Below are 72,089 nucleotides of genomic sequence, written 5' to 3' on the forward strand. Positions count from 1 at the left end.
TTAGCTGGAGTTTGCCTTCAATTTGTTACTTTTTTAAATCCTGCAATACACTTGACACTCCCCTTCCCCTAGACTAAAAATGCTGCTGCTATAGGTGCCCCCTGTGCTCCTCCATCCAGAGTGGAGGCACTCTAATACAGGAGGTGTGTTACTGGCCAGATCACCAGATAAAAACAGGGAAAAGCCTAAAAAAAAAAAAATTAATGCAGCCACCACATCTAATGACTGATAAGCTTCAATATATTACATTTTTGGTTTTGGGTTTAATGCCGCTTTAATATACAAGAAAAAAGAGCTATGACTGAAAAGAATGTTAAGCTATAAAATGGGCATTGGATGCACCAAGATACTGTTTGTTAAGATGTCATTTTGACCTGGTGACTGACTATGCACCTCTCAAATTGATGTCCCAGAAAAAAAATGGACGGATGAAGCAGTAGTTTTGATTATTCTTTCACAGAAAAAAAGACCAGGCACTAAGATGGGAAATGTAGACAGATTGTCCTGGGGTCACCCTTGCTGGGGGTTGTTGATATGTTAGCAGAGTGTCTCACAGGGAGCCTGGAAAAGTCCTGTTCAGGATTTACACATCTCACAGGCTCCATTCCTACACCTTTCAAGACCTCTGACCCTTCGTCCACTTCAGGTTTTGCATCTCTCCCTTTTAGGCACCTTAAGCTCACCTGGAATCCCCATAGTCAGTGCTCTGCAGTGCGGGGAACAAAGCAATCATGCCTGGTACAGAGGAAAGTAAGTGAAATGCCAACACTGTGTGGAGACTAACAAGCAGTAGGTTAGCTAGGATTGCCCATGTGTAGTAAGAGCTGAGACAGTACTAGGATTTGCTTGTTTGGTTTTTTTTTTTTGGGGGGGGGGGGCGGTTGTAAGTTTTAATTTATCTCCCCCTGAAGCCCTGTACAGTGATAGTGTGGTGTGAGATTAGCCAACCATTTGTCACAAACTGGTGAAGGTGGCTGGGGTCTGACATGGATGTGCACCTGTAAATTACACAAATGGTCACCACTGTTTGCAAAGACCCTACTGGGCTGGTGCCTGGGCCTAAAAAGGCTCATCAACCCATGAAGTGTTACACCCAATATGTGGCCAAATTTAAAACTGGATTAAATGCCTGTTCCATTTTACCCAGTGTACCACATTGGTGTGAACTGGGGCTATTGGGAAGAGGGATAGATTTCAGCTTGTCATTGGGATTGATTTACTTAAACTGGAGGATACCCAATCTGGTGCAGCTGTGTATAGAAATCTATTGGCTGTCAGTGAGGGGGGGGGGGGTCCCCTGCCAGCCGCCACCCCCTTTTTAGTTTAGGTCCATTTAACATGATTACCTATGGGACATTTTTGTGTGTGGGGTGTTTTTTTTTTTTTTTTTTTTTTTTTTATTTATTCTGCCCATTAACAAATTGAGAGGAAAAAGACAATGCATGTGCTAAAAGCACTGCAGAAATGCAAACTGCATAGGTGTGAACCTAGCCTTAAAGTATAACTAAAGGTGAAACTTTTTACAGTTTTTGGATCATGGAAAGGGATAAGAACCAGTTTTGTAGGGTTTTTTTGTTGCTGTCTGTTTTGAGATTCAGCCTTGTCCTGTTTGCCATTATCATTTGAAAATGAAAGAATTATAAGTTTAGGGTTCTCCCCCGAAAAGTAATGGATGGGAAATCCTCCAACGGGGACACTAGTTGTGGTGACCTGGGGGTCCTTGGGGAATTCCTTAATCTGCAGGGATTTCCTTTCTCCCTGTTTGGCTATGGGACAGGAAGTGATTGGGAGATCTCCAAAATTAGATACAGATGGTGACAATAAATCTGACAGGGGTTATAACTCTCCCTTTTGGGGGGTGGGAGAAGTTTTTGTCTTTAGTAGTTTAACTGAACAAGCTGAAGTTAGAAGCTGATTGGCTACCATGGACAGCTGCAGCAGAGTTTGCAGTCTCCAGTTTTAGTGAATCCACCCCACTGTGCTAAATCTGTATTGAGCAATGCATCCCAATGTGCATGGTCTTTATTGTTCAAGATAGTTGTTACTACATTACTACCTGTGCAGCCCTAGGCAAACACTGCAATAATAAGCCAGCATACTCTATGGGCTTACTGAAAATTCTCAATTTTTTATTTTGACCATCAAGCTGGTTGTGTGTTGGCCACCAGAGTAGAGTTGCCACCTCATCACTTTGAAACCAAATACCTATTACAGTGACTGAGGCTAATTTAACGCTAATTACCACCTTAATCAGCCACATAACCTGTGTAATTTAATGTTTGGTTTTAACCACTTTCCCTACAGAGGATTTACTCCCCCCCCCCCCCCCTTATGACCAGGCCACTTTTATATTTTTTTTTGTTTCTCTTTTTTGAGATACAGCACTGGGTTAATTTAACTGACAATTGTGCAGTCTTGCAACACCCCCCCCCCCAAATAGAGCTTTCTTTTGGTGGTATTTGATTGCCTGTGCATTTTGTTTTTTGCTATAAACAAAGGCCGACAATTGTGAGGGGAAAAAAAAGTTTGACTTTTTGCTATTAACCGCCTCCTGCCCGCCATATAAGGAAATGATGGGCATGAGGTGGCTCTCTCATTCTGGGAGGATGTCATGACGTCCTACTCCAACCATGCGCGGCGATCGGTGGTGCTCTGTGTCCCTCGGACACAGCGGATCAACGGAAAGAGCAGAAGACGTCAGCTCTCTTGTGATCAACTGTGTCCAATCACAGCTGATCGCATGTAAATATAGAAATGCAGGTTATCAGCATTTCTCTCCTCACGAGCTGTCTCGCTGACCGCTCGTGAGGAGAGCCGGTAATCAGCATTCCTCGGAGGGGACCTCTACACTGATCATTGGGGCACTGATGATCAGTGTAGCCCCATCAGTGCCACATGTCAGTGCATATCAATGCCACACATCAGTACTGCTTGTCAGTGCCCATCGGTGCCTCCACATCAGTGCAGCCTATCAGTGCCCATCACTGCAGTCTCATTAGCGCACATCAGTGAAGGAGAAAATCACTTATTTACAATTTTATAACTAAGTAAACATTTTTTTTTTAAATTCTAGTAGTTTTGTTCGTGTAGCAAAAAATAAAATACCCAGAGGTGATTAAATATCACCAAAAGAAAGCTCTGTTTCAAAATGATAAAAATTTCATGAGTACAGTATTGCATGACTGTGCAATTGTCATTCAAAGTGTGATAGCGCTGAAAATTGGCCTGGGCAGGCAGGGGGTATAAGTGCCCGATGGGCAAGTGGTTAAACATGTCCAGTAAAAAAATAAAAAAATAAAATTGAGGTCCAAATGTATCTTGCTATGTCTATGCTAAAAAAAAAAAAACCACACCCGTGTGTGTGTGTGTGTGTATTCTTATTTTTTTTTTTTCTATTAGTAATGCCAGCAATCAGTGACTTGTAGTGGGACTGTGGCAGGCATTCTGACCCGGGGGGGGGGGGAACTGTCACTGACATCCCCAGTGGCACTAATAGTGACCAGTGCTAATGACACTGGGCAGGAAAGGGTTAACATCTGGGGCAATCAAATGGTTAAGTGTGTGCTGTCTTAATGTGTTACACTGTAAGCGCGCTGCTTTGTATTGCTCTGCTATGTTCAATCCCCCCCCCCCCGGTCAGTGATACTCTGTGAGCTTGTGCCCCCTTACCAGGAAATGCAAAATAGTGTGTATACATGATTTTTGCGCAGCCTTGTAGCAATATCTCTGCTATAGGGTGGTAGGCAATCTGTTAAAGGGATGCTATTTTACTGGGTAATAACCACGTAATGGCCGTTTGAAAGGTTGTCGCTAGCCCCTGGCTATCTGTCTTTATTAGTCTGTTGAAGATACGGACGCGTCCGGAGGGCTTGACTTCACCCAGAAGCGACAGACACATACACACAGTGATAGGTGAAATCAATCTCTCAAGCTCATTAGGGGGAAGAAAATTAATATAACAGAAAAAAGAAAGGTGGGGGGCACAGAGTATCAAAAAGCTGAGTTGTCAGTAATTGGCTGAATACAAATAAAACAAACATTGATGTCAATTCTGAAAAGTGGTGAGAAGCGAGGTTTCTCTTTCCCAGGAATAAGGAAAGTTTCTACATTGTTTTAAAACTTATCTACAACATACCATAGACTCTCGCTAGATACTTGTCAAGGCTATGAACATGATTTTTCTCAGTCTTTGAAATCAGTTACAGTGGGGATCGAAAGTTTGGGCACCCCAGCTAAAAATTTGTATTAATGTGCATAAAGAAGCCAAAAAAAGATGGAAAAATCTCCAAAAGGCATCAAATTACAGATTAGACATTCTTATAATATGTCAACAAAAGTTAGATTTTATTTCCATCATTTACACTTTCAAAATAACAGAAAACAAAAAAATGGCGTCTGCAAAAGTTTGGGCACCCTGCAGAATTTATAGCATGCACTGCCCCCTTTGCCAAGCTGAGACCTGCCAGTGTCATGGATTGTTCTCAATCATCGTCTGGGAAGACCAGGTGATGTCAATCTCAAAGGTTTTAAATGCCCAGACTCATCTGACCTTGCCCCAACAATCGGCACCATGGGTTCTTCTAAGCAGTTGTCTAGAAAACTGAAACTGAAAATAGTTGACGCTCACAAAGCTGGAAAAGGCTATAAGAAGATAGCAAAGCGTTTTCAGATGTCAATATCCTCTGTTTGGAATGGAATTAAGAAATTGCAGTCATCAGGAACAGTGGAAGTTAAAGCAAGATCTGGAACACCAAGAAAAATATCAGACAGAACAGCTCGCAGGATTGTGAGAAAAACAATTCAAAACCCAAGTTTGACTGCACGATCCCTCCAGAAAGATCTGGCAGACACTGGAGTTGTGGTACACTATTCCACTATAAAGAGATACTTGTACAAATATGGTCTTCATGGAAGTGTCATCAGAAGAAAACTTTTCTACGTCCTCACCACAAAAATAATCATTTGAACTTTGCAAATGAACATATAGACAAGCCTGATGCATTTTGGAAACAAGTTCTGTGGACCGATGAGGTTAAAATTGAACTTTTTGGCCGGAATGAGCAAAGGTACGTTTGGAGAAGAAGGGGCACAGAATTTAATGAAAAGAACCTCTGTCCAAATGTTAAGCATGGAGTTGGATCAATCATGCTTTGGGGTTGTGTTGCAGCCAGTGGCACAGGGAACATCTCACGAGTAAAAGGAAAAATGGATTCAATAAAATTTCAGCAAATTTTGGATGGTAACTTGATGCCATCTGTGAAAAAGCTGAAGTTAAAGAGAGGATGGCTTCTACAAATGGATAATGTTCCTAAACACACCTCGAAATTACATCAAGAGGCATAAACTGAAGGTTTTGCCATGGCCTTCACAATCTCCTGACCTCAACAGAATTGAAAATCTATGGATAGACCTTAAAAGAGCAGTGCGTGACAGACAGCCCAGAAATCTCAAAGAACTGGAAGACTTTTGTAAGGAAGAATGGGCAAAGATACCTCAAACAAGAATTGAAAGACTCTTGGCTGGCTACAAAAAGCTGTGATACTTGCCAAAGGGGGCAGTATAAGATATTAACTCTGCAGGGTGCCCAAACTTTTGCAGACGCCATTTTTTTGTTTTCTGTTATTTTGAAAGTGTAAATGATGGAAATAAAATCTAACTTTTGTTGACATAATATAAGAATGTCTAATCTGTAACTTGATGCATTTTGGAGATTTGTTTCATCTTTCCTTGGCTTCTTTATGCACATTAATACAAATTTTTAGCTGGGGTACCCAAACTTTCAATCCCAACTGTACAAGTATCCAACAGTTTTCCCATGGGACAGAAGTATTTGACTTTTAATTATATCATAACAGAAACAGGTGCTGTTAGTACAAAGAAATAATTGGATACTATCTCTGCCTCTACCAAAGCTAAGATAAGAAATCGAAGAATATTGTGAGTACAGTTCTGTAACACATAACTGACGCAGCATATTTTCATTAACTCATTCTGGGTTTAATACAAAACAATCAACATGTTAGTACAAAATATAAAATGGAGTGGGGGGGAAAACCAAAATGACAGACCTAAAAGACAGACATTTCCCTTCAGCCTGGATTGCATGGTAGATGTCACTTGCACTGACACGCCATCTGTGGCTTGACAAAGATCAGGCAGATGAAATGCTGTGTACTACATGAAAGTGGATCATTACTGGCCAATGCTCCAGATATCAGATCATTTAAAATGACACCACAAGCTGTTTAGTGTGTGGGGTGTTTTTTTTTTTTTTTGTTTTTTTTTTTTTGTTTTTTTTATGGCTTTCTCATAGTAGTTAAATATAATTCAACTTTCAGCGAGCCCTTATAGAGGTACAGGCAAGAAAGCTGGAGGGAGAGTGTGCAGAAGGTTGACATTGGACCTGCGATCCCCTGATCACTTAATCACTTCAAAAGCTCTTTGGGGGGGATAAAGTTTTTCTTTCCCTATGTAGTGCTACCCTTGAAGGAGCTGCTAGATTATGGGTCCCCGTTTGTTTGCACAACCAGGCAACATGTATTTTCAGCTGGCACAGTCAGAAACATTCCTTGGGTTTGTTTTATTGGGGGGGGGGGGTAACTTGGATAGGGATAAGGGGCTGTGGGATGCCCAAAGTGAAATCAACAATGCTTTTGGAGGTCAACTCTATGTACACCTTGCATCAAAAATGAATCCTTTGACTCTACTACCTCCTGGAATAATGTCAGACCTTAATGGATCAGTAGCAAATATCCCACCAGCTTTTAGTAGTTCTGTCCCTTAGTAGAAGTAACAGTCCCAACTGTATGCAGGAGCTCAATGTAGAAAATACCAGTGCACCTGGTTTCAATTGAGAAATCCCCAAACAAGGGTAGAAGGGAACATTATGCTGTCCCTCTGAAAGGTAGCTGAATATTGCACTTGGGGCTGCAATCTCCCTTGTAAGCTTTGGAGGGTGAAAAGGTGTAGAAAAACTGAGGACTACTGTGGTTACACTTTCAAAAGACTGGCAAAGCACTTCCAATAATTATGCCAGCACTGGCACAAGCTCATCCCAAGCAGGGGTGAAGGTTGACAGATGTGCCTCGCAGATGGCTAGCTGGGTATTGCACTTGGCTGCCTCTCTCCTATAGGCTTTGGGTGGTGAAGTAGAGTTTCTCACTGTCCCTTGAAATCCTGCTGCTGGTAAAGACTGCTGTTGTGGCCTCATGCTGTATGAGTCCTTCCCTTGCAATACATGGTGTCTCCTGGATGAGACTGAAGGGTGGTGAAGATCCTCTGATCAAACTGCTCCTTTAATTCCTTCCTCTGCTCCTGCCTGGCAGCAGAGCCTCCAGCCCCAGGGTCCCCTCCAGGCCTCACAAACCTCAACTCGGCACTCAATTGCTGGTTGAGAGGATTAACTCCCTGTTGGCCAGGCTCGCCAATATTTATTGGCAGACCTTACTGCCAGGCCTCCTGCCCGGGGATTGGTCAAACTTCCATGAATGTTCAGATCCCTGCCCACTAGCTTCTAGAAGCTTCTTTAAACTTCCAGAACCAGGGGGAGGTGAAAGAGGCCTGACTTAAGCTTGAACCCCACAGACATGCTCATGTTAGCTACTTTTTTGAGCCAAACTAGATTTACTTAACTGCACTAGAAGGTGCTACACCTAAGGTGGTTATACTTTAGGCAGTTTTCACACTGATCTGCTTTCATGTTTAAAAAAAAAAAAAAAACAGAAGAAAAAAGTGACTACATAATTCTATGGAACTTTTCAGAATGATCTGTGGCAGGTGCACTAATTTATTTTTTTAATTTAAATCTTGCTTTCTGCATTTTTGGTGCAGATTACAAAATAAAATAAACCTCTCCTCCCCATTGAAATGAATGGGGAAAACACACTTGTGTTGCGTTTTTTGGTGAATTTTTTTTTTTTTTTTTTTTTGTCGCATGTCCTTAAGTCTCTTTGAAATCATGCGTCATCCAGTGAGGTCACACGATTTCACATTCAGATGTCATTCTGACTTCAGGTTCGACTTTCATAGACATGTCTCTTGCAAGTCATACCATGCATGCATACATGCACTACTTTAGAAATTGGTGTGGCTCTGACCAAGTTGGAATTGCACCGATATGACTGCTTTAATTGCAGACAATAGGGTGTGACTTGCCATGCGTTTTGAAACACTCATGGCAAGCCACACCTGATGTGACGGGCACTAAACACATATGCAGTTTTGCTACAGATCATTGTGAAAGTAGCCTTAAACAGGTCATTATGAGGGATAAACCTGGTTATGACTTATTTCAATATTATAATCCAAGTACTGACTTTTTCCATTTGCATGTTATGGATAGATCAGCATGCCTAATATGGGAGGTTAGGTTTTAGGAGAATTTAAAGCCTTTCATACTGTACTGATATTCAAGAATCGGCAGTTCTGGACATAATTTCAGACTGTTGGTATTCTTGGATAGTGCACATATACAATCAAATTAGCACACTTTTTTTTTTTTTTTTTTTTTTTTTTTTTTTCCTCCTTTCTCAAGAATATGCATCTGTGTATACAGGCACGTTGTAATTAAAGGGCTGCATTTTAGATCAGTTACAATTTTTTTTTTTTTTTATAGAAAGCTGTAGTATGCAAGAAACCTAAAAGTGAGCCATTTTATGGTGGTAATGCAATGTTTGGGTACGGTAAAATGTACAAAAACTGTCTCCTTTTTAAACCTTTTCTTTCTCTCCAGTTCAGAGTGTGCACTTAGGAATATGGTCACATAATAGTCCTTGGACCTGTATACATGCTGCCATTGAATTTACTCAAAGCTGAATGTGACAGGCTTACTTTACTCATCATTTAACACTTTTTTTTTTTTTTTTTTTTTTTTTTCCCTCCTCCCTCCCTAGCCTTACAGGTTCTAAACTTGGACCTTCAGCGAAGCTCAAATGCTATTGCACATAGGACCAATGAGTATATGATTGAAAAGCTTGTTGTAAGGAGAGGACAGACATTCAGCATAAAAGCCATGTTCAACAGGGCTGTGCAACCTGAAGACAACCTGAAATGGTGGACTCAGACAGGTAATGTGTCTGTATATATATTTATATATTTTTTTTCTTTTGCCCCTGGGACATACAGCACTATATAACTTTTTTTTTTTTTTTTTTTTTTTTTTTTTTAAGCATATTTTTGCTCCATTTGAAGAGACCTTTTAATGCAGAATTTGTGTACACTAACCTCAATCTAGCTAACTGAGTTACTGTTATCTTGTAATTGCTAGTTTATAACAGGCAGGTCAAGCTCTAAAATAATCCTCAGCTCTAGCAATGAGAAATCTTGGCACGCCACCTTCAAAACCAACAGTGACCATTCCATGGTAATCACTATCAACTCACCGGCTGACGCAGCTATTGGACATTACCGTATGGGTTATCAGATCAAGAGTGGATGGAGTCATATATTCCACAGCTGTGGAGAATACATATTGCTTTTTAATCCTTGGTGTGCAGGTATGTGCAAAATGTGTACATCTAATGAACTAATCTTGCTGTACTAAAATGTGTCCTTGGGATATTTACTAGCTGTTCCTTTTCGTATGCTGTGCCAACAATTTGGCTGGGTAAAAGGGCATTGGTCACGCTGTAAGAGGAAGAAGCAGAATTAAGAAAAATATCAAATCACCAAACTTTCATAAAATATTCTTATTGCTTCAGTACAACAGGAGACCTAATGGTTATAATTAAATCCTGGCACTGCTAGTTCAATCAGCTGCAAGATATCAAGTCAGGCTAAACTTCCTAGCTGGATTAGTCCTCTGTGCAGGAGGTGCCTTTATTTAAAGCAGACCATTACCCATAACAACTTGATCCTCTTTAGCAATGAACATGCATTCCTCATTTAATTATGCTAACAACATTGGTGTGCTGTAAACTGCCTCCAGCATTGGTCCTGTTTCTTCTCACTGGAGGCTGTAATTTTGCTAAAGCTCAGAGCAGCAGTAAATCTTTTGGTGGTCAGATCAGCCTCTAGTGCCCGAGTAGGGTACTGTATCTATGTCCCACCTTGTAGAGATTCAGCCTTCCATAGTTCAGGTGTAGCCTGACTAGAGGCAAGTACCCCTTTTGGTGGCTTTTTTTTTTTTTTTTTTTTTTTTAATTTGGGATGACATTAGACCTGGAACATGCAGTTAGTGGTTCCACTGAGTAGGTTATCACTAAAGTGTGTGTAATCTACTAAATATTTCTTTGCTTCCCTCCACTAGTTGACATGGTGCACATGAAGGATGACTCTGCAAGGAAGGAGTATATTCTCAATGAGCATGGCACAATTTTCTATGGCAATGCAAGTGAAGACCCTCCACAGCGACCCTGGGAGTTTGGCCAGGTAATTGTAGAGGCCCAAAATCTATGAATCTGTTTGACTGCTTTTAAAGCAGTTTACAATAATACATGAAACATTGGCACACCTGTGTCTTTAAACTTTCATTTATTTTTTTTTATTTATTTTTTTTTTTGACCGCTAACAATTTGGTCATGTCAGAATTCCTTTTGTTGGTGGAGATGAGAAGATCTTTGGTTCGTCCAGAAGGGCTCTTTCATACTTTTGGCTGGTATTGCTGTCCCTCTGTCCTGTGGATTGTTTTTCAGAGGGCCTCATTTGGCTGTGTTGGCACTCAAACTGAGAACCTAATGTTCTTAAATGGGTGTCATTCTGTGGACTGGCTTGCAAAATTGGCTTTTACTGGTACCTGGCTGTTCATGTGAATGAGCCAATCATGCTGGTATCGGGCATTTCCTACTGATTCCCTCCCCTTATTTTTTTAGAAAAGTGCTCAGAGTGGAAAAAATGTGGTCCACTCCCTCAGTCTGCACAAGGCAAACATCAATCTCTTAAGATTAAACTGGACTTCTACTTCATCTTAACTGCTCTCACCCTAGTCTAAGTCCTATACTAATTAGCCCGTAGGGGTAAGATGTTTATACTTGGACTATTCTCAGGGCTGTTGGGTCATGTGATTGGCTCCCAATGCCAGCTTCAGGGTACAAGGGACAGCAGACCTTGTGTCAGACATAGGCTTACTATATGGCATCCAATCACCACATATCATTTGCAGGTGAACTAGTCTCCTAAGCTTTCTCAGTCACTTGAGGCACAACCTCTCCAGGCTATAGTTTATGCTTAGTACTGCAGTACACTCCAAATCCACTCCTAGGGGTACCTGGCTATCTCTATTGTACCACTCTGATTTCTCATGTGTTGATGATGATCTGATTTATCGTGTTTGTCTACTTTGGTTTGCCAATACAGACATTTTTGTTTATCTTGCAACAATCTGTGTTATCCCTGTGTGACTGAGTCTCCAGGTAATTTTGGTGTCGGTAAAAGTGAGGCCACTTTCAAATAAAGTACTCTTTCTGCCTGCTGGCATCCTGATTTAACGTATCAATATCTCCTGCACCAGATCTGCAGATGTGGCCTTCTGAATGGTTTAGGGGCCAGTGTTGGGCTTTTGGCATGAATTTGAGGCTTTTGAGATGTCCGCTTTTATTGCAGGTGCAGTTATTGTGCTTTGGGATGCTTTTGCACTCCAATAGACTTGCATGGGGAGAAAAGCGGTTCTGACACCAACAAGACCATCAGCACTTGCCCTTAATCTTTCTGCTGGCCACACCTATGCAGTGGAAAAGATTTACTTCAACTGGAGCATGTAAAGTCTAGTGCAGTGCTGCATAGAAACCAATCTGCTTCTAGTTTTTATTCTCAAAGCTTAATTGAACAAGCTAAAGTTAAAAGCTGGCTACCATACACAGCTGCACCAGATTCTACATGGAAGCATCTGTTTTTAATGGCTCCTATAGGAGTGAGGAAGCTCATTTTCCACTGCTGCACAAACAGCCAAGAGCATAAAAACTACTACACAGGCACCATGATTTTACTTATGGGTCAGCATTCTAGATGAGAGAGTAGGTGATGGTCCTGAGGGATCCCTGCGGGGAAAAAATGGTGCAGGCCTTCTGATTTTAGAAAAGGAATTGACTTACTGTGAGCTCTTGGGGAGGTAAATAATGGTTACACTTGTGAATTACTTGGTATGTGTTTAAACATGAAGTATCTGAGGTTACTTCCAGTCTTAAGGTAGAAAATTGGGAGGGGGAGTGTTATCTATTTCTTTGTCTTTGAAGCTATCTTTTTTTTTTTTTTTTTTTATATTTTTCAGTTTGAAAAAGGAATTTTGGAAATCTGCTTAAAAATGCTGAACAGTAGTATCGAGTATAGAAGAAGTGCTGCTAAAGATGCATCTCTCAGGGGAGACCCTGTCTACGTGTCAAGAATATTAAGTGCTATGGTTAGTACACTGATCTTGAAGGGCCTAGCCATAGACTACAGCTGCTAGCAAACCCTAGGGTATGAAAAACTAGGCTCTCAAAACCAATGCTCCAGTACTGTTCCCCACAGATCTGCCACTCTGTGATTCAGCACTGCGCTTCCCCCGCCCCCCCCTCCCTCTTCTGACCACCTCACTGGTGGAAGACTGGCACAGCTTCATCTCTCATCCCTGCACTGCACACAGCCTTGCCAAAGGCCTTGACTCCTCCCCACACAATGCATAACTGAGAACAGTATAGTGGAAGGCTAGGGTTGGCTTTGGGGGGGGGGGGGGCGCAACTAAAATCTGGGGGGCATGGCTTACCCCCAGAGCCCCCTAGATCCGGCCATGGAGCAAGGTATGATACTTATTAAAGCCCACACTTTAAATTCTTTAAGTGTGGCCACAATGAAGTGTTTCGATGACCTCCAACGTCTGACTTCTACACTAGCATTGCTTCATAGAGGTGCTAACCTTTTTTTGCCATTATTTGAGTACTATGTTTCTCATGTGGTTTTTGTTTTTTTTTTTCATGTAGAAACTTCAAGATCCATTTTCTAGCAAGTAAATAAGTATTTCTGAACATTTTAGACCTGATGAAGCAATTGGGACTTTGTGAAACTCTGTGGCAACTTGGCTGTCCCTCATTAACCTAGTAAATCTGAATTGAATGATGGTTGTAGTATAACGGGGATCAACTATAGATGTCACTAGTGTGACACTGCCCTGACTGGGTATCTCCACCAAACGGCTTCCTCCACTCTGGATCCAGAATATAGCAAAGTTGCACCAAGCATCAGACAACCAATGTTGAGAGTAAACCGGGACTGACTTTATTAATAAACTACACAGCATTTTAGCCCTGGTTCACACACTAATGCAGTGCGGGAAACACAGGATTTGCTATCGCATGGTGCCCATGCAATCTGGTACAGGTCTCAATATTAACGACCCCCGAAACAGATTGCAAAATGCAGTGCAATTACCAGAATTTGCATCGCATGTCATGTGCCTAGACAGGTATGGCATACGTTACAAGTCCCAGTGGATATTGTTATGAATGGTGTAGCGCTACATACATATACCAGGTATAGCATGAACAAATATGGCTCTGTGCCAAACAGATACATAACGTGCTAAAGTAGATAAATGATAGCGACAATTAGTGATTCCCTATAAAGGGATAGAAGCGCGTGATATTTAAAGTGCAATATATCAATAAAAAACCGTGTACAAGGCACACTAATGCATGATATTGTCCACTAACTTAGTGTTAGGCACACCACAAACACTAATCAAAACATGCTCCTTTCGCCAGTGTAGGTGATGGGTGAGAATCCAAAAATGGCTAGCGTTCCTGCTCACCTTCCCCCTGCGGCCCCCAGGGTCCAAAATGCCTTGCGGATCACCCCAGATCCTGCTTGCTCTCTCCAGGCTAGAGAATACACCAGAAGCTCCTACAATATCGCCTCCACCTTCCACTTATCCTCCACGAGCCAGTACCAGTATGCACATATACATTCATGAAGTCATGGAATGAGAACACAGAAAATCCTCCATAGTGTAAACCTGTATGACTTGTTTATTAAATATATAAAACCGCCAAGTGAACACTCATGTTTGGGCAGAAAATACAAAGCGTTTGGATGTCATCCCACATGGGTGTACTGATAATCCTCTAGTGCACTAAGATGGCGCCGGACCAGAAGTGCGTCACCATGTTGCTATGTCACATCTGTGTTATGCCATGCCCCTTGTAGCTTCATCAGGGATTTTTCTTATTGTGAATCCTGGTTATGGACAACAGATGTAACACTTACACTCTTATTTTTAGGTTAACAGTCCAGGTGATAACAGAATTATCGTTGGAAATTGGAGTGGAAATTATGATGGCGGAGAGGAACCTACAAAATGGAATGGAAGTGTTTCCATTCTCCGTAAATGGCATGAAAGTGGACCTGTCAGATATGGACAGTGCTGGGTGTATGGAGGGGTCCTTTGCACAGGTTTGTACACTTCTTCCTTTTTTTTTTTTTTTTTTCACAAGCCTCACATGCGAAAGCTGCACATCTGTTTATGGTGTAATGGGGATAAACCACTACATACTTACCTGTGGTCCCTGTTGGCAATCCTTGTATTTGAACAGAAACGCTGCTGTTTGGTCTTGTCATAACTCTTCAAACCCTCCATGATGTGTATTGTTGGCACACAGCTGCCCCTCTCACTTTGCCATGACCCAAAGTCTACCTAAAATTCAAAGTAAAAAGTAAACCTAGCTGGGTTCTAATTCCAGTTCAATCATACAAAATCCACATTTTAACATTTGACTTATCCACTTTGTACTCGAGATTTACAAATTTATCTTGATGGATCAACCTAAAGCCCTGGTTCACACCAGTGCAACTTTGAAATTGTGCTAATTCAGCATGATTTCTGAACTACTGATCAGTGCAATTTTGTTGCGGCTTGAGAGTTTATTATTTTCAATATGTTAGGATATTTTTAGAAACCATACAGACAGAAAATGCAACCCACCAACATGAGTTGTAGAACATCAAGCAATGTATTCAAGCACAATGTGTATAGCAACACAACAAAATTGACTAATGTGTAATGAGAAGGACCCACTGGTAGCACGTTCAGATTTTGCAATTTTAGCAACAAATTGCCCCATAAACAGAATGGTACAAATATCACTGACATAATAGAAGAAAGAATGGAAAGATAGAGGGCTAGCCAAGAATCTGTCAAACAACGAATATATCGAATCCATGGATCTCAAGTGCTCTCAAATTTAGAGGTATTGCAATTAAGTATACTAGTACATTTATCAATCATAATCCAATTAAGTTTTGTTTTGACGAAGTCCAGCGATATTGCTGACTTTTTCCAGTGTTTGGCTATCTTAACTCCTGCTGCCAACAGGATATAAAGAATAAATTTGGGCAATAGTTGAAATGGGGCCACTTCAAGGGATCTACGATTATCACCCATTACAGAGTAAAGGAAATTAAATAAACTGATCCAAAACCTAGTGACCACAGGGCATTTCCACCATATGTGGAGCATAGTACCCTCCTGTCCACAATGTCGAAAACAGATGGGTACTCCTTCTCCTTTACACCCCCCCCCCCCCCAAGATGTGTAGGGACTAAACGCCAACGGAGAAGCATTTTGTAGTTCGATTCAATGAGTGTAGTGTTTTATAGAGATTTTAGATAAAGCATTAGCCATATTCCACCAAGCCTCTAACTCCAGAGAAAGTTATATATTTTTTTTTTTTTCCCATTGTACCATATAAGAGTTTATCATTTTGGATCAATAAGGAAAGCATATATATTGGATAGACAATCTTTCGCCACTCCAGAAGCCCTACAGGAGACTTCGAGAGCGGTGAGCATATGGGGTTCTGTCAGTAATTTAAGCTTGCTAGTGATAAGACCTAATTTGATTATAGCAAAACGGTTCGCTAGAAGGCAGTTGGCATTTTGTCTGAAAATATTGGAAAGAATATGGAGGCAGTCCTTCCAGATCCCCAATGTGTAAAAATCCCTTATAAATATAAATTGTCATGCTCCAATTATTTGGTAAAGTAAACTTTAATATATAAAGTGCTGAGTGGTCAATTTATATATGTGATAAAGTATAAAGCGGATTAAAAATTACTAATAAAACATGACAGATCAAACTCCTTATTTAGGCCTCTAGAGGCTAGACAACTCATTTCGTATATCCATTTTGATTCCTTCTTACTAACTTCTGACTGTCTCCTCTCCAATGACTATTCTGTTTTTTCTATGCCCCAGAATTCTAACTCTTAGCATCTTTATTATATTGCCAAAAATGTAGTGATGCATAGTGATTTTTATATCCTCTGTTTATATTGTATACATGCTCCTTGATACGCTCTTTCAGGAGCCTTTTAGTATGTCCAATGTAAGTTAAATTACATGGGCATTTGAGTGCATATTACACTCATTTCACATGAAATAAACTGTTTTATTTTATATTCTTTATTATTCATATTATGAAACTTAAATCTAAATCTTATATCCTTTATAAATCTTTGCATTAATATCCCACTTTGAGGTTATAAAGAAACTGCACAAAAGGAGAGACCAGGAACAAACTGTCCCCTAGGGATTTTCAACTATGGTCTATAATGGCAGCTATTTAATGGTATAAGCATTTTTATCAGTGTGTGGTGTTTGTGTTTTTTTTGTTTTTATCACCATCCCATATAATTTAATAGATCATCATATCTATTTATATAAATATATTTCTTTCCTGAAGTTATGGAAGATGGACTTATCTTCCCATTTAGCCATATAGATTGGCTATACTAGTGGCAAACTTCGCGCCCATAGCTACTCCTCTCTTTGTAAATATGTTAATATGCCAAAAATAATTGATCTAAACAAAACTTCAAAACACTTTTTAAAATGAACCTTTTGGTGTTTGGGATGTTCGAATATTTAGGGCCCATTTTGCTGCTTCTAAAGCGCCTACATTATCATTTGTATATAACGAAGAGACATCTGCTGTGCTCAAACAGATATTACTGTTTACATGCAAATTTTGGGTCAGTTGTATAACATGTTTTGTGTCTCTAAGGAAGGCTGGTGCATTTTCCACTATTGGTTGTAAACAACTATCAATATATTCCCCTAGTCTAGAAGACAGTCTATACCGTTAATGGTGGGTCTACCCGGTGGGTTGCTACTATCTTTGTGTAGCTTTGAAACTGAGTAAATTGGTATTTTACATATTGAAGGTACTATATATTCTTATTTAAAATTCCTTTTTTGCTCCCATATTGTATCCGTTTGATTATATCCTGTAAGTGGGTTGGTTTTTTTTTTTTTGGGGGGGTTTTTTTTTATACTTGGGGCCTCCTAAATCTTTTAAAGTCCAATATATTTGTTAACCATTTTAGGGTTAAACACTTTCTTAAACTATGTCTCTTCCTGTTCTGGATTATTCCTAATTATAGTTTTGGTTATGGTTTTGTATAAATTTGTTAGGCTTATAATAAGGTGAGCGCATATATAACAGGTTTTCTGCACATTGTCACGGAGTGGACACTATTTTGGATTGAACAATATATATTGTTTGGACATTAAATATATTTTATGTATTTAATTTATCTATTTTCAGCAATTTATAACACTTTATCACATAATTGAGCACTCAGATATTATTATTCAGGATTTATATAGTGGCAACAGGTTGCTCAGCGCTTTACAATATAACAGGAGACAATACAGCAACAATATAGTTCAATCCAAGAGGGATAGGAGGGCCCTGCTCCTTGGAGCTTATGATCTAGATATAGATATTAAAGTTTACTTTAGCAAATAATTGGAGCACGACACATTTTCATTTAGATTTATTAGTTTATTCACTCATATATGTGTAGTAGTGTCAGTGAACCATAAATTAATCACAGTATTGGGTATAGTAGCTGGCAAGCACTGAATTATTTATTTGTATGTAAAAAAAATCTTATTGAAACACAGATGGTGTTAAACCAGGTGTGAATTTAGGGTTACAAAAGACTGGGGCCAGAGGGGTATGTAGGGAAAATAAAGGCTTACGGGCCCCCCACCTATCAATGTTTGCTAATGACCTGATAATGTAGGGCAGATGGGAGGATGTAACCGACTGAGAAGCCACATAGGGGAGCCAATAGCATACGGATGACAAGATGGGGCTCAATGCCAACCCATTGAGGTACTTAGCCCCTAGCTGTAGTGTAGGAGAGCTGCATTATCTGAGCCACATGAAAATAAGTCATACGATTAGGAAGTTCCAAACCACCATGCTTTTTCTTAGAATATAAAGTTGAATAATTGACCAAAAAATGTTTGCCTTCCCATATAAATCTAGAGAGATCTGATTTGTAAGCGTAAGATTTCCCCTCCTGGGGACTGCAATCGGTAACGTCTGAAAATATAGCAGTCTTGGCAGAAATGTCATTTTTAATGAGTTGATTCTACCAAACTAGGATAAAGGGAGGTCTGCCCAATTATGTAAATCAGTCTTGAGTTTTTTTTTTTCAAAAGAGGGGGGCTAGTTAGCACGATGGTGTATAAATGGAGCTTGTGAGATGGATCCCCAAATAGGGGAGGGAGTGTGGGGTCCCACTGACTTCAAAGTTGTCCTGAAGATATTGAACCTCCGATAGGGGTAAAGAAATTTTTAAAGCTGTAGTTTCTGAGGAATTCAGAGTGAGACCTGAGTCCATAGAGAAGCGGTGAAGTAAATTGGGTAAGGACACTTGAGGAGCAGGCATATGCATAAGGACATCAGCAAATAAGGCACATTTTATGGTCTCGTTGGCCACCAGAGATAGCAGAGTCAGAACTAATGGCTATAGCAAGCGGTTCCACTGCTAATGCAAAAAGTAAAGGGGGCAACCCTGTCTAGAGCCTCTCCCAATAGGCAGAGGAGAGGAGCCTTTTTTTTTTTTTTTTTTTTTTTATCATGAACAGAGACCTGGGCTCTGTTAAATTGTAACCAAGGGGTTACAATTTAAAGCCCACAAGAGTCAAGGAGGAACCGAACTCTGATTTATAATGAGCTAAAAACATTTTAATGCATAAAGCTAGAACTTTAGTGAGAATCTTAAGATCGCAATTAATAAAGCAGACAGGATGATAATTAGACAGCAGTAGTGTCTTTATTAAGCTTAGGAATTATACGAACGACCGCTTAATTTTCATAAAGGCACCACTCCCCCATCTCATAAATAATGGGCCATATGTGAAATCAGAAGGTCAGGGAAAGCTTTATAATAAGCATGAGGAAGGATGTCCGGTCCTGGGGATTTATGTGGAGCTAAGATTTTTAAGGTGTTCGGAATCTCCTTGAAAGTGATAGGCTGATCCTTCTCTTCAGGAGGCCCATAGAGAATATATGGGAGAGTCAAAGTCAGGAAGCTGTTTACAGATGAGGTCCCCTCCAAAGTGGACAGTAAAGATCAGTATAAAAGGAATGAAACTCTTGTAGGATCTTACAGGGTCTTGAGAGCACCAGTGGACAGCTTAATTTTAGGAAGAGCCACATGAGAATGTCTGTCTAGGAGATGGCTTGTATGCTAGTAATGTACTTGGTCTATCCCAAGTGAAAAATTTGACTGGCCCAACACAACGGTTTATCTGCTGTAGTACTAAGGCATAAATTAAGTTCCAATCGGGTCTGGTCAAGTTAACTAATAGAGTAGGATCAGGTGTCTTATGTTGGGCGACAAGATCAGTATACGCATTAGATTTAGTCGGAATCAATTTTGTTACAAGCCTTTTTAAGTCGTGAAGATGATTTGAATAAGAGAATCCCTGACCGAGGATTTATGAGCTGCCCAATTAATAGCCGGATTTGTGTTGTCCACCTTATTCGTTTCAAAGTAAAATTTCAGATGTGTGGAAATATCAAGACAATGAGAGACGTTGCCTAAGAGGGATTCATTAAGGTGCCAGTGAGGAGCAGTCTTCCCATGTGTCCAAGACTAAAGCGTTGAAAAGAACTGGGTCATGGTCAGACCAAGGTGTTGAGACAAATTTAACCAATCTAGAGTGAGCTAGTATAGAGAAATATATGGTCAATGCGGGAATAACAATTATGAGCTCTAGGGAAATGGGAGTAATCTCAGGAAGTTGGATTAGTTTCCCTCCAAGCATCACCAAGATCATAGCGAAATAAAAGCTGAGTAAACTTTTGGCTCTGTCTAGAAGGGGATTTAAGCATGACGGTACAAGATCAATCAACAGCTGCTCTAATGCTAAGTTAGTCTTCAGTCATAATATCACCCTCCAAACTCTGATGCCAAAACTCAGTGAGTGAAAACTCCACCTGATTGGTATTTGGAGCATAGCACACTAGGAAAGGGTTTTCTCCTAAGTGACCTTTCACCAGAAGATGGCATCCCCCTCCCAATCCTTTAATAATTTTGGATTCAGTAAAAGACAAAGGGAGGGGGGGCTGTTATTTCTCCATGGCATTAGCAAAATAAGAGGGTAATCTTTGGGGTAAAAGGGGGGGGGGGGGGAATAACTCCTGAACGGCTACTACATCTGCACCTAAAGAGCTGTATGAATTAAAGGCTTTAATATATTTGTAAGAAGAGCCAAGCCCCTGGACATGAGGGCAATCGGATAATCCCTCTGTCAGACCTTTGGGGAGACATGATCAATAAATGGCCAACTATAGTTGGCGAGTTACCCAGCCCCAGAGCATGAGAGAAATTGGGATTGACAAATAGCAGTGACAGCTGACCCTCGGATAGAAAGAGGAGAGGAAAGAAAACAGAAAAAAAGAGGAAGACATGGAGTATTCAAACCCTCGTGTCAAACACTGTCTGGTATTACACCTTTTTTATAATGCAACCAAAGCAAAATAATGAACCAGGACTAAAGCCCTGCAAGGGAAGGGGTCTACTCAGAACAATCTCAGGAGAGAGTCTTCAAAGTCTGGGAGGGCCCATAGACAACCCCCTCACACAAAAAAATAAAAACCAGTATAATGTAAACATCAATAAAACAGAACCTCACAAGAACAAAATATCAGCAGGAATAAAGATCACATTGGGACAAACAGGCAGCTTCAGAAAAATATTTTTAGGTCTAACGGTGGTAGCTAATGTTGGAGAAGCCATCCCAAAAATAAAGCATTTTGAAACCCTGAAGTCGAAAAAAGATATATCGTAGTCTTTCGATGTGATTTTCGTCTTCCTGGAAGTTGAAGCAGACCATAGTGGTGAGAGCGGCAGAGGATGAGGGTTAGCTCTCAACAGAGAATGAGGTGAAGGACTATGGTACCCCATTGGAGCAGGATTTTTTTCAACTTCTTAAAATGTAGAGAACATAAGGTTTTCCGTTGTAGGTAAACTGAAGCTGGAAAGGATACACTCACCGATAACTAATATCCCATTGTACCAAGTGTAAAAGCAATGGCTTGAGAGAGAGCGGTTTCTGGATGGTGGTCAGAGAAACATCTGCAATTATTTGTAAGTCATGCACGTTATATGTCTGGATTTTCTCTACCATATTTCCTAACCGCTTGCTTGACCACGGAAAGAATGTGGTTTGACAATAACATCCCTAGAAGGCCCTTCCGGTCTGGGGGGGGGGGGCGCGCGCATCAGTGCCCTATGAATGTGATCAATCTCTGTATGAAGATCATTGATTTTCGGGGATTGAATGAGGGATTGAGCTCTTTTGACTGACTGCCAGGAGCCCCCGAATATGGAAATTGATGACCTAGAGAACCGTGCCAGATGTTATAATTTAAGATTAAGCTTCATCCGGTTGATTCTGTAATCATATTGGAATTTTGGGACACACGGACTGTCGCGTCTACTTTAGACTCAATACTAACAAGACCATGGCCCAATTCTTGAATATCTTGTTTCGGATCCGACGCCGATTTAGTAGTAGCCTTATCCAATTCTTGCAACAGAGCAGCAAAACTAACAAGGGTCGCTGGAGGAAGTGTTTGGAGAGGTCTCAGGACTATCAAGGTCTGGTTCCATACCGCTGCTTTGGCTGAGAAATATAGCAGCCATCTGCTTTATTCAGTGAAGGAGGCTTGAGAATCATGGCCTAGTGAGCAGGCTGAGGCTTGTGAAGGAGAAACAGCAGGGCTTGGAGGAGATTGGGGGAGATATGGTAACTCACCCCTGCAGAGGAGGCCACTGTGTTCCTGTCCCGGCATGCAGCTCCAGCAGTGCCAGATTTAGCTCTGAGGGAGGAGAGCAGCTGTCAGAGGTAGTGGAGGCTGCGGGATCAGAGCCAGTCACCATCTTGACTCCCGTGCCTGCCACAGGTGCTGGGATCTGCTTTGGCTCTTCCCCACCACACGACCTAGCATGGGAAGAGGGCTCTGGGTCACTTGGTCTGCTCCAGAGGTTGAAGGGAATCCCTGTGAGGTTCGGTGCCCACCAACTGGCACTGAATGTGCTCGTGGGGTGCGGAGATCACCATGATATGGGGGTTGGCCACCCACACATGTGCACCTCTTATAAATATAAATTTCTCCCTCTTTGAACTGTCAAATTGCATTGTTGTGAACCAGGGCTTAAAGTGCTGTCTGTTTTGAAGAATTGCTAAACTTCCTACTAACATTTCTCCTAGTGCTCAGATGCCTTGGAATCCCTGCCCGTGTAATCACAAATTTTGCTTCTGCTCATGACGCTGATGGAAATCTCACTATAGATCGATACTTTGAATATGGCAACCATGTTATGGATTCAGCTGACCGTGTATGGTAAGATGGGCTCTTTTTATACTATGCCTGTTATTACACGGTGTACCATAGTATTCAAACTAATTCTGTTGGTTAGTTTATATACCGAGAGCAATTTCCTTAGCTACGTGCACCTGATTTAAACTTGTTCAGGATCACATTTAAGGTGGTGTAGTTGTATCAGGAAGAGACAAAAAATGTCCTTCACACCATTACTGTGTATAATTTAAAGTTGAACTCCAGGCAAATGGATAAATACACTGAATTACAGGTCAGTGAGCTGCTCTACCTAAAGGATTTGATCTTTCTATCCAGTCCTGAAAGTTGCATACCTTCTCCACACACACTGAAATTCAGCAGGGAACTGTTGCATTTTGATCAGTGTATGGTTGGCTTTTACAGATCCCCACTTTGGACAGTGAAAGAATAAAAGCAAGCTTTTGTAAATAGCTGGTGTACATGGCTAACACAAATATGTTAAATGCATAAAATTTTGTAAGCCTGTAACTGTTTTTATAAATTTCCTTTTTAATAGGAACTTCCATGTGTGGGTTGAAGGTTGGTTTGTCAGAAAAGATCTTGGATCCAGATATGATGGATGGCAAGTTGTGGATTCAACTCCGCAAGAGAAAAGTGAAGGTGGGGGAAACCATGCATAGTTTTTCCATCATGAACGAATTGGGGGGACATGCTACTTTAGGTGTTTAAAAAAAGGCTCCAACCCTTAAACTTTCAAATTTTAAAGTGGTTTTGCACAGAGCAACCCTGAACCTTCTTGGGTCCCCCACTGGTTCTCTTAAACCCTTTTGTGTGCCCCCATAGCAGGCCACTTTCTATAGGGGCACACCTGTGGGCTTGATCCTGAGCTCTCTAACAGGATTTGTTTGACAGCAGCTGGTGCCAATGGCTCATGCTGCTGCCTATGAATAGAGCTGCTGCACATGAGCAAAGTGCGACAGGGCTGGGTTGTATGTGGGGTTGGGTGATGCAATCACTTTGGATATATGTGGAGATATACATTTCTCCCCCCCCCCCCCCCCCCCACCTCCACATCTTAATGTAGGGAATACATTAATCTAATGTAAATGTCCAGGTTTTAAAACTATTTTAACTTTTTGGGAAGATTGTCTCACTTCCTGTCCTAAATATAAATCTCAAAGCGACATCTTTGGTAGTGAGGAAGGGTTATAGCCTTTTTGACAATGAGTCTCTTGCTGTCTCTGGTACTGCACTGCTGCTACAGGGAGACTGGATCATCCACTTGCACTTTCCACTCCTAATCACCAGGTTTTTGGAGAGCCTGGGAGGGGGGGGGGGTCACAGCAGCAGGGACCAAGCCACTGAAGGCAGGACACCAAATGTATCCGATCCATACTGCGCACTATACTGCACTTATTCCAAGCCTAGACTGCACTTGTACTGCAGATTGTACACCCCTTGAGGGTTAGGGACTGATGTGAATGTACAATATATAAAGTGCTGCATAAATTGATGGCACTATAGAAGTGCCTGTAATAAATACAATTATACCAAACCTTTTACTGTATCTGCACCACATCTACCTTGCACCTGTGCTGATACTATACGGTACCTATACTGCCTGCAAGTTAACTAGAACTGTTGGTCACCAGTGCTATTTAATAGACCCCAATGATGGCCAGCAGAACATCTCAAAAGGCTGCCTAGGACTAGCATCGCCAACTTAAATGTGCCCTGACAATATAGTTCCTGCACTCAGTAGATTTAAACTTTAATACTGCTCACTGCTGAACTTGAGCTGGGCTTGCTACTGTATATGCTGAGCTGGGTGCCAAATGTCCTTACAATTTTAGTATACAAAAGTGACTAACAGTGTTACCATTTGTTAATCCATTTTTATGGTTGCCTAGTTGAAACCATATTAGGTGACAATGTTAAGTTTGCCTTTACTACCTGGTTTGGTGCCTGTTTTCTTTGATTATAGCACTACTGAGTACAAAGTATTTCCCTGAATTCGTGTGATATTTTGTACACTCAACCTGGTGTCTGAGGTGAAGGTTCTTTAAGGTTTGAAGTAAAACAGAGCACACATCCTATCCAGCACCTCCTATGGGGGCAGTGCTACATTTAGTTAATATAAGATGCAGCTTTAAATTGGGGAGGTACAAAGGTTATTTGGAGCGCTTGCATCCCTCTTCATCTCGGACACTGCTGTAAAGCATTCATCTTGCACCCATTATGAGTGTCCTCCATTTAAACAATGGGCAAAGCAGGCCTTCTGTTGGTGACATGGTCTTATGAATTAACTGCATCCTCTTGAGGTAGCTGTCCTTAGACCCTAATTGAAGTCTGAAGTGACAGACCCTAGAATGTCCTGAATCTGACTCGAGCTCCAAGAAGAAAGGACACCTATTACCAGTCCATTTAACGCTGGGGATTGTCATTGGATATTCTGAACCATATAACCAGTTTGGGTTGACTGGAGTTGCTGGTCAAATTCTTATCCACTGTGTGTGTGTGTGTGTGTGTGTGTGTGTGTGTGTGTGTGTGTGTGTGTGTGTGTGTGGTTTTTATTTCTATTTAGGTTCATACCACTTGGGACCGTGTTCTGTGAATGCTATTAAGGAAGGTGATGTTGACAAGAAGTATGATGCTCCTTTTACGTTTTGTGAAGTAAATGGTGACATAGTAGACTGGATGGTTTATGATGACGTGAGAAGAAGAAGAATACGCACACAAACTAGTGGCGTTGGAAAATTTATCAGCACCAAGGCGGTCGGTTCAAATGAACGTACTGACATAACGGACAACTATAAGTATACTGAAGGTACAGTCAGCTGTATTTTTAATGGCACCATATATTAAAGTAGGATTGTGCCCCTACCCTCCAAGCAGTTGGAATGCACCTGGTGGACATGCAGCTTTTTCCATGAGCTCTACTACCAGTGCTTGTTTGAAAGCGCACGTGTGTGTGTGATGTATAGTTTGTAATAATGGGCTTGGGTGAGAATCCTTGTTTTGCTCATTGCATACACAGGCTCTGTGGCTTTACAGTGCTAACAATGGCTGTGCTTTACTGCCAAGGCAGGCCATAGACTGTGCAAACTTTCCTGCAACAATGGAATAAACAGTGACAGAAGAATCCCTCCTGCCGAGCCATTGTGTTCTAGCGGGAGGAAGGCCAGCCCTGGTGGGAGAACAGTAATTACTGTTAGTGGCTGTGATAGCCATTAGCGATGATTGCAAGTAAATCTGGCAGGTTGGGTTTTTTAATTTGGGTACATTCAGGCTGCCCACAAAATGGTTAAAATCTTGGTCGGTTCCTGCTGAACCAGTTGAGATTATGGCCCACTTCTTGCAATGCAATTCTTTCCTTTTGGCCAAATCTCTGAAAGCAATGCACTCTGCAAATGATATCTCAATAATTATATAGTCATTGTAATGACTAATGTGAAGATGTATAGGATTCGCCATGAAAGGTAGGCTAGATTAAAGTATATGGCCAGCTAAAACCTTTATTTTGTAGGGAAAGATTTTATTTTTATGCCATCTGGCCCTCCAATCTCTAATCTGTCACACTAAATCCAAAACTTGGTTTTGGCCTTAAATACAGCCTGGTTAGAAAACCTCCCAACCTAATCTACAGCTTGCCTTCCATAGCCATACAGTCTCTGGCCCTCCTCTTTTCCTTGGGTTTCAATCAAGGAGGCACAGCATAATACGTGGGTGTTGCCTAGCATGGTCTGTATGTAAATGCAGTCTGTCTAGGAACACCCAATCCAGACCCTCGTCCACCTATCAAGGCCATTTTATCACGGAGTCTAAAATAAGTTATGTAATGGAGAAGTGGTTCATTTTAAAGCAACTAAAGGCTGAAGGTGTATATTGTGCGTGCCGCCCCTATTGCTCAAGTGATGTGCAGAGGAGCCTTGGCTGTCCTGTAACTCGCTCTTCTCACTGACTGTGGCAGTAGCAATTTGCTCCCACTGCTGTCAATCACAGCTAGTGAGCCAATGAGGGTGCAGGGCTGATCTGCAGCTCTCTTGGACGCATTAGTGCCCCCTTGGCAGGGGGCTTGCTTCTGGGGGTACTGGTCAAAGGGGAGGACCCAGGAGCACCAGCAGGGGACCCAAGAGGATCAGGGCTGCTCTGTGTAAAACCATTCCACAGAGCAGACAAATATGACATGTTTTTCTCACCACTTTAACATTTAATTTCTCCTGTTGAGGGAGAAAAATAAGCAGAATAAACCTATTAAGTGTGACTAAAATATTTATATAGCAGAGCTTACACTAAAAGGCAAAAATCCAGCAGGGGCTATAACCCATCGCCACAGAAAACCAACCCCTTTTCTTTTTGGCTGTAAACTGCATGCATATGGAGGTTACTGTTTATCTCTTACAAATGTTCTCTGCCTGTCTGTCACTAAAAGTATTAAAGCTATTGGATCAGCATGACAATGACCAGGAACAAGTCAGCAAATCAAAGCTTTAACTCTTCTGTCCCTAAAAGAGCATAGACTACAAAGTCAGTCTTTCTGTAGTGAAACTGGCTTCTAGCATGCTTTAAAAAAGAAGGGGGGGGGGGTCCTAAGCAGGCCAAGTATTTTTAGCACTTAAGCCATCACTAAATATAAAATTCTGTTTTCAGGAAGCCAGAAGGAGAGGGAGATTTTCAAGAAGGCCCGGTCGCTCTGTTACTCTGCACTCCCCACCAATGCTGATGCTGCTATTTTTGCACTTGTGGCCAACTCAGCCAATGACCCGGAGCTGTTGCCAAAACCAGATTTTGAAGGTGCTTTTACACACAGCCGTGACCCCCAGGTTGGTCATGACGTCACATTCACACTAACACTGAGAAGCCTAAGTTCTCTCAAGATATGTCTACAACTCAAGATGACTATTACAGCCATTGTATATACTAATGCCCCAGTGAAGGAGATCCTAACTAAAGTCCAGTCTGTAATCCTGGAACCTAAAGAAGGTATGCTTACATGGGTTCATGGGTTGTAAGTGTGTGGGTGGGTTTTTTTTTATTATTATTATTATTATTATTATTATTATTAAAGGGGCAGCTCTCCCAACTTTTTACTATTATCTGAAAAATGAAAGTTTTAGGTGGACCCTTTTTTAGCAGTGATTTTGACTATTACTGCAATACTTGACTAAATGCACCTGCATAAAGGCAAAACCTATGCTTGGCATCTTTCACAGGGAGGTCAGAAATATGCCTCTGAATTTGTACTACTTTCCTGGCAGTCATGCTAATTCTCTGGCTTCAACACAAAGTTCCTGCCAGCAACAAATGTCCAGAAAGTGAAGTCTGAGGATAGTCACACTTTTTTATAATTTTGTGTTCCATGTAAGTGACTATGAAAGTTGTGGATGTGATTTGGATTTGCATGATGCCCAAGAATCTCATTTTTTAGAGGTCAGTACTAGGTCATCAATGTCTCCAAGCATAAGTTTGCTTAAGCTGAACTCCAGGTGGATAAGCATCAAGTTTGTCTATTTAATGACTAGACCACTTAAGTGGCACTTCCCTGCATCTGAACCCCACAAAAAAAAAGGCTAATCCTTTAATATTAAAAGCATACTCGCCCATCCATCTGTTTTTTTTTTTTTTTTTTTTTATTTTGCTGAGAAATCACTTTGAAAACCACCCCTCTGCATTTCTGGCTGTAGGCATCTTGAGTAAGGGCAAATGATTCATGTAGCATTCACTTCATGAAATCCCTATCCCCTTAGCTCAGGCATGCTGGCAGGAGGGTGTGCTTAACTGACAAAACCCCCTCCTCCCATGAACACTTCTGGGATGTCTGACCTAATTTTGCCTAGACATGAAAACTAGGAAGCAACTGAAGACCTCTATTTACTAGTGCTAGCAATAGAAGGATTAAAATTGATGACCAAGTGGGTGGAGTTCCACTTTGACATCTACATAAACTGCATTAAAAAATGAGAGTTTCTGAGCCCCTGGTCATATAATTTTATTTATGTATTTATTTTGTTCAGGGAGGGGTAAAGAACAAAACCAGAAGTAGCAGCCTATCAGATGTCCCTTATTTGCATATGCTGACAGCAGCAGAGCAAAATGAGAACCTAATTAGGCTCCTGTTGGTCTTTCATTGACCAATCACAGGTTGCAGTCAGACCGGTGACCTAGCTGTGTTGCTCTTCAGCAGTAGAGAACTTCAGTCTCTAGGCTGACTGTGCCATCTCATAAGGCTGTATAAGTCTTGGGACTGGCTGGAATGAGAAAATATTTCAGCAGGTAAAACTGCCATTTTATATGTAGTCAGCTGTGTATTTGGAACCATTACGTGGTGATGGGAGCTTCTAAATTAAAGTACAAAAGTACTGCTATTTTAAATGCTTTAGTTTTTTTGTTTTGTGGGTTTCAATTTAATTTTTTTAAGTTAGAGATTGAGTTATTAGGGTGTATGATCATTGTACTCCTGTTTAGTCTAGTTTTAGAGACCCTGTAATCCCACTATTCATGTCAACAAATCTCATAGGAAGACATACTGTATGTGTATTGAACATTAGGAATATTTGGATGCCTGTAGGTAAATAGCCGAGACTGCTGAATTCACTCACTCTGGGTGATCAGAGAACTAACAGAGGGCCATGATCTGTAAGGTGGAAGGGACTGTTGGGGAATTGTGCTACTGGAGTTGTCAGATTTTCCCATCTTGAATTTTTTTTTTTTTTTGTGCATGAACATAATCTGCTCTCCCAGGTATCTTATCGTCAGTAGAATGCATTGAACCTGATCCATTTTATGTTCTGTTGTAGAGAAAAAAATACCTTTTACAATACCATATGCGAAGTATGAAGATGCAATAACTACAGATAATATGATCAAAGCTATTGCGCTGTGTGAAGACGAGAGAGGAGGTAAACTACTAGTGGATTCAGTGATGAAGCTGAGGTCCCCACCAATCATGATAAAGGTATGATGACTTAAAACTCGTTAAAGGGTCAGTCTACCCAAAGTGTGTGTTGTAAATTAGTTACTAAACCCACAACCGTAAAATCAGTCTGTATATGCAGTAAAGCATGCTTGTTGAACCTAAGGGCTTAATACTTCACTTTGTGTAAGGTCTGTTTTGATCTGATCTTCTGATTCTCCCCTTGTACTGTCACCACTCCATCTACTGGTAAAATGAGCTCTAGGAGTCACTCTGCACATGGTGTGTTCCTATCTGTGTCCAGCAGAACACTGGTTAAAGCCTATAGAAGTCACAAGACTACTATATACTGCTGAGAAGGTATTTAGCAGTTTACTAAAATTTGCGTTTCTGTGTACTGTGGGAGACCAGATATAGTAATTGCAGGGTCCTGGGATTAGTAGCACTTTAATGGCAAGTTAAAGTGCCTTTTTTAATGTTTTTATCTCCATAGGCCCTTGAATTGGCTAATCTGTACACCTACTTTAGACCCTACACTCTCTCCCTGTTGGATTTTTGTTTATATATCTTCAAGACTTAATCTGGATGAGTGGGATTTTTCCAAGGTGGGGGAATCCAAACCCCAAGGGCTGGACCATGCAGGAATGGATCTCTCCGATTCCTATAGAAATAAAAGCAATGAGCTAACATGGCCCAGTACATTAGACCTAGAAACAAGATCAGTTTTGGGTGGAATAATGTTTTTATCCATGGTTTGGCAAGAAGACTGACTTTTTTTTTTTTTCTCTTTTACAGGCAGCAAGTCAAGCGTGTGTAAATCAGGTTATCCATATAGAGATTTTGTTCACCAATCCAATTTCCCAGGACATTGAAAACATTGTTATGACAGTGGAAGGCAGTGGGCTGGTTAAAGAGCCAATCCATATTGAGTAAGTGTGAATATACTGAAGAGCTAATGCAAAGACTAGAGAAAGGGAAGATTCTTCCTCATACCCTAAAACATTTTGCTGTGGGCAATATATAGCCAAATGGCACAATATCTATATAACCATTTCTGTGACTAGCATACTTAGTTTCTGTACCTTCTCAACGTTCCTGTTTTTTATACAATGTTTTTAAATGTAGCTGTGTAATCTAATACACTATATTGACCAATTGCTCAGCCACACTCCATCTCAAGCACTAAGGCTTGATTCACGCTAGTGCAATTTTAAATGTGACTTTAGACATTGTTTTCAAAGTCTGTTCACAGTAATGCAACTCGATACAGCTAGTTTTTGAAGGTTCCTGTACTACTTTGGTGCAATTCCACTGTGAATTTTGGCCCATAATATATATATACAGTGGGGATCGAAAGTTTGGGCACCCCAGCTAAAAATTTGTATTAATGTGCATAAAGAAGCCAAGGAAAGATGGAAAAATCTCCAAAAGGCATCAAATTACAGATTAGACATTCTTATAATATGTCAACAAAAGTTAGATTTCATTTCCATCATTTACACTTTCAAAATAACAGAAAACAAAAAAATGGCGTGGTGTGGTAGTTACTGGTCTATGCTGATTAGCACTTGAAACTGCAGTGTGTGTGTGTGTGTTTAAATTTTACTCAGAGGGGAAAAAAATAAAGTGAAACTATTGGTAAAATTTCACTGTCGATTCTGCCGGTAGAAGTTGGCTTCTAAAAGTGTGTTTTTTTGTTTTGTTTTTGTTTTTTGTTTTTTTTTGTTTTTTTTGTGGATGGAGGCTAATTTTGCTAAGATGAAAATACTCTTCCTATAACCAGGGGCAGACTGACCACTCATGGGGCCCCTGGGCAATAGGAAATCATGGGGCCCCTCTGTCCTCACCCACACTCAAACCACACCCAAAAAGCCTATGAAAGGTACCAGGAGCATCTCATGTTGCCCCCTTCTAACCCCGGGCCCTTGGGCCTTGCCCGAGTACCTAAAATGGTCAGTCAGCCCCTGCCTATAACAAAGTTTATTTTCATAAATGGGTATACAATATGCAAAATACACTGTAATAAAGTACATTAAGAGTTTGGAAAACCTTCTTGGTGGCAGATGAAAGTCTCACTTTTAAACATCACCTTGTGCCACAGATTCTGAAGGACAGCAGCTTGCCCTTAACCCCGAAGATCAAAATGTTGTCTCGTTAAGCTTTGGCATATAGCCATGAGACTGCCTCCTTTCTGTTGACCATGGATACCGTGATCAGTCTCAGATTAGTATCATACAGCTGTGTCCAGGAAAAGGCAAACTCCCAATGGTGAAATACCATAAAAGATTTAAAGTGATTAAAATCAGTGCACTTGTATGATTGTAAATTCAAAAAGCATGGTATTAAAATGCTTTTAAAAATTTACAAAGACTGGCATCCAGAGTAAAACAGATCATCCTTCTATATATCTATAGCACTACCTGGGGAAAAAAATAGCCACCACAAAGGACTAGTAAACTGCAGTGTGGGGTTTTTTTTGTTCTTCTTGCATTTTACAGGTTTTAAAAACTAACTGGTTGCTATGGGCATCACTGTCTTTATTTGTAATGAGTTAAATCCACCTCATGGTGTGTTGTGAATGCATGGTACTGCTAAAGCTCCATACACGAGGGCCAAATATGAGGTGGTTCAGTAGAAGCCCATATACACATCCATGTCTGATGGAAGCTGGCCAAACAGGCATGCTGGGAAAACTGTCATCTGATCAGCATTCTCAACCAATGGCTACCAGCATTGATTAGTGTGTACTGGAGGGAGGGAAAGGCAGTCCCCCTGTCAGAACACAGTACAGGAATCTCCCAGTTGAGCTATTAGTAGGTACAGCAAGCTCTTCAGGGTGTCTTGGCATGGTTTAGGGGTTCTTTATTTGATCATTCTCATCTCAAAGCTGCTGCTTTTATTTGCAGGATACATTGTCTGAAGCAAAACCAGCAATCTGTGACCAATCTCCACATCGTCCCTTACCGAAGTGGCCCCAGATGTCTCCTGGTGGACATTACATCGAAGAAGTTCAGGGACATTAAGGGGACATTTCCAATTAATGTGTCTACTGCATAACCTACCAGAGCTACATTCTTCATATTCCTCAAATAAAATGTTTCATTTTTGCACAAATTAAATGACTAGTTTATTTTCAAGAGCTCTGGCCTAAAACCCAACTTTTCTAGATTGGAGTTGAGGGGGGGGGGGGTGTGTGTGTGTGTGTGTGTGTGTGTGTGTGTGTGTGTGTGTGTGTGTGTGTGTGTGTGTGTGTGTGTGTGTGTGTTCTAAAGGCTGTAACAAACCAATTTGCAAAGGGAAACTGTAGCTTGACAAATTACTATCATGTAGTACTAGTGTCACTTTTTGCTTGCTGTTACATATTTTTTGGATATGTAAATGTTCGTTCGAATTTTATCGGGGAATGTGAGTTGCTTGCTTAAGATGGCTGTGATTTTATTAATGCTAAAATTAAATTGCAAGGTGGTTTTTGTCACTAGGCCTCTGCATCTCTATGTATTATAGGCAGATCATGGCTGGTGATAATTATCATAAGTCCATTAAGATACTTCTTAGAATACAGAAAAATTGGGATATTTTTGCTGTGTGATCAGAAACTCAGAAAACTCCCAGATATAAACAGTCGTGCTTCGTAAAGCAAGGAACATTATAAACCTAGTCGCTGCTCGTAAGTAGTTAGAAGAAAAAAGACCCCACCACTTTGTCATTTTTCTCCATGACAGGCATGTACCGATGTAAGAAGTAAACGACCGGCCTGCTAACATATCCAACACAGATTCCAGGAGACAAGTAAAGAAGCACAGCAGTGTGCTTTAAAAAATGTGCTCCATTTGGCTTTGTGACTCTAAAGCCAACAAAGCACAGTAAAAATAAAAAACATTGTAAGGTAATACAAACCTGAAAGCCTGAACAGTTTCGCAACTTTGGCTTGTTATACTGTACATACTGTGTCTTTACAACTGCTTGGTGTATCCAGGCAAATTATACCTTATTTCAAGGACACATTGAGCTTTCCTTTGGTGAAAAACCTGTCCCAAAATAGTAAAAAATATATTTTAAAATTTAGCCAATATTATGACCCACCTCCAAAAAATAAGCTTATTTCTGCTACGTCTGATGTGCATGGGATACTACATGTGTACATGATGTATTATTTATGTAGCACCTTCCTAGTTAGCTAGGGGGAGCTAGCTGATTATTTAGTTAGGAAGGCTGAGAAGCAGAATGGGCAATAGTCATCTGGGTCAAATTTAGGTCAGGTCTGAGAGGCTCTGCAGATCAGTTCCTTGATACCTCAGTGGGCAGGGGTGAGGAGGGGCTAGTCTGCGCACTTGGGGTTCTAGCCAATCCCCAAGCAGGAGGCTTGGCATGGGGTCAGGATAGCCCTTAAGAGTGACTGAGCCTACTTAGCAGCAGGAGAGTTTGGATGGAAGATGTGAGGAAACTGATATACAGGAGCCTGGAAGGGGGCCAGTGGGAAGGGGCCTATGTACAAGCAGGGTGCTGGAAAGAAGTATCACTCTGCCTCACCAGCCCCCAGCGCGAGGACCGCCTGTGGAGCCAGGAGGGGGGCCAGCCCAGCCCAGCCAAAGGCCTGAAGGTAGCTACCTACTCAATTCTGCCTGCAGGATTGAGACTGAGTAAGTAGTCCTACACCCCCTCGGCCAGTTGAGAGAGAGAGAGCACTCTTGTAGGAAACCTGATAGTCCAGTATAAGGAGACATTCATTCAAAGTGACAGGTACTGAATTCCCTTGCTTAGGGATTTTCTCAGACAGCTGGATAGGAAGAGGATTATCTGGGGTCTGTGGTGGTACACCAGTGGAGGCTACAGAGCTCTCCAAGAAGAGTTTCTGCTGTATAAAAACTTGTATGTAGTTGCTAAGGTGTTTGTCCTCCGTTTGCAATTCCATTGGGCATCCCTTACCCCATCCAAGTTTAACACCCCTTGATAAAACCAAGCTCAAGGACTGTTTTTTTACTAACTCTGAATGCAAGTATGTGGACAATGTACGTTGCCTGCCTGTGCAGGACTATAGGGGTCCCAAAGCTTCTTTAGGTGCATTTATTGAATGCAAGGCAGCCCATTCAAATAAATGGGTTGCGCTATGGTGTTGCACAAATAAAATGCAAAACATCACATGGCAAACACAGGAGTTCTCAAGGATACATGGGGAAAAAAGTGGAAAGGTGACTTGATGTATAGTAACTCGCTATACCCTGAACAGGCTGTTGACAAATTTTCTTGGATTTTGTAAGGCAATTTCGCTATGACTGAGTTTACATCATGTTCTGTGTCTAGGAAACAGACCTGGTAGATGTGGGTCTTCCTTTGGCAATTTCCAGCTCAGGAAGATTGTGGCTCAGTGACAGCCAACAATGGGCTTAGGTCGCTGTCAGCTGATTCTGAATCACAGAAGAGCACAAGTGCACTCTTGTGACCCAGAAGAGAAGTATGATCAAAGAAGCTTTGGCTATGCTACTCTTTCTGAACTCTCTTTAAGACGCACAAACGTTGAATCCAACATAGTTTTACTTCAGATAAGTGCAATACAAAGTATGTTTTCCATTTTTTTTGAAGTGCAAAAGACAAAGCTGAGCAGCATAAGGGCAAAACTGGAGGGGGGGGGGGACAGAGGAACATACACATAATAAACAAGACAAAGACAGGCTGTTGTCACAGTACAAATAGATTTCAGCTTGTGATTGCATTGGGTCTGCATTGAGCAATGCATTCCCAAGTTATGTTGTGTAAATAGGTCTTGATTGCTACTACATGCTAGTTGTGTAGCTTCCTCCATAGGTAGCCATGTGTTCTATTTTATTTAGTGATCATTTGCTTTACCTAGTGATTGAATCGAAAGCAAATTTTAATAGCAGGACTGAGCTGCTAAAAACCTTAAGGTTTAAAATCACAGGACTGGATGGAGGTTCCCTTACTGGAAGGTACCTGAGTATTGCCAGTGACTTCATGGTGAAGAGCACACATCCCTCCCCCCCCCCCCCCCCCTCGCACACTACATGCACTGCGGAGGCAGGCAACCTATCCTGAACCATAAGGTCCATGACTGACCAAAGCTGGGGAAGCACCATGCCGGACATCAGATCAATAAAAAGGATACCACAAGCTTCCAGTTTTTAAAGTGGAGTCCCCCCAAAAAAAAAATAAGTCAGCAGCTACAAATACTGTAGCTGCTGACTATTAATATACAGTGAAGGAAATTTATTTATATAATCCTCCCACGCTCAGAATGTCAACCTCTAAATATAGCTGCTAACACCCTATCACATACTACAATATTGAAATATAGTAACTTGGTGCTGCGCTAATAATTTTTTGGAATAAAATAAGCAGAGAAATATCACAAAGAGCATATAAATCTCAAAATTAATATAGAATACACATGAACATTATTTTTATATATAGTTATAGTACTTTGGGGGTTCCACTGTGTGTGTGTGTGTGTGTGTATATATATATATGTATGTGTGTGTGTGTGTGTGTGTGTGTGTGTGTGTGTGTGTATATATATATATATATATATATATATATATATATATATATATATATATATATATATTGGAACCCCAAAGTACTATATCTAGAGTGTTACCTACATGCACATTAAATAGGTGACTAATGGATATCAAATTATATAAAAAGATGTATAGAATACACATGTGCAAAATCATATAATGGTGAAACCCCCAAAATATATCTAAGGTGTCACCTAAGTACACCCTAAATCGGTGATTTATAAGTTACAATCCTTAAGTGCCGAATGAGTGATAAAATAAAATCTCACCACTACTGCCCAAATGACTTGTGATGTTGAAAATTTACCTACAGGTATATCCCATGCCAAACTGGTAATTGCCAAGAAAACTACCTGAAAAAACACCTATAGTGCTCATAAGTGAAGAAAAAAATTTGAAAAAGTGGTTAATCGTGAAAAACCACAAAGCTAGTATAACACAACATAATCCAAAATGCAACAGCCAAATTCTGCAAATAAATGACTAATAAAAGAAAAAATATGAACCATATAGCATTGACCCCTAATTGGGGATAAAGTGAAAATTAGTGGCTAAGACTGGCCATACATTATACAATGTTCTTGAGAATTTTGCTTTAGATTTAGCAAAAACCATATAATATGAGGTCAAACCTAAACAACAGTTTCAATTGTATCCAATTAGGCAGGCTCTTGCACTACATAGTTGAAGGTAAATCTAAAGGAAATTGGGCAGAAAATTGTATAGTGTATGGCCAGCCTTAGTGACACTAATAGAATCTTTGTCTGTAGTGAAGCGTTTATAAGCCACACAGCCTATAAACATAAAAAACAGGAAAGACAAACTGCTTAACGTGAACCCAAATGCGGGGATAAAAATTGGAAATAAGTGATATATATGTGATTTCATGACGTAAAAAAACCCAAAAATCATAAAATTATATCCAATTTGTAGAGTGAATCTCATCCAAAATAGTCCAAAACCACCTAAATGGTGAAGGTGTTTTGTAGTCCTTAGTGGATAAACGTATATGAACTGTTAGACATAGGGAATCCCGCACTGAATGAAATGTCCCCTCACCTCCATGAAGCGACCCCACAGGGTCAAAGCGCTTTTTCAAATCATATCACACCGTTCTAGAACCTGGGCCCCTTCCTACAGACACAAGGTCCAACGCAGAGTCAATCCCCTTCACTGGTGGAAAAAGGCACTGCAAGCAGCCTCCGCAGAGATATCCAGGAAATAGCCAATCCTCATACAGCCAGAGAAAGAAAGGAAGATGCTCCCATAGTGTAATAATGTTTTATTATTAAATACTAAGGTAATACAAGTCCCACTCACATGTAGCTGGCTTTACATAGGCTCTGTGTGTAGCCACATGCTGTGGGTGTACTTACATTGATGTCTATTGGAGTCACAAGATGGCGTCCATGCTGGAAATTACGTCAGCACGACAGGAAATTACTTCATCACGCCCCACGCGTTACATCACGCTAACACGTGACTTCATCAGGGTTATATATTTTCATGTGTATTCTATTCTATATTAATTTTGAGATTTATATGCTCTTTTTGTGATATTTTTCTGCTTATTTTATTCCAAAAGATTAATTAGTAGCGCAGCACCAAGTTACTATATTTCAGTGAAGGAAATAAGTATTTGATCCCCTGCTGTTATTGAATGTTTGCCCACTCACAAAGAAATGATCAGTCTAAAAATCGAATGGTAGGTGTATTGTAACACTGAGAGATAGAATAGCAACTAAAAATTCAAAAGAAATGAATGTCTAACAAATTATGCACTGATTTGCATGTTCATGAGGGAAATAGGTATTTGGTCCCCTATCATTCAGCAGGATTTCTGGCTACCAGGTGTCTTTCATACAGGTAACAAGCTGAGATTAGAAGCAGTCTCTTAAAGGCAGTATATTCAGAAAAATCAACCCCCTGGACTACATATTGAGCCAGAAGTGTAAATGCTGCTTTGTGCCTGGCTTCTTACATTGTGGGGGAAAGTGGACCTGAGACAAGATAGGCTTCGCTCCATCCAATTATTAGACGTGATGGCTGTATTAGTTTCCCCTTTTATGCTATTTTTCTTCTATTTTCATCTGATAAACCAGACAGTTGTTCTTCAACAGAAAAGGTCTCTTGCATTTACAGGTGCGATTTGTTTCTTTACGAATGGAAATTCAGATGCAATTTTCATTATTCGGAGACTCAGATGTATCTGCATTTCCAAATTACAACAGAAACAAATTTCAACAAATCCAAAATAAACCAAAATTAATTATCGAAATTAAAAAATTAATTCAAATTTGAAAATGGATTCTAATTTGAAATAGAAACATATTGAAATAAATACAGTAAGGTATAAAAGTGAAATAGGATGATGATTCCAACTTAGGCTGCTTTAAAATTAGAATAGAATAAAACAAACTAGAATAGAATACAACAGAACCAAATGGAGTATAATATAAAAGAATAGACTATAATAAAATAGAATAGAAAGGAAAATAATAGAATAGAAAATAAAAGAATAGTATAACATAGAATAGAGTAGAACAGAAAAAATTTAGAATACAATAAAAAATGGAATAGATTAGATTAAAATAGAATAAATTAGTTTAAAATAAAATAGCATGAATATAGCCATCTTCTGATATTTGAAATTCGAATTTCAAATTGTTTTGAAAATAATAAATACACGGTACAAATCTGAATATATGAAACAAATTTTGAAAACGAATCATTCTAACATAGAGAATATGACTAAACAAAATTATTAACATAATTATTATAATTAACCACCAAAACAAAACAATATTTTCTCAATTCTGTTAAAAAATATCCAAAAAGTCAAATTTCATCATAAATTTAGGCCAAAATGTATTCTGCTACATGTTTTTGGTTAAAAAATCCCAATAAGTGTATATTGAATGCTTTGTGTGAAAGTTATAGCGTCTACAAACTATGGTATAGATAATGGAATTTACACAGCTTTTACTTTCTGACTGCCCATCACATTTCTTAAAAAGGTGCTAAAATAGCAGGATAGTACAAACACCCCCAAATTACCCCTTTTTGGAAAGTAGACACCCTAAGCTATCTGCTGAGAGGCATATTAAGTCCATGAAAAGATTTTTTTTTTTCTACAAGTTTCTGGAAAATGACAAAAACATTTTGTTTTTTTACACAAAGTTGTCATTTAAATGATCTATTTCTCACACAAGTCATGGGTATATGTGGAATTACACCCCAAAATACATTCTGCTACATCTACCGAGTATGGGGATACCACATGTGTGAGACTTTGTGGGAGCCTAGCCACACACAGGAGTCTGAAATCCAATGACCACGTTGAAAGCCTAAAGGTGCGTACCTTCTTCATTTCACTTCCTCACTACCTATCACAGTTTCAGAGGCCCTGAAATGCCAGGATAGCATCAAACCCCCCAAATGACCCCTTTTTGAAAAGTAGACACCCCAAGGAATTTAAAAAGAGGCATTGTAAGTATTTTGCAGATCTCATTTTTTTCTCAAAAGGTTTTGAAATGTACAAAAAGAAAAGAAACAATATCTTTTTTTTTTCTTCATATCTTAAAAACTTGTGGCAACAAAGGAGATCTGCAAAATACTTATTATGCGTCTTATCAAATTCCTTGGGGTGTCTACTTTCCAAAAAGGGGTCATTTGGGGGTGTTTGGTGCTATTCTGGCATTTCAGGGCCTCCAAAACTGTGATAGGTAGTCAGGAAGTGTAATGAAGAAATAAAGCCTTTTAACAGCCTAAAGGTGCTTATTGTTGGGGATGCATCAACATGTACTATATACAGTATTGTGTGTTAATATCACTTGACCAGTAGATGGCACTGTACACTAAGGTTACCAGTTGTGCATATGTGTAAAACTTGTTGGTTCTCTCTCTTCTCTCTCTCTTTTCTACAAACCAAGATGTCTGCTGTTACAGTCTACTGAAATGCTTTGTATGTTTGCAACTTAAGCCACACAAGTAAACCAAGTTCTGCCTCATCACAAGCTACTAGTGTCTTCTCTAACACATAACCAACAGGTTATGGGCCCAGCTCCAGACACTGGAAAAAGGAAAACTACAAGCAAGTAAGTGCTGCATTTACAATCCTACCAAATCCTGTGTGAGGAAACAAGAGCTGTATCCAATTCACTGAAAGATGGCAAGTGCTTCAGCTATGAAGTTTACAATAGCAAAGCTCAACAATACCAACTACCAGCTATGGAAGTTTAAGCTTGAAATGCTGTTATCGAAAGATGACTTGTGGCAGGTACTAGATACACACAGACCCAATGACAACCCGGAAGAATGGGACAGAAAAAACAGGCAAGCAAAAGCAGTCATAAGCCTGTTAGTGGAGGACGATCAACTCATTCATATAAGGAAAGAACACGCAGCTAAAGGTATGTGGACTGCATTACAAAAACTGCATGAACGTGCAAACCTAAATAGTAAACTATATCTGCTGCGCAAACTGTATAAGATGAAGCTGAAAAAAGGGCAGGAAATGGGTGAACATGTAAATGCTATGCTAGAAATTGTGGACCAGCTGGGTGCAATAGGTGAAGAAATGAAAGACGATCATGTTGTGGCACTACTGCTATGCAGCCTTCCAGAATCATACAGTGCCCTTATAAATGCTCTAGAAACTAGACCGGAAACTGGACACTAGAATATGTTAAGGGAAAATTAATTGATGAATACAGTAGAAGAAAGGAAAATTTGCATAGTGAAGAGAACGAGAGACCAGAGGCAGCTCTGAAGGTGCATGAAGGCTTAAGACAAAGCAAAGAAACCAGGGTATGTTTTCGCTGCAAAAAGGCCGGTCACCTGAAAAAGAACTGTTCAATCTGGAAAGCTGAGCAACGAAAGCGGGAGCTACCCACAAGAGAAAGAGCTAAAGCGGCCATGAAAGAAAATGAAAGTGCATCATGGAGTGGTACTTTTAAAGTGACTCAGAATAGTACCTCACACAGATGGTACATTGATTCAGGGGCAACAAGTCACATGACAAGCGACGCGACATTCTTCACAGAAATTGATTTTAGTGTAAAAGATAAAGTCTTCCTAGCAAATGGGAAAAGTATTATAGCGGAAGGTAATGGTCAGGGATTTCTGAACTGCAAAACGCCATCAGGGGGCAAGCAGGGCATCCTTGTAAAGAATGTTCTATATGTTCCAAGCCTAGAAGGAAGCCTCCTATCAGGTAAAACCCTTGAAAGCAATGGACTCACTGTCCAGTTTAGAGGTAATGAATGCACAATTCAAAATGGAAAGCAAATTCTAGCAAGAGGAAGGTTAAATGAACATCTGTACAAACTCATCACTGAAAGTGAGAAGGCTAATACAGCAACTCATAACCCACATGACAAGTGCATCCACCTGTGGCACAGAAGATTGAGGCATCGAAACCCAGAAGCTATAAAGGACTTTGCAAAGAGAGGTCTATCAGAAGACATGAAAATATTGCCTTGCTACACACACAGCAAGTGCACGTGTTGCATCAAAGCAAAGGCCACGGGCGCATGCGCGACCAGGGACGATGGCGGCTGTGTAATCCCTGAGCTCCGCTCATCCCCGGCCAGCACGGACTCACCCGTCACGCGCCACTGCCTTCCTTCAGCTCCGGGTGAGTCATACACCCTCTGCACCTGGCACGGCACCAGAACGAGCCCTTTATGGGGAAGATAGGGCGCTGGAAGCCCCCCTCCCCGCAGCCACAGGATCCGCGGCCGTCACCGCTTCGGCGGTTCTTATCCAGGCCGCAATCCCCGGCCTCTGGCATGTCCAGGAACCCAGGGAGCGATCCCGGACTCCCGGTGGTCACGGAGGGTACTGCACCCTCAAGCATTACAGCTCCTCTGACTGCCTCTGCCCTGCTCCAGCCCCAGATGGAGGATCCTGATCCCCAGAATATAACTGGGGGGGCAATAGTTCATCCTGCCTTAGGCAATCAACACTCCTCCACCCAGATTTCCCAGCAGGCTGTCACATCATCTTCTCTCACAATTTCAGCGCTAGATGATAAATTGCAAATATTCTTACGCAATATCACCGCATCCATTTCCACTGAAATTGGAAAACTGGCGTTGGATCTCAGAGGGGAAATAGCGCAGATTGGTGACCGCACGGATAAATTGGAAACTGAGTTTGATGATTTGGTGCAATACGTTCATGTTCTGGAAGAGGACAACGCGTATTTGAAACATTCCATGTCCCAAATGCAGCTCCAACAAGAGGATTTGGAAAACAGGGAACGGCGCCAAAATATCCGTATACGCGGTATGTCCGAATCTATTGATGATGCACAACTACACCGTCACCTATTATCCCTTTTCACCGCAACTGCTCCCTTGGTTCCAGAAGCTGATTGGCGTATGGACAGGGCTCATCGCTCCTTGGGCCCAAAACCTGTTGAAGGCACCAGACCTCGCGACGTCATTGTTCGCTTCCATTTTTTTCAAAGCAAGGAAGCCTTATTATCAGCAGTTCGCCACAAGCCATCTCTGGAATTTAAAGGTGACAGACTCCAACTCTTCTGCGATCTGTCCCCGATTACCCTGGCCAAGCGGCGAGCTCTGAAGCCGATCACCTCACACCTCCAGCAACACCGTGTCCTTTATCGGTGGGGGTTCCCCTTCAGGCTGATCGTAACTAGGGACAATACTCAAGTTGTGCTCCGTGATCTTCATGAGGCGGATTCTTTTTTTAAGCGCCTGGGACTTCCACCTTTGTCAGATGACATGACCCCTCTGCCACCCACTCCAGTCCGTCCATCTGCCACCCCCAACAAGATCTGGACTCCAGTCCACAGAGGCCGGAAGAGGCTCTCACGTACCCCACAACGTCCACGACATCCTCAAACAACTGATCCGCCTGTCTGATGACTCCCTGGGGTGCTTCTCCGAAGTGACTTCGATGCCGATCCTTCCCTCCTGGTTTATACATGTTTTTTTCCACAGGTTTTTCATTTCTGGCCGGCCGAACCATTGTTGGGTGTTTTGTTTTTTTTTGTTTTTTTTTCACTTTTGTTTTTTCTGGCCGGGTTTGGCGATCTCCCTGATGTCTTGGTTGTCGTGTTGCTCCCGATTTTGTCTAGCCATAGGCCTAGACGACTTGGGCCAAATTGTTGCTCCCAAGTTTATATCCTTGCGGATACTTATGTCAACTACTGTGTTTGTTCTTTCTTGTGTTAGTTTAATGTTTTTTGTTCTCCATTTTTTTACATCGATGGTATATTATTCATTTCTCATGCTAATACATGTGCTTAATTTATTATTATTTTATAATGGCTTTGAGATTTTTGTCATATAATGTCAAGGGTCTCAATTCCATTCAAAAACGTTGGATGGCTTTGCGGGAATTTCGATCCTCAGGAGCAGACATTATTTTTGTCCAGGAGACCCATTTCAAATCAACTGGCTCCTTCCGTTTTGCCTCGAGATTTTTTTCTCAAGCCTATTCGGCCTTTGATCCTACCGGAAAGGCTGGGGTGGCAATTTTGATTAGGTCTCACTGCTCCCTTCGGGTTGTTTCCTCCAGGGTTGACCAACAGGGTCGCTTTATTATTTTGGAATGTATGCTTGGTGACACTCCCCTTGTTTTGTTGAATCTATACGCCCCAAATTCGGGTCAATTGCAATTTCTTTCACAAACACTCGCCAACTTAGATTCCTTTCCCATTTCGCATGTGATTGTTGGGGGCGATTTCAACTTGGTTTTTTCCCCCCATAAAGACAGGAAAGTTCTTTTCGAGTCCACACCCTCGAAGCGGCAATGCTCCTCTTCAAAATCTTTCTGTAGACTGATAAGGGAGCATCGTCTCTTTGATGCCTGGCGGATTAAACACCCCCTCTATAAACAATTTACTTTCTACTCCACCCCTCACCGTAGTTTTTCCCGCCTAGATCATTTTTTTTATCTCTGCCCCACTTCTTCCACTCCTGGTCGCCTCTGAAATCAACCCCATTACCTGGTCTGACCATGCCTCTCTGACTTTAAACCTTTTTTTCCCTCCTATTATACCCAAACCATGTCATTGGCGCCTTAATGAGACCTTTCTTTCTACAGAACATCTTAGGGATGAACTGTCACGGGGACTTGATACCTATTTCACCCACAATGTTGGCTCCGTAGCTTCTTCCTCAACCCTATGGGAGGCTCATAAGGCGGTATTTCGAGGACTCTGTATTTCTATGGGTTCTCGTTTAAAAAAATCTTCAGCGAGTGCTAGGGCTTCTCTCATCCATCAACTATCTTTGGCAGAACGACAGTTGTTGGCCAAGCCGTCCATTTCTGGGCTCCGGAAGGTAACATCTCTACGTGACCGCATTAAAACTCTTGACTCTAGTAAGTCTGCGCAATCCCTCTTATGGGTTAAGCAAAATGTTTACGAATTTTCCAACAAACCTCATCGTATGTTAGTCAATCGACTCAAAGCTCAGTCTCCTTCCACGATGCCTGATCTTTTAATCCAACCAAATGGAAGCCCTACCTATGATCCTCAGGTCATGGCATCCCTTTTTGGCTCATACTATAAGAATCTTTATAACTGTTTGACCCCAGACCTTCACCCGCCCCTCACACAGTTATCTTTTGATAATTTTTTTGACCCCCTGTCACTTACGAGTCTTTCACCCTCAGACATTGCCACCCTTAACGCTGATATTACGCCAGAGGAATTGTTTGACACAATTAAACATCCTGGCTCCTCATCTCCTCTCCTTTTATCGAGATCTTTTCAAGGGGGTCACACCCCAGACTGAATTCTCCCGAGCATATATCTCGGTTATCCCCAAACCCGATAAAGATCACTCTATAGTAGACAACTACCGCCCCATTGCCCTACTTAACTCCGATTACAAGATTTTCACTAAAATCTTGGCCAACCGACTGTCTGGAATTATTTCCAAACTCATACATAGGGACCAAGTGGGCTTTGTACCTGCCAGACACGCTGCAGATAACACCAGGCGATCCATTGATCTGGTTGACTTGATTAACCGATCCTCCACCCCCGCTATATTATTAAGTTTAGATGCTCAAAAAGCTTTTGACCATTTAAGTTGGCCTTACATGTTCATGGTCTTGGAAAGATATGGTTTCAGGGGTCCATTTGTAGCAGCCTTGAAGGCCCTTTATTCTTCCCCCTTTTCGCAGGTCAGATTAGCCTCTTTTTTTTCACTCCCCTTTCAGATGTCAAATGGTACACGTCAGGGTTGCCCACTCTCTCCTTTACTGTTCATTCTTTGTCTGGAACCATTAGCCATCGCCATAAGGTCGAATCCGGATATTCGCGGGATACGATCCCATAACCATGAATACAAATTATCGCTGTTTGCTGATGACATCCTCCTCACGCTTGCGAGTCCTCATACCTCCCTACCGATTTTGCATAAGACCTTGAAACAATTTGGGGCCATATCTGGCTACAAAGTTAACACGTCTAAAACTGAGGCACTCCCGATACATGTCCCTTCTGGCGTTTTATCCTCGCTTCAGGAAGCCTTTCCCTACCGGTGGTGCACCCACTCTTTAAAATATTTAGGTACTAATCTGACTTCCTCTTACCAATCCATATACGAGGCCAATTTCCCCCCATTATTTATAGCAATTTCTCGTTCTCTGAAACACTGGGATGCCCTGCCCATTTCTTTTCTCGGACGCATTAATGTACTAAAAATGACCGTGTTACCCAAACTGTTATACCTCTTTGCGACTCGCCCCGTTCCCGTTCCTATGTCCAAACTTCACTCCCTCCAGAAATCTTTCCTGCATTTTATTTGGCACAACAAGCGGCACAGGATTGCACGTTCTGTTTTGCTTTCTCCGCATTCTAGGGGGGGCTTGGGGGTACCGGATATAATAACATACTACTATGCAACTCATCTTCGTTTTCTCATGTCATGGTCTACTCACTATCCTCCCAACACGTGGGCTGAGATTGAATCTTTACAATTGTCTCCGGCTCATCCATGCTCCCTCCTTTGGTCGACCTCAACAGTGGATGTCTCTTCTTTTCGCCACCTATTCCTTGGTCCCATGCACTTTTCTCTGGCTGTTTGGCGGAAATGTAAGGCTAAATTTACACTGGCCTCTGATTGCTCCCCACTGACAAATATTCTCCATAACCCTAATCTTCCAGATAATATGGCCATGTCCCGGATGTCTCTTTGGGTAGCAGCTAACCTTTTTCAATTGCGTCACTTGGTACACCCGGTGACTCGTAAGTTACACTCATTCCCAGATCTCCAGAAAAAATCTCTTCTACCTTCTCAACACCTATATATTTACCTTCAAATACGCCACTTCTTTTCTACCTTATCACCCTCATTAACCCTGGGGAAGCCTACTTCCTTTGAACGTTTATGTATGCAGGGCCCCCACCAAAGGGGTATTATTTCTAACACATATAAACTACTTCTAGATGCCCCCTCCTTGTCCAATGCCACTCACCTTTACATGCGTAGGTGGTCTCAATTCGTACAATGTGATATTGATCTATTAACGTGGAAGAAAATTTGGGAAAATGCATCTAGATCTTCTGTTTGTGTGGTTTTTAAGGAAAATATTTACAAGCTCATGATGTTATGGTACAAAACACCTGAAGTTCTTCATGCTTATAATCCGAATGCTTCTCCTGCCTGCTGGCGCTGTGGTGGAGACCAGGGTTCTCTCTATCATATCTTTTGGACATGCAGCTCCATTACTCCTTTCTGGAATGATGTTCTCTCCCTGTTACAATCACTAATGCGTACCTCTCTCCCACTTGATCCACTACATTTTTTGCTAGGTCTACCATTTCCGGGTTTACCTAAACCATCCGGAAAACTTGCTGTACATGTTCTGACCGCGGCTAGGAGAAGCATTCCTATGTGTTGGTTGTCTTCTACCCCACCTTCAATGGCGATTCTGTACAAACTTATTGCTAATGTTAGACAGATGGAATACTTGACTGCACTACATAATTGTTCGTTTGCTGTGTTTGAGATGATTTGGCTCCCATGGGATACCTTCATTTCCTCTATGCCGGCCCAAAATGTAAGGTCCTGATAACCTTCACACTGTTATTTTATGTTTTTGTTGGTCCTGTCCTTACGCAGTTTTGCCATCGATGTAACTTTCTGTTTTGCTTGTTTTCTTTTCTTATCCTTTTTTTTCTTTCTTAAACATACTGTTTGTATATTTTTGAAAATCAATAAAAATTGTTATTACAAAAAAGCAAAGGCCACCCGAACCTCTCTTCCACAGACCAGTCAGAGTAAAACCATTAAACCCATGGAACTGATACACAGTGATGTGTGCGGACCAATGAAAACCATCACACCTGGCGGGAACAGATATTTACTGACTTTCATCTACGATTATTCCAGGTACACAGTATCTAATGAAACACAAAAGTGAGACATTAGAAAAACTTCAAGAGTTTGTAGCTATGACAAGCAACAAGTTTCAAAGGAAACCTGGAATAATACGCACTGACAATGGAGGGGAATATATGAATAAAGAGATGGAATCAAACCTAAAGAAACAATGTATTATACACCAAACAACTGTACCATACACTCCTGAGCAAAACGGCGTAGCGGAAAGAAAGATTCGTACTCTTGTAGAAATGACCAGATGTATGATTTGGGACGCTGCCTTACCTAACAAATACTGGGGAGAAGCAATAATGACTGCAACATACCTACAAAACAGGCTCCCATCAAAAGCTATTGAGAGTACACCATATGAAATGTGGAATGGATCAAAACCTAAAGTAGGACACATCAGAGTGTTTTGCTGTAAAGCATATGCCCACATTCCAAGTCAGAAACACTCCAAGTTGGAGAACAAAGCCATAGAAGGCATTCTGGTGGGCTACAGTGAGCAGAGTAAGGGATATAGAATCCTTTGTCCAAAGACCAACAAGGTCACAGTAAGCCGCAGTGTTTATTTTGATTAAAGTGAAGCATCAGATAATACAATTCTTGAAAAATGTGGAGAGGATTTACGCACTGAATCGGCAAGAGACACTGACCCATGCGAAGCAGGACAAGAGCCAGAACAAGAAGTGGAACTTACAATCAACGAGCCAATAGAACCCACTGAACAACAAGAAATCAGAAGATCCTCTCGAATGACAAAAGGGATACCACCCCGCAGGTTATCATACACTGCTAAAACACATAAAACACAGGAGCCAACATCCTGGGAAGACATAGAAACTTTGCCGAGAAGGAAAGCCGATCAGTGGAGAAAAGCAGCTGAAGAAGAAATAAAATCACTTCAAGAAAATAAAATTTGGTCACTAACAGAACTCCCTCCTGGTCGCAAAACCATCGGAACAAAAATGGACTTTTATAGTGAAATATGATACAGAAGGAAACATCTATAGATACAAAGCAAGATTAGTTGCCAAGGGATACTTCCAGAAATATGGAGAAGATTACGATGAGACATTTGCTCCAGTTGTGAAACATTCCACCATAAGGACATTCCTTAGTATTGCTGCCGGAAAGGGAATGCAAGTAAAGCACCTAGATGTCAAAACTGCCTTTTTGTATGGAGACATCAAGGAGGATCTGTACATGGAACAGCCACCAGGATTTGAGAAAGAAAAGAACCTTGTATGCAAACTGCAAAAGAGCATTTATGGGCTCAAGCAAGCGGCGAGAGCATGGAATGAAAAAGTGAACGAAATACTCAGAAAAGAAGGGTTCTCAAAAAGTAAAGCAGATCCATGTCTGTATTCAAAGAATCAAGAGAACAAATAGACATACATCCTAATATACGTCGATGACATCTTGACGTGTTTTGAACAAGAAGGGGACTATGACCAAATAGTTCACAAACTGAAAAAATTTTGAAATTAAAGAGTTGGGGAACATTACTCACTACCTAGGAATTCAAATAGAGCGGGAAGAGGATGGAAGCTATCTTCTTAACCAAAGTCAGAAAATTACAGAAATGTTAGAACAGTTTCACATGCAAGATGCAAAGGAAGCGAAAACACCAATGGAACCAGATTATCCAAAAAACAATGGAACAGAAAACCTGTTACCTAACAATGATTATTACCGCAGGGCGATCAGAAAATTGCTATACATCGCCACCGTGACAAGACCAGACATCACTGTAGCAGTGGGAATACTTTGCAGGAAAGTCGCAACACCATGTCAACGCGACTGGAATGCAGTAAAGAGGGTAATGCAGTACCTAAAGGGAACAAATCGGATGAAGCTGCGACTTCCAGCATCGTCAAACCCAAAACTGATTGGATATGTGGACGCCGATTGGGCTGGAGACACCACTGACCACAAATCTACAAGTGGTTACATCTTCCAGTATGGACAGGGAACCATAAGCTGGTCTAGTCGGAAACAAGTGACTGTTGCACTCTCTTCAACTGAAGCCGAATACATAGCAGCAGCACATGCATGTCAAGAAGCCATTTGGATTCGTCAACTTCTACTAGACATGGGACTGAATATGTCACAACCCACACCCATCTTTGAAGACAATCAGGGATGCATAAAGCTTACACACTCTGAGAAGATTAACCCAAGAACCAAGCACATTGATGTAAGATATCATCTGCTCAGAGACATGCAAGAACAAGGGGTTATCGACATCCAGTACTGCCCATCAGAGGAGATGATTGCAGACGCACTCACCAAACCTTTGCCAAGGGAACGTCATTGTTTTCTACAAAAGAGACTAAATGTCATATAATTATGCACATGCCGTTGAGAAGGGGTGTTGGGTATGCAACAGCATGTACTATATACAGTATTGTGTGTTAATATCACTTGACCAGTAGATGGCACTGTACACTAAGGTTACCAGTTGTGCATATGTGTAAAACTTGTTGGTTCTCTCTCTTCTCTCTCTCTCTTCTAAACCAAGATGTTTGCTGTTACAGTCTGCTGAAATGTGTTGTATGTTTGCAACTTAAGCCACACAAGTAAACCAAGTTCTGCCTCATCACAAGCTACCAGTGTCTTCTCTAACACATAACCAACAGTTTCATCCTTAAAACAATATATGTTAATTGCAAGTAATAAATAAACAACAATGTCTTAAAGTCTGTGAAATATACAGTGATTTAAATAACAGTTCAAGTTTGTAGGTATTATTCCCTCAAGAAACATCCAGGTAATTCAAGTGTTGTTGGGCATGTTTCCATCACCAACACACTGCACTCACCAGAAAGTATGGCTGTCTAAGTTACAAGCAGCATACAAGCTCTGTATATTGTATCAGCACCGTGATCTCCTGTCAACAGACGTGGTCCCTTTAAGAAAAGATCCTTTTGATAATGGCATCTATTTGGGGCATCAGAGTCCAGAGCAAGCAGGTATGACATACAGCTGCATAAAATGAGTGCTAGTCCATGGCAGCTTTGACTTTTACTTTACTTATCTCTTAAGTATGACTTAGTTTGCTGAACTAATGGTTGAAGGTACCATAAATATATTGCCTCATATGTGCTCCTACAGTTGGGTACCATTCACTAAAGAGTGTCCTGGTGGATTCACCTTATCCTTGTGAATTTTGGGCACCATATAAATGTCAGGCACTCTACAAGTATCTGGTACCAAGTACCCCCCCCCCCCCTTTTATAGTTTTAAATACTGCTTCTTCATTTCTTTCTTTACTAATAATTTCAGATCTCTTATATTTTTTTTCTTGGGTTACTAGGTAATCTGCAAAATGTCTCCTTCTAGTTGCCTCTTCATTTCCCTCATATACTTTAGGCCTCTTTAGATAGGGCAACTATTACTCCACCTTTTCAGCAAGTCTGATAATATCTTTTCTTTGTTCCAAACTTATGATCTCAATACTATTTTCTATAGGGGCCTTAACCTCTTAACTCTCTTAACCGTCCAACTAACGTTCTCCTAAAAACCTCAGTTTGTCCACTATTCCTTACGGGTAGAATAAATAAAGATTTATTCTTCAATGTACTATGCATTATTATTATTATTAGACAGTATTTATACGGCGCCAACAGTTTGCGCAGTGCTTTACAATATAAGGGAGACAGTACAATTACAATACTTTCAGTACAGATGGAACATGAGGGCCCTGCTCTATGCATAATGTTATGTTCATCATTTTTCTTGACCATCATCCTTTCTTCTCGAGTGGTCATTTACTTTTTGATGTTCAGTTTTTTCACATTCTGCAGGTTCACATATACTATAAGGTTTGTTTTTTTTTCTGGGGCATACTTCAGGCTTTTATCTAACACTTTGATTTTGTCTTTGGTCAATTACACTCCAGTGAGATTGACAACTTCTTGCCTTAGTATTCTCTTCTTCTTTTGTTTTTCCCAACTGCTTCTCTGAGTCCAAGTGGATTTATTAATACTCCCGTACCTATTATTCCTAGTTTTCTTTTTCATACAATAGAGGTGTATGGTGCATAATGCTTTTTATTTATATAAGTGCAATATCCCCATTTACCACTAGATGGGAGTGTTTTACATAGATAGGGAACTAGTTTAGGTTTATGGAGGTGTCCATCGTGTATTTATACACTGCTCAAAAACATTAAAAGAACACTTTGAAAATCAGATCTCAATGGGGAAACTATCATGCTGGATATCTATACTGATATGGACTGGGTAATGTGTTAGAAACGTAAGGATGCCTCATCATTTGATGGAAATGAATATTAGCAACCTACAGAGGACTGAATTCAAAGACACCCTGAAAACCAAAGTGAAAAAATGATGCAGCAGGCTAGTCCATTTTGCTGAAATTTTATTGCAGCAACTCAAAATGGGATTTAGTAGTTTGTATGGACCCCATGTGCTTGTATGCATGCCTGACAACGTCGGGGCATGCTCCTAATGAGATGATGGATGATGTCCGGGGGTATTTCCTCCCAGATCTGGACCAAGGCATCACTGAGCTCCTGAACAGTCTGAGGTGCAACCTGGTGGCGTCGGATGGACCGAAACATGATATCCCAAAGGTGTTCTATTGGATTTAAGTCAGGTGGGGGCCATTCAGTGGTATCAATTCCTTCATCCTCCAGGAACTGCCTGCATACTCTTGCCACATGAGGCCGGGCATTCTCGTGCACCAGGAGGAACCCAGGAATCACTGCACCAGCGTAGGGTCTGACAATGGGTCCAAGGATTTCATCCAGATACCTAATGACGTCAGGATGCCATTGTCTAGCCTGTAGAGGTTTGTGCGTCCCTCCATGGATATGCCTCCCCAGACCATCACTGACCCACCACAAAAACGGTCATGCTGAACCATGTTACAGGCAGCATAACATTCTCCATGGCTTCTCCAGACCTTTTCACATCTGTCACCTGTGCTTGGGGTGAACTTTCTCTCTTCTGTGAAAAGCACAGGGGGCCAGTGGCAGACCTGCCAATTTTGGTGTTCAATGGCAAATATCAACTGAGCTCTATGGTGCCGGGCAGTGAGCCCAGGGCCCACTAGAGGATGTCTGGCCTTCAGGCCACCCTCATGAAGTCTGTTTCTGATTGGTCAGAGACATTCACACCAGTGGCCTGCTGGAGGTCATTTTGTAGGGCTCTGGCAGTGCTGATCGTGTTCCTCCTTACACAAAGGAGCAGATACTGATCCTGCTAATGGGTTAACCACTAGGGGACCGCTCGCAGTACATATACTGCTACAAGGCGGCCCATGTGCGCAGGATCACGTATATAAACGTGATCCTGCTTTCCGGGGTAGGGGGTGCGCGCGAGGCATGTCACCGCCGTACCCGCAGCACCGATCGCGACCGCGGGTGTCAATCACCAGGTCCCGGCCAGTGATTACCCTCCGGAGCCTGGCGATTGCCGGCAATCACAGACAGAGAGGAAGGCTGCATTGTTTTCAATGGTGCTTTCCTCCCTGTCAGCTTTCAGTTCACTGTTCTAGGATCGCTGGACACAGCCTCCAGGAACAGTGTGTAACAGAGAGGTACATATCCCCACCCCCTAGTAAAACACTCCCCTCACACAGTTAACCATTTAATTGTCTCCAGAAGTTAACTGCTTCCTCTCCAGTGCCATTATTACAGTGTCAGTGATATTTTTTTTTGCACTGATCACTGTATTGGTGTCACTGGGGATGTCAGTGACCCGAAGTCAGTTCCCCCCCAGTGTCAGAATGTCCTGCGCAGTCCCGCCATAAGTTGCTGATTGCCGCCATAAGTCGCTGATCGCCACTATTATTAGTATAAAAAAATTAAAAATCCAGTATGTATACTGCCATTTGTAAACGCTATAACGTTCACGTAAACCAATTAATTTACACGTATTGGGATTTTGTTTTAGCAAAGACATGTCGCAGAATACATTTTCGCCAAAATTTATGACGAAATTTTGTTTACTGGACACGTTTTATAGCAAAAAGTCCAAAATATTCTTTTTTTTCTCAAAATTGTTAGTCTTTTTTTTTTTTATAGCGCAAAAAAATAAAAACCGCACAGGCGATCAAATAGCCCAATTTGTGGGGGAAAAAAAGATGTAAATTTAATTTTGGTGCAGCATTGCATGACCGCGGCACAGGTGCACAAAATCACATTTTATATATATATATATATATATATATGTGTGTGTGTGATTCGCGCTCTCGTTGGTTTTCAGCCCCCTCCCAGCTGGCGTCAGATTGCCCGTCAGTACACCAGTAATCACATGTAACCCCTCGATTGCCAGGAAGACGCTCATGCACAATAAACCTCCATTGCTAGTATAGTGTCTGAACTGATCAATATGTTTGATCAGATCAGCAATTTACCAGCGTTCACATTAGTATAGTGTCCCCAAAAATGCAGCGTTAGCGGGATCAGCCCCGGCACCTGCCAGTACCTGCGTTTAGCCCCTACTCTTACCCCCCCCCCATTCTCCCCCAGCAAGTGCAGTGTCAGGTCACTATCACTTGATACATTACACACAAAACCGCAGTGTTCACAGAATCAGGCCTGATTCTATTAGCACTTGCCGGTAAATTATGATGACTCTCATATGCAGCAGAGTGCCAGTACTAGTGCCACACTACTTTTTGGTGAACTGGCGAATACCAGCGGTTTAGTACATCCTGGTTTTTCACATACCTCTTAGATTGTAATCTCCAAGGGGCAGGGCCCTCCTACCTCTCTTGTATTGAACTGTATTGTTGCTGTATTGTCTCCCGTTATATTGTAAAGTGCTGAGCAAACTGTTGGCGCTATATAAATCCTGTATAATAATAATTCCAGCACTGCAGTATCTGGTGATGTAGCGAGTCCCATAAGTCCAGTACAAGCCGGTGTGGTGGTCCCGCAACCACCAAGAATTCGCACACAGGCCCATAGAGCCCCTGGTATCCTTCCGGATGTGCTTGCAAATCCCGATTGGCAGCCCACAAATTCTGAAGCACCCGTACTTCCCCCGTTCACTGCCTAACCCGGAATTCAGGTGGAAATAGCAAATTTAACTACTCCCCTTGATTTTTTTGGAGCTGTTTTTCACGGAAGATCTGTATGCATTGATTGTGGATCAAAGCATTTTATATGCAGGCATCATCCTGGTGTCATTTGTTTCAGCTAGCGATCGGCTTTCATGTAAAAGCAATCCTAGTGGCTAATTAGCTGCAAGAATGCTTTTACAAGCAGCGGGAGATGATGCCCCCCCTTCAACCGCTGCCTTCCACGACCTTCTCGGGCAGTCCCGTGCCATCGGGGGAACCTGAGAATGCAGCCAGTGTTTCTGCCAGCTTACCATAGAGCTGATTGGAGACCAGAATGGTGCCAATCATCTCTATAGCCTAAGAAATCAGAAGCTACGAGCATTTCATCACTTCAGTTTCGCAGGATATAAACAGCGCCATTTATAAATTGGGAAAGCATCTGATCACACCGATTTTAGTTTGATTAGATAATATAAGGGCAGAGGAGATATCTAGAGTCTAATAGAACTCAGATTTCTGAAAAAAGAATATGACAATGCCCATTGAAGTTATAGGGGATATTTGCATTCCCTGTGATAGCATTAAAAGTGATTAAAAAAAATAAAATAAACTAAAGGGACAGTGTAAAAATAAAAAAAAAATTAAAATAACTTAAAAAAAAAAAAGTACCCTCACCCCCCCGCGCGCACCTGCGTTCGTGAGCCTTGACCCTGTGCCAGTATGGAAACAGCAGTTGCACCATGCATGTGAGATATCGCCACGAACGTCAGATCAAGGGCAGTAATTCTAACACTAGACTTCTGTAAATCTAAAATGGTAGCTTGTAAAGTCTATTAAAACATTGCCTATGATATTAAAAACGTATGCAGTTTGTCGCCATTGCACAGGGCATGCACAGTTTTAAAGCATGTCATGTTTGGTATCTATTTATTCAGCATACCATCATCTTTTATATTTTACCAAATAATTGCCCAATATATTGTGTTTTTGTGCATTAAAAGTAAAAAAAGTGTATTTTTGTTAAAACATTTGTGTTTGAAAAATCGCTGCGCGAGTACTATGTGACATAAAAAATTGCAGCACCCACCATTTTATTCACTAGGGTGTTTGCTTTAAATTAATATATAATGTTTGGGGTTTAAATTAATTTTCTAGCAAAAAATGCAGATTTTTTTTCATGTGAACAAAAGTGTCAGAAAAAGGCTTGGTCTTCAGGTGGTTAGAAGAGTGAGTGATGTGTGGCAAAAATACTCCTTTTTTGGAAAGTAGACACCCCAAACTATTTGGTGAGAGGCATGTTGAATCAATAGAAGAATTTAATTTTTTACCACAAGCTTTTAGAAAATGAAAAGCAAAAAAATATTTTTTTTTTTACACAAAATTGTCACTTAAATGACTTATTGCTCACACATGCCATGAGTATATGTGGAATGTCTCTACAAAATACATTCTGCTACTTCTCCCGAGTATGGGGGTACCACATGCGAGAGACGTTTTGGCAGTCTAGCCAAGTACAGGACCCCAAAACCCAATAAGCACCTTCAGGCTTTTAAAGGGCTTTGTTTCCTCATTACACTTCCTGACTACCTATCACAGTTTCGGAGGCCCTGAAATACCAGGATAGCACCAAACCCCCCCAAATGACCCCTTTTTGGAAAGTAGACGCCCCAAGGAATTTGATAAGAAGCATGGTGAGTATTTTGCAGATCTCGTTTGTTGCCACAAGTTTTTGGAAAATGAAGAAAAAAAACAAAAACATATTTTTTCTTTTTTTATATTTCAAAACCTTGTGAGAAAAAAATTAGATCTGCAAAATACTCACCATGCCTCTTTTTAAATTCCTTGGGGTGTCTATTTTCCAAAAAAGGGGTCATTGGGGGGGGGGATTGATGCTATCCTGGCATTTCAGGGCCTTCAAAACTGTGATAGGTAGTGAGGAAGTGAAATGGGGACGTTACGCACCTTCAGGCTTTCAAAGTGGTCATTGGATTTCAAGCTCCTGTATGTGCCTAGGCTCCCAAAAAGTCTAACACATGTGGTATACCCATACTCGGTAGAAGTAGCAGAATGGCTTGTGCAAGAAATATATCATTTAAATGACAACTTTGTGTAAAAAAGTTTTTGTCATTTTCCAGAAACTTGTAGAAAAAAATAAATCTTTCATGGACTCAATATGCCTTTTAGCAGGTAACTTAAGGTGTCTACTTTCTGAAAAGGGGTCATTTGGGGGTGTTTGTACTGGTGTTTTAGCACCTCAAGAAATGTGATGAGCAGTCAGAAAGTAAAAGCTGTGTAAATTTCATTATCTATACCATAGTTTGTAGACGCTATAACTTTCACACAAATCTTCACACAAACCAATCAATATACACTTATTGGGATTTTTTAACCAAAAACATGTAGCAGAATACATTTTGGCCTAAATTTATGATGAAATTTTAGTTTTTTTGGATATTTTTTATGACAGAAAAAAAAAATATTGTTTTTAAAAAAAAAAAAATTCTCAATTTTTTTGTTTATAGCGCCAAAAATAAAAAGCGCACAGGTGATCAAATACCACTAAAAGAAAGCTCTATTTGTGTAAAAAAAAAAAAGTACATCAATTTCATTTATGTACCATATTGCATGACTACGCAGTTGTCCGTTAAGCTAGTGCAGCGCTGTATAGCAAAAAAAGGCATAAATTGCAGTATTTATACCATAGTTTGTAGATGCTATAACATTCACAAAAAGCAATCAATATACACTTATTGGGATTTTTACTTTGAGTTTACTATATTTTTTTTATAGCCGAAAGTAAAAAATATAGTTTTTCTTCAAAATTTTTGGTCTTTTTTTGTTTATAGCGCGAAAAGAGCATAGGTGATCAAATACCACCAAAAGAAAGCTCTATTTGTGTGAAAAAAAGGACGTAAATTTGCAATTATCAGTTGAATTAGTGCAGTGCCAAGTAGCAAAAAGAGGCCTGGTCATTAAGGGGAGTAAATCTTCTAGAGGGCAATTAGTTAAGGACCTTCTGTGGCCCTGTCCAGCTCTCCTAGAGTAGCTGCCTGTCTCCTGGAATCTCCTCCATACTCTTGAAACCTCTGGCAATGGCACGTATTGATGTGCCATCCTGGAGGAGTTAGACTGTCTGTGCAACCTCTGTAGGGTCCAGGTATCGCCTCATGCTACTGTGAGATGGGGAAACAGCTTTCATTGTTTGAACACTGATTGAAGTAAATTAAAAACGTTCTGACTGACATTCTGCAGTTTGGCCACAAGATGTCACTGTTTTTGGGGTGGGGTCTGACACTTGGAGAGTAAACAGGAAAAGAAGAGGCGACTGCAGCCATGTTTTTGGACGATGCTGAATGCAGGAGCCATGTTCTGGAGAATGCTGAATGAAGGGGCCTTGTGAGCTGCAGCTGGGTGAAGCTGATGAGATTGCTGCCAGGAAGCTGATGAGAGCCGAGGAACGACGCAGCATACACTACAATATTGCAGGCCTGTTAGAGAGACATTTGTTCTGTTCAGAGTCACCAGCGGATGCAAATCAGACCCGGGTCGGTAAGATCGTGCACGCACCTCATGTCAGTGTTGGCGCCTATAGAACTGTGTCAGGCCACAAGTGTTGTTACTGATCATTGGAAGGACTCCACAACTTAAAGTGACACTTCACATTGGAGAGCTGATAAAATCCTACAAACTCTAGCCAGACTGGCATTTTGCTCAGAAGGAATACTCAGGCACGTGCCACAGGGCCAGTTATGGGAGGGGGAATACTGTAGATTTGTGTAAGATTGTAAGCTGTTGTGCTGCACCGCAGGCTAGCCCATACCATACACCCATACATTGATTCTTGTTCTTTTAGGGTAATAACAGGTAAGGTGTGGCAGCTTAGTTGTGCCCGCCAGTAGGTAAATTACTTTACTTTCTACCTTCATCCATCAGAAGGCGCCATGCTGTGCAGCACAAGGGTCTCAGCCTTTGGGCTGGGTGTATGTAAATTTGTTGTATATTCCAGCATTTGTGGTTTTGTTTATTTGCCACATCTAAGTAAAATTCTGTTGTGACAAAAGATGGTGTTGGGGTTGCTTTCCTCGTTCGTGACTTCACTGTATCCTGGGGAGCCCACCCCTGTACACGGCTTACACTACTATTAGTGATACTGACCCTAAACAAATGCAACACTAGTGAAAAATAGACAGAAAGATGAGTAGGGAAAAAAATGTCAGTGGCCTCCACCTGTAAAACCATTCCTGTTTTGGGGTTCATCTCATAGTTGCCCATCTAGTGCACTGTTTCATTAACACCAAAGCAGCTGAAACTGATTAACAACCCCCCTCTGCTACTTAACTGACCAGATCAATATCCCAGGAGTTTAATTGACTTGATGCTATACTCTGATTAAAAAGTGTTCCATATTTTTTCTGAGCAGTGTACTTCCTTATCCGTATTATTATTATGTACTGTAATTATGTATTTAATTATCTTAATTCATTTATAATTCATTCATAAAGATATATAAATTCCGTATGGAAATTAGAAGGTTAAGATATTGTTGTTGCAGTGGTTATAATGTAATACCTTAAGTATTCATTGCCATAATAACATGGATTTTATGGATGGCTTCTTTGTTTACAAGTTTGCAGGTACAGTGCTAGAAAGCTAGTGATGTTTCCATAGTTACATGTAAATACTTGCCACTATTTAGCCCCAGCCATCACCCAGCCCCATTCCTGAAGTATCATGTGATCTATGACCAGGGGCGGACTGACCATTGGGAAACTCGGGCACTGCCAGAGGGCCCGGGGTCAGTAGGGGGCCCCATGAGATGTCCCTGGTACCTTTCTTAGGCTTTTTTGGGTGTGGTTTGAGTGTGGGCGAGGACACAGGGGCCTCATGATCCCCTATTGCCCGGGGGCCTCATGAGTTGTCAGTCCGCCCCTGTCTATGACACAACGTGTCGCATGGAGCCAAGTGGCGTCACTTCTGGTGCGGAGTGAAACCGGAAGTGGGTGAGAATTGCAATTTCTGGCGTACTACATGTTGATTTTAGACATGCTGCTTTACAGATATTAAGTTCAGTGCAATTCTTTTTTAAAGAAAAAATACCTTTTCAATACCGTAAGCTAAGTATGAAACCGCAATAACTACAGATAATATGATCAAAGCTGTTGTGCTGTGTGAAGATGTAAAAGGAGGTAACTTACTGGTGGATTCAGTGATGTAACTGGGGTCTCAAACCATCAATAAAGGTATAATAACTTGAAGCTACTGTAAATAAAAGGGTAAGCACATCTAAAAATAAAGTTTTTAATTTTTGGTAGTGTTCTGGACATTAAGCCCCGGTTCACACTGATGCGGTGCGGAATTTGCAGCGTTTTCTGTGCGAATTCCGCACTGTATCAAAATTGCATCCTGTTCATGCGAATCGCCGAGGGTGTGTATGTTAAGTGAACAAAACCCAGAAATTGGTCCGCAAAACATGGTGCGATGTGCAGAATCGGATCGCATAGGTGTGAATACCCACACGATCCAATTCTAGTGCAGACCCAAAAAAGGGTCCTGCACCTTTTCGGTGCGGGTACATTGCCATTAGAGCCATACAAAATATATGGCTCCGATTGCACCGCACACAAGGTTCCTGTGCGAATCACCTGTGATATACCTCACCGCATAAATGTGAACCCAGGCTCATACTGAAAATGTAATGAATAGGCAACTCCTATCCTCATATTGTTTAGAGGTTACAAATAATAACTACTGCAGTAGGGAACAGACCTAAAAAGATACACTCAGCACTGTTCTGTTTATTTGGCGCATTTGAAGTTTTTTTATACACATGAGTATGTAGGTATCACATTAATATTACTATTGTACTTTTATGGTAATACCCCAGGCTCATTTCTAATCAGGACTTGAAAGAATGCAAATGTCTCTCTCTAAATGACCTTTTACTGGGACTAAAATTTACATTAAAAAACAAATGATTGATAAGAAATAATTTACAGAGTAATTGGATGTACACTCAGATCCTGTAGCCAGAATAGCCTTGTAGCTTATGGACATGATGACTTACAAGTGCAGTTAAACACAGACAATTCTACATAAAATGGAAGGCATATAAAAGACAATATGACTTCAACAAGGCTGAATTACTTTTCAAATCACAATAAATATTCCCCTTGATAATGTATTTATTAAAGCAGTTGAATAAATAGTACCCCAGACTGTGATTCCAAGAGAAAACCAAATTAAACAGAGATACCTTCATTTAGTAATTTTAACAGTGTCTGGTGTGGATCCTAGTGTCTTTTTCTTCAAGTTTTGTAAACTGTACATGAAATAGATACTGTATTTTCTCTCCAACCATTGTGTGTGTGTGTGTGTGTGTGTGTGTGTGTGTCAAAAAATTAGAATATTGTGCAAAAGTTCATTTATTTCAGTAATGCAACCTAAAAGGTGAAACTAATATATGAGATAGACTCATTACATGCAAAGCAAGATAGTTCAAGCCGTGATTTGTCATAATTGTGATGATTATGGCTTACAGCTCATGAAAACCCCAAATCCACAATCTCAGAAAATGTTTCAGGTGTTTTTTGCTTTATTTAGCAGAAAATAAAAAATTCTGTGGTGATTAAATAACACCAAAATAAATCTCTATTTGTGTGAAAAAATGATAAAAATTTCATATGGGTACAGTGTTGCATGACCGCGCAATTGTCATTCAAACTGTGATAGCACTGAAAGCTAAAAAGTGTCCTGGGCAGGTATGGGGTATAAGTGCCCGGTATTGAAGTGGTTAAAAAGTTCTGACATAACAGGCTTTATGTGAAAAAAATGAAATGGTCATGAGAATCGAGTTCTTGGTGTCCAACCTTTTCTGTTACAACACCTACACCGCTAGGGAGCTTCATCAGCCATGGGATTTGCACCCATAATGACAAGCTATTGACAGGAGCCATGGAATCTTCCAGAAAGTGTATGGCTACTACACACAGCAACCACTTCAGACTCCAGTCATTGTAGAGCAGGTTTAAGGGTATGCAAACCCTAACAATTAACTTCTTTTATTTGGTCCCTTTTAGTCTGATAAATATTTAACCACTTGCCTACCGACACTTATACCCCCTTCTTTACCAGGCCAATTTTCAGCTTTCAGCACTGTCGCACTTTGATTGACAATTGCGCGATCATACAAGATTGTGCCCATATGAAATTTTTATAATTTTTTTCTTACAAATAGAGCTTTCTTTTGGTGGTATTTAAAAATAATAATATAGCGAGCGCTTTTAAACGTCAGAAAGCAGCTTGCATAAGATCAACCTCTAAAATCCTTAACGTAAATGAAATAAAAAAATGAGCGCTGCATTTTTTTATATCATTTTGGTGGTATTTAATCGCCGCTGGGCACTTTACTTTTTGCGCTATAAACAAAAAAAGTGAAAAAAATGTGAAAAAAAAGTTTCTTTTGTTTCTATTATAACATTTTTGAAACAGGTAATTTTTCTCCTTCACTGATGTGCATTGATGAGGCAGCACTTATTGGGCACTGATAGGCAGCACTGATAGGCGGCACTGATGAGGTGGCACGGATAGGCAGCACTAATGAGGTGGCACGGATAGGTGGCACTGATAGGCAGCACTAATGAGGTGTCACGGATAGGTGGTACTGATAGGTGGCACTGATATACAGCACTGATAGGTGGCACTGATATACAGCACTGATAGGTGGCACTGACTGGCGCCACTGCTAGGCACTGACTGGCGCCACTGCTGGGCACTGACTGGCGCAACTGCTGGGCACTGACTGGCAGCACTGACTGGCAGCACTGATGGGCACTGGTGGGTGGCACTGGTGGGCACAGGTGGGTGGCACTGCTGGGCACAGGTGGGTGGCACTTCTGGGTGGCACAGGAGGGTGCACTGCTGGGCACAGGTGGGCGGAAATTGTGGGTGGCACTGCTGGGCACCGATCATCAGGGCACTGATCATCACTGCCCTGATGATCGGTGCCAATCCCTGCTCTGACAACTGCCGGTTCTCGGCAGTACTTTCCTCATGTTCTGAGGAAAGTACAGCTGAGAACCAGCAATTGCATTTCCCGGGGGGTCAGCGTGTCATTGGACACGGCTGATCACATGGTAAAAGGCTGCTGTGATTGGCCTTTTACCACATCACGTGATCAGCTGTGTCCACAGGAGAATGCGTTCTGGGAGGACGTCATATGACACCCTCCCAGAACTGGCCGGCCGCAGTGTAGCCGTCATTCGGCTATCTGCGGTTGGCAAGTAGTTAAAGAGACCCAGTTAACATACACTATATTGCCAAAACTTGGGACACCCCTCCAAATCATTGGATTCAGGTGTTCTAATCACCTCTTTTGCTGCAAAGGGTGGGACAACTCAATATTGAACCTTACGGACTAAGGCTGGCCATACACTATACAATTTTCTTTAGAAAATTGCTTTAGATGTACCAAAAACCATATAATATGAGGTCAAACCTAAACAACACTTTCAATTGTATCCAATTAGGCAGGCCCTTGCAGTACACAGTTGAAGGTAAATCTAAAGAAAATTGGGCAGAAATTGGACAGAAAATTGTATAGTGTATGGCCAGCCTAAGACTGGGATGCCTTTATACTTCATGTGTGTGTAAAGGCAGGCGTCCCAATACTTTTGGCAATATAATGTACCTAAGTGTAATGTTAAGGGCCCAGTCACACCATGTGCACTACGATGTACTGAGTAGTGCTGCCCATGGCAGTTTCAATGCAAAGGCAATTTGCCTAATTTCTATTGTGTTGGTTCACACCATTGCACTGCAGTGGTATGCACTGAAAAATGTAGTTCATGAAGCACTGTTTTCACCTTGGAAGAAACTACTGAATCCCAAAACTGCAGTGTGAATAGAATATAATGAAATGACATTTCAATAAAGCTCTAACAAAAAAAAACAGTGAGATGTTCTGAAACCAGTGTTTTGGCACTGCGTCCTCCCAGCACATGCCAGCAGCAATACGATCAGTGTGCCTGCTGATGTGCATCCATTCCTAAAGTTGATGTATAAAACTGTATTTTTTATTGGTACTTATATAGCACCATTGATTTACACAGCACTTTACATATATTGTACATTCACATTAGTCCCTGTCATCAAGGAGTGTACAATCTAAGGTCCCTAACTTACATTCATACTAGGGCCAATTTAGATAGGAACCAATTAACCTATAAGCATGTTGTTGGAGTGTGGGAGGAAAGCCACACAGGCAGAACATGCAAACGCCAGGTAGGTAGTGCCACAGCTGGGACTTGAACCAACAACCCTCATGTTGCCAGGTGGAAGTGCTAACCACTAAGACACTGTGCTGCCCAGTTACTGTCGCCCCTATGAACATTTATTTAGTAAATGATCAGTTATAGACCGTGGAACAATTAGAGGAATCTGAAACTTCTAGGTGTTAGATTCTTTTTTTTTTCTGTTTGCTCATTGCTGCTTACATATGTGTCCTAATAAGGGTCTTCAGGAAGGTTACATCTACATACAGGGGTGTATTTCCCACAAGGCAAACAAGGCACTTGCCTAGGGCAGCATTTTTCAGGGGGAAGGCAGCACCTTCCCCCAGAAGAAGAAATGAAAGAAGGGCCATGTGCTCCATTAGAACCAGGTGGGATCTGAGAGAGGCTGTGGGCTGCTTAATGGTGTATGTAGAGCCTGACTCTCATTCCTGGGGATGTCCGGAAATGAAGATGAGTGGAAGCCTCTCCCAGGTGGGGAGCAGGGGTATTGTTGGGTTGGTGTTGGTCGGTGTCCATGGGGGCAGGCAATTTTTGTGTTGTCTAGGGCAGCACAAAACCTAAATACACCAATGACTACATAGTGAGGGAGGACAGGCAGAAGTGTGGAGGGCTGGCCCTTGTCACCCGCATCTCTTTTTAGAGATTGTGGAGAGTGTGTGTGTGGGGTGGAGGGGATGGTTGGTCTGCTATGGGGGTTAAGGGTGTCCTGGGGGGGGGAGGGGTTGGTTGGGGGGTCATGCCTTTTGGGGGGTTCCAGTGGTGGAGGGGAGGGAATGTATGGGATGTGCACTTTATGTTCATTGTTTACGTCTAGAGATGAGCGAATCGAAGTAGGCGAAGTGGAATTCGAGTCGAATATTGGAAAATTTTTGATTCGCGCCGAATCCGAAAAATAGCCTACTTCGGACGCGCGAATCGAAATTTTTCCTAAAATGGCGGCGGACATGTGCGGCGACGGAGCGGGGATGTCTGGGAAGGCGCGCAGACAAGGCGCGCTGACCCATAATGCATTCCTTAATGACATGTGATTGCATTAGCCAATCAGCAGCCACGCAGCCAGCACTGTGTAATGGTCGAGCTATAAATAGCGGCCATTTTAGAATTCTTCATTTGCCTCCAGTCATTCAAGAGAGGCAGACCGCTCTGTATTAGGGACAGAGTTAGGGCCACAGAAACGTTACTTGGGGACAGAGAAACGTTACTTAGGGACAGAGAAGCATTACTCAGGGACACAGAATTGTTAATGAGGGCCACAGAAACGTTACTTAGGGCCAAAGAAACGCTAGTTAGGGCCACAGAATTGTTACTCAGGGACAGACAGAATTGTTACTGAGTGCCAGAGAATTGTTACTTAGGGCCACAGAAACGTTAGTTAGGGCCACAGAATTGTTACTCAGGGACAGACACAGAATTGTTACTGAGGGCCACAGAACTGTTACTTAGGGCCACAGAAACGTTATTAGGGCCACAGAATTGTTACTCAGGGACAGACAGAATTGTTACTGAGTGCCAGAGAATTGTTACTTAGGGCCACAGAAACGTTAGTTAGGGCCACAGAATTGTTACTCAGGGACAGACACAGAATTGTTACTGAGGGCCACAGAACTGTTACTGAGGGCCACAGAAACGTTAGTTAGGGCCACAGAATTGTTACTCAGGGACAGACACAGAATTGTTACTGAGGGCCACAGAACTGTTACTTAGGGCCACAGAAACGTTAGTTAGGGCCACAGAATTGTTACTCAGGGACAGACACAGAATTGTTACTGAGGGCCACAGAATTGTTACTTAGGGCCACAGAATTGTTACTCAGGGACAGACAGAATTGTTACTGAGTGCCAGAGAATTGTTACTTAGGTCCACAGAAACGTTACTCAGGGACACAGAATTGTTACTGAGGGCCACAGAACTGTTACTTAGGGCCACAGAAACGTTAGTTAGGGCCACAGAATTGTTACTCAGGGACAGACACAGAATTGTTACTGAGGGCCACAGAATTGTTACTTAGGGCCACAGAAACGTTACTCAGGGACACAGAATTGTTACTGAGGGCCACAGAACCGTTACTTAGGGCCACAGAATTGTTACTCAGGGACAGACACAGAATTGTTACTCAGGGACACAGAATTGTTACTGAGGGCCACAGAACCGTTACTTAGGGCCACAGAAACGTTACTCAGGGACACAGAATTGTTACTGAGGGCCACATAACCGTTACTTAGGGCCACATAATTGTTACTCAGGGACAGACACAGAATTGTTACTGAGGGACACAGAATTGTTACTGAGGGCCACAACCGTTACTTAGGGCCACAGAATTGTTACTCAGGGACACAGAATTGTTACTGAGGGCCACAGAACCGTTACTTAGGGCCACAGAATTGTTACTCAGGGACACAGAATTGTTACTGAGGGCCACAGAACCGTTACTTAGGGCCACAGAATTGTTACTCAGGGACAGACACAGAATTGTTACTGAGGGACACAGAATTGTTACTGAGGGCCACAGAAACGTTAATCAGGGACACAGAATTGTTACTGAGGGCCACAGAACCGTTACTTAGGGCCACAGAATTGTTACTCAGGGACACAGAATTGTTATTGAGGGCCACAGAACCGTTACTTAGGGCCACAGAATTGTAACTCAGGGACAGACACAGAATTGTTACTGAGGGACACAGAATTGTTACTGAGGGCCACAGAAACGTTAATCAGGGACACAGAATTGTTACTGAGGGCCACAGAACCGTTACTTAGGGCCACATAAAAGTTAATCAGGGACACAGAATTGTTACTGAGGGCCACAGAACCGTTACTTAGGGCCACAGAATTGTTACTCAGGGACAGACACAGAATTGTTACTGAGGGACACAGAATTGTTACTGAGGGCCACAGAACCGTTACTTAGGGCCACAGAAACGTTAATCAGGGACACAGAATTGTTACTGAGGGCCACAGAACCGTTACTTAGGGCCACATAAACGTTAATCAGGGACACAGAATTGTTACTGAGGGCCACAGAACCGTTACTTAGGGCCACAGAATTGTTACTCACGAACAGACACAGAATTGATTCTTGAGGGACACAGAATTGTTACTGAGGGCCACAGAACCGTTACTTAGGGCCACAGAAACGTTAATCAGGGACACAGAATTGTTACTGAGGGCCACAGAACCGTTACTTAGGGCCACGTAAACGTTAATCAGGGACAGACACAGAATTGTTACTGAGGGACACAGAATTGTTACTGAGGGACACAGAATTGTTACTGAGGGCCACAGAACCGTTACTTAGGGCCACAGAATTGTTACTTAGGGACACAGAATTGTTACTGAGGGCCACAGAACCGTTACTTAGGGCCACAGAATTGTTACTTAGGGACACAGAATTGTTACTGAGGGCCACAGAACCGTTACTTAGGGCCACAGATTTGTTACTTAGGGACACAGAATTGTTACTGAGGGCCACAGAACTGTTACTTAGGGCCACAGAATTGTTACTCGGACAGACACAGAATTGTTACTCAGGGACACAGAATTGTTACTGAGGGCCACAGAACCGTTACTTAGGGCCACATAAACGTTAATCAGGGCCACAGAATTGTTACTGAGGGCCACAGAACCGTTACTTAGGGCCACGTAAACGTTAATCAGGGACAGACACAGAATTGTTACTGAGGGACACAGAATTGTTACTGAGGGACACAGAATTGTTACTGAGGGCCACAGAACTGTTACTTAGGGCCACAGAATTGTTACTTAGGGACACAGAATTGTTACTGAGGGCCACAGAACCGTTACTTAGGGCCACAGATTTGTTACTTAGGGACACAGAATTGTTACTGAGGGCCACAGAACCGTTACTTAGGGCCACAGAATTGTTACTCGGACAGACACAGAATTGTTACTCAGGGATACAGAATTGTTACTGAGGGCCACAGAACCGTTACTTAGGGCCACAGAATTGTTACTCAGGGACACAGAATTGTTACTGAGGGCCACAGAACCGTTACTTAGGGCCACAGAATTGTTACTCAGGGACACAGAATTGTTACTGAGGGCCACAGAACCGTTACTTAGGGCCACAGAATTGTTACTCAGGGACAGACACAGAATTGTTACTGAGGGACACAGAATTGTTACTGAGGGCCACAGAAACGTTAATCAGGGACACAGAATTGTTACTGAGGGCCACAGAACCGTTACTTAGGGCCACAGAATTGTTACTCAGGGACACAGAATTGTTATTGAGGGCCACAGAACCGTTACTTAGGGCCACAGAATTGTAACTCAGGGACAGACACAGAATTGTTACTGAGGGACACAGAATTGTTACTGAGGGCCACAGAAACGTTAATCAGGGACACAGAATTGTTACTGAGGGCCACAGAACCGTTACTTAGGGCCACATAAAAGTTAATCAGGGACACAGAATTGTTACTGAGGGCCACAGAACCGTTACTTAGGGCCACAGAATTGTTACTCAGGGACAGACACAGAATTGTTACTGAGGGACACAGAATTGTTACTGAGGGCCACAGAACCGTTACTTAGGGCCACAGAAACGTTAATCAGGGACACAGAATTGTTACTGAGGGCCACAGAACCGTTACTTAGGGCCACATAAACGTTAATCAGGGACACAGAATTGTTACTGAGGGCCACAGAACCGTTACTTAGGGCCACAGAATTGTTACTCACGAACAGACACAGAATTGTTTCTTGAGGGACACAGAATTGTTACTGAGGGCCACAGAACCGTTACTTAGGGCCACAGAAACGTTAATCAGGGACACAGAATTGTTACTGAGGGCCACAGAACCGTTACTTAGGGCCACGTAAACGTTAATCAGGGACAGACACAGAATTGTTACTGAGGGACACAGAATTGTTACTGAGGGACACAGAATTGTTACTGAGGGCCACAGAACCGTTACTTAGGGCCACAGAATTGTTACTTAGGGACACAGAATTGTTACTGAGGGCCACAGAACCGTTACTTAGGGCCACAGAATTGTTACTTAGGGACACAGAATTGTTACTGAGGGCCACAGAACCGTTACTTAGGGCCACAGATTTGTTACTTAGGGACACAGAATTGTTACTGAGGGCCACAGAACTGTTACTTAGGGCCACAGAATTGTTACTCGGACAGACACAGAATTGTTACTCAGGGACACAGAATTGTTACTGAGGGCCACAGAACCGTTACTTAGGGCCACATAAACGTTAATCAGGGCCACAGAATTGTTACTGAGGGCCACAGAACCGTTACTTAGGGCCACGTAAACGTTAATCAGGGACAGACACAGAATTGTTACTGAGGGACACAGAATTGTTACTGAGGGACACAGAATTGTTACTGAGGGCCACAGAACTGTTACTTAGGGCCACAGAATTGTTACTTAGGGACACAGAATTGTTACTGAGGGCCACAGAACCGTTACTTAGGGCCACAGATTTGTTACTTAGGGACACAGAATTGTTACTGAGGGCCACAGAACCGTTACTTAGGGCCACAGAATTGTTACTCGGACAGACACAGAATTGTTACTCAGGGATACAGAATTGTTACTGAGGGCCACAGAACCGTTACTTAGGGCCACAGAATTGTTACTCAGGGACACAGAATTGTTACTGAGGGCCACAGAACTGTTACTTAGGGCCACAGAATTGTTACTCAGGGACACAGAATTGTTACTGAGGGCCACAGAACTGTTACTTAGGGCCACAGAAAGGTTACTCAGGGACACAGAATTGTTACTGAGGGCCACAGAACTGTTACTTAGGGCCACAGAATTGTTACTCGGACAGACACAGAATTGTTACTCAGGGACACAGAATTGTTACTGAGGGCCACAGAACCGTTACTTAGGGCCACATAAACGTTAATCAGGGACACAGAATTGTTACTGAGGGCCACAGAACCGTTACTTAGGGCCACATAATTGTTACTCAGGGACAGACACAGAATTGTTACTGAGGGACACAGAATTGTTACTGAGGGCCACAGAACCGTTACTTAGGGCCACAGAATTGTTACTCAGGGACAGACACAGAATTGTTACTCAGGGACACAGAATTGTTACTCAGGGACACAGAATCGTTGAATTAAAGAGTATGTCAGACAACATGCAGAGGAGTGGCAGAGGAGGCAATGTTTTAGGAGCGAGCAGACGTGGCAGCAGAGGAAGGGGTCGAGGCAGCACTATTCGCAGCCAGAGGCCAGTGCTCCCGGTGTCATCCAGCGGTCGTGTCTCCACCGACAACCCTGCCGTCGTCGATTGGTTGGCTCGGTCGTCTTCCTCTTCCCAGGTCACCTCTGACACCTACAGCCAACGGTCAGTGGGTACGTCAGACACAACCGTTAGTTGGCATGGCCCGGGACCAAGCCCACTGAAATCACGTGTCCTCTACCTGCCCCTGTCCTTTGGTGTTCCCTCACCAAGCGAAGTATCACATGCTGTGGGCTCAGCCCCACTGTACAGTGAGGAAGAGCTAACAGAGGGCGGTCAGGAACGGGGGGAGACATCCGCCTTTTCAGCAGCCAGGCGAAGAAGTAGTGGCGAGGAGAGTGGCTCGGTAGCCGGTCTAGAGACAGGTCTGTCTCCTGACCCAGACGCAGCCGAGGGGGCTAGTAGTGAGGCGGAGACCCTACTTGATGATGAGGAGGTTGATCGCACTTGGCAGCCTCGTCGTCATCAGGCAATTTCTTCCGCATCATCAGGAGAAGAGGGTGGCAGCTTGGCAGCGAGCAAAACATTCGGTGGGTTGCCCAGGAGACAGCAGCAGGGTCGCAGCAGTGTCAGTGGAGCCAAACGGCCACGGAGTAGAGCACCAGCTCCACTGCAGCCTACCACCACGGCCAGTAGTGGTGCCGGTGTGCACGGAGGAAGCAGCAGTCAGCCAGTGAGGAGTATCGGGGGCAAAGTTTCCTACTCGGCGGTGTGGCAATTTTTTGTCAAGCCGCCCGAGGAAGTAAACGTAGCCGTATGTCGACTATGTGGCCAGAAAGTCAAGCGTGGCCAGGGGGCCCATGTTGGGACTACAGCGTTGCAGCAGCATATGCAGCGTCGCCATTTGGTGGCCTGGGAAAACCGTGATAAAGATACGGCGGTTCTGCCCGCCCCAGCCCCCGCTCCATCACCCGCTCCGTTACTTGCTCCGTCACCTGACGTCAATCGCCCTCCATCAGCCAGTCAAGGCTCCAACACCTCTGCTGAGGGGAGTTGTCGCTCGTTGGCATCTTCCGCTCGTTCAGATGCTCCTTCTCCTGCTACTCCTCTTCACGGATTCCGTCAGCAGTCTTTCTTGGAATCCGTTTCCAAGAGACAACAGTTTGCGAGCACGCACCCGACGGTGCAAAAGCTGAACGTCCTCCTGTCCAAGTTGCTGGTGCTGCAGTCCCTCCCTTTCCAAGTGGTGGACTCAGCACCTTTCCGAGAAATGATGGCTTGTGCCGCGCCGCGGTGGAGAGTGCCAAGCCGTCATTTCTTCGCCAAAAAGGCAGTGCCAGCCCTGCATTCACATGTAGAAGAGATGGTGGGCCAGTCTTTGAGCATGTCGGTCTCTGCCAAAGTGCACGGCAGCGCCGACGTGTGGAGCTGTAACTACGGTCAGGGACAGTACATGTCATTTACGGCCCACTGGGTGAACGTGGTGCCGTCACAGCCGCACCAGCAACTTGGACAGGTCATGCCGCTTTTGCCTCCACGTTTGCACGTCCTTGGTCCGGCAAAGATGTCCGCCTCTACCACCTCTTCTTCCGCCGTGTCCTCAGCCGCCACCCCCGTGCCAAGTCCCATTACCCGACCGGCATATCACATGTGCAGGGCGCAACGGTGTCACGCTGTGCTGCACCTGGTATGCCTTGGAGAACGTAGTCACACAGGGGAGGAACTTCTCAGTGTAATGAACAGAGAAATCGACAGATGGCTGTCTCCGTGCAAACTCAAAATCGGAACCATGTTGACCGACAACGGAAAGAACATGTTGTCTGCTCTGCGTCAAGGAAGGTTGTGCCATGCGCCATGCATGGCTCACGTGTTCAATCTGGTTGTCAAGCGGTTCCTAAAATCCACCATCCCACTGCAAGACATCCTTAAAATGTCACGTAAACTTTGCATGCATTTCAGCCATTCCTACACCGCAAAGCACACCCTCCTTGAGCTGCAGCGGCAGAACGGAATTGCACAGCATCGCCTGATCTGCGACGTTGCAACAAGGTGGAATTCAACCCTACACATGTTAGACCGCCTTTACGAACAGCGAAAGGCCATCACCGATTTCCTGATGTTACAAGCGGATAAAGGTACTCCCCTATGTAACTTTGATGTCAGCCATTGGCAGCTCATGCGTGACACC

At 42.1% G+C, this 72,089-nt stretch overlaps 1 protein-coding gene across 1 annotated transcript; it reads left to right on the top strand.

Moving 5' to 3' along the window:
* The first annotated feature begins 731 nt into the window (after nucleotides 1-731).
* Nucleotides 732-32,588, top strand: LOC149465858 (protein-glutamine gamma-glutamyltransferase 6-like). The gene is made up of 13 exons (XM_089673461.1): nucleotides 732-750; nucleotides 8,892-9,065; nucleotides 9,276-9,494; nucleotides 10,247-10,368; nucleotides 12,203-12,331; nucleotides 14,187-14,358; nucleotides 22,483-22,615; nucleotides 23,130-23,233; nucleotides 25,158-25,400; nucleotides 27,224-27,556; nucleotides 29,371-29,528; nucleotides 30,282-30,415; nucleotides 32,393-32,588. Exons 1-13 carry the CDS (start codon nucleotides 732-734, stop codon nucleotides 32,541-32,543), a joined length of 2,091 nt encoding a protein of 696 aa, XP_089529587.1. The 3' UTR covers nucleotides 32,544-32,588.
* Nucleotides 32,589-72,089: the final 39,501 nt, after the last annotated feature.

This window comes from Staurois parvus, unplaced genomic scaffold (assembly GCF_062004578.1).
Source record: "Staurois parvus isolate SC_StPar_1 unplaced genomic scaffold, SC_StPar_1.0 ptg000137l, whole genome shotgun sequence".
In the NCBI taxonomy this organism is placed as follows: domain Eukaryota; kingdom Metazoa; phylum Chordata; class Amphibia; order Anura; family Ranidae; genus Staurois; species Staurois parvus.

What these genes read in the sequence shown, in the direction of transcription:
- LOC149465858 (XM_089673461.1), top strand. An exon ending in CAAGAATATTAAGTGCTATG is followed by an intron (nt 12,332 to 14,186) that starts GTTAGTACACTG and finishes TCTTATTTTTAG; the next exon opens with GTTAACAGTCCAGGTGATAA. An exon ending in TGGAGGGGTCCTTTGCACAG is followed by an intron (nt 14,359 to 22,482) that starts GTTTGTACACTT and finishes CATTTCTCCTAG; the next exon opens with TGCTCAGATGCCTTGGAATC.